The 72089-nt window shown below is 35.1% G+C and overlaps 2 protein-coding genes across 14 annotated transcripts; both read left to right on the plus strand.

The window, feature by feature from the left end:
- Positions 1-5013: 5013 nt before the first annotated feature.
- On the plus strand, positions 5014-5913 carry LOC133287641 (protein FAR1-RELATED SEQUENCE 5-like). The gene is made up of 2 exons (XM_061485292.1): positions 5014-5103; positions 5206-5913. Exons 1-2 carry the CDS (start codon positions 5014-5016, stop codon positions 5911-5913), a joined length of 798 nt encoding a protein of 265 aa, XP_061341276.1.
- Positions 5914-56817: 50904 nt separating this feature from the next.
- LOC133287636 (uncharacterized) lies at positions 56818-62124 on the plus strand. 13 transcript variants are annotated; one of them, XR_009748270.1, is made up of 11 exons: positions 56818-57251; positions 57405-59493; positions 59589-59662; positions 60144-60212; positions 60356-60447; positions 60609-60667; positions 60749-60941; positions 61013-61098; positions 61489-61566; positions 61686-61750; positions 61907-62124. XR_009748270.1 is itself a non-coding variant. In XM_061485283.1 (9 exons), exons 5-9 carry the CDS (start codon positions 60839-60841, stop codon positions 62102-62104), a joined length of 567 nt encoding a protein of 188 aa, XP_061341267.1. In that variant the 5' UTR covers positions 56818-57251; positions 57405-59493; positions 59589-59662; positions 60609-60667; positions 60749-60838; the 3' UTR covers positions 62105-62124. The 13 variants fall into 13 exon arrangements, 2 of the variants coding, with proteins under 2 accessions (XP_061341267.1, XP_061341268.1); XR_009748268.1 differs by lacking the exon at positions 61013-61098 and adding an exon at positions 60942-61012 and having other exon boundaries at positions 60749-60817; positions 61649-61750; XR_009748261.1 differs by lacking the exon at positions 61013-61098 and having other exon boundaries at positions 57405-57501; positions 57717-59493; positions 60749-61012; positions 61649-61750.
- Positions 62125-72089: the final 9965 nt, after the last annotated feature.

A 72089-nucleotide genomic window follows, 5' to 3' on the forward strand; every position in this document is an offset into this window, starting at 1 on the left:
GCATATCATTGCATACACTTCAAAACATTGGAATTCAGCACAACAAAAGTATTCCACTGTCAAAAAAGAAGTTTTAGCAATTGTTTTATGTATTTCAAAATTTCAATCTGATTTATTAAATCAAAAGTTTTTAATCCGTGTTGATTGCAAATATGCAAAAGACATTTTACAAAAGGACGTAAAGAATCTAGCATCTAAACAAATTTTTGCTAGATGGCAAGCTATCTTAAGTGTTTTTGATTTTGAAATTGAATATCTCAAAGGCACCTCAAACTCTCTCCCTGATTATCTCACTCGTGAATTTCTGCAGGGAAGATAAACAGTGTCCTGTCATGCCGAAATCGGTAAAATCAACCTCTTCTAAAAAGAGGAAAGGAAAGCTAATCCTGGCTGGGTTAGCTAAAAAATTAGAAAAAACTGGGTCTCCAGCCCAACAACAATCTGGGTCATCTACCCAACCCCAAACTGGGTCATCTACCCAAAGAGTTGAGGATACTTCCTCTTCTAAACAATCCAAAGCAGACTATGCAATGCCAATCCAAACACTTCAAGCCTTCCAAGACCAAGGTTTGACCCATCTACCAAAGAAAACCTGGGCTGAAATAGCTTCAGAAGATGAACAGGAAGAAAGTCTTTCTGTTTTGATTGATAACCTAAAAACCAAGCAGATCTTTAACCGTCCAAACAGGGCCCTAGAAATCCAACCCAAACCTATTTCTACCCAGAAACCAAAACCTCAAACACCATACGTCTCAAAGAACAAGTTTCTAGACGTAATCCAAATGGAACCATCCTACTGGGATAATAAACCAACCAAGGTTCCTGTGAAGATCTTCCCCAAAGACTTCAAAGGACGACAATTTCATTTCAAACCACATTCTCCAACTAAATCCCAAAATTTTTATGAGTTTATTCTACTTGATTCAAACTCTATTTCCATCAAACACTATAAGAGTCCAAAAGACCCTGAGTTTATTACTCATTCAACCATCCAGATTCTCAAGGTAATCACCCCAGCAGAATATGGAAATCCAAATAAAATAACCAAATTTTCCCAGCCTTATGATCCAATTGGATATAATTATTGGGACTATGAATTAGCCTGGACCAATGTCTTCTTCATGCAAAATAAAGAAAACAAACATTCATGGTTAATTTACTTGAAGCAAAATATCCAATATAATTTCCCGCAATGGTTTAATAAATGGTGGGATTATTTTGGACCAATCCTTGATATCCTTCCTCCACAAATCTTTGAAGGAATGACAATCTTTTCCAAAAAATTCGACAATCTAGCAGATCCCTTTCCAATAGATCTGCATTTTTTCTCAAAGTTCTCTCTGGCATGGATATTTTCATGGCAGTACAATTACGGCGAGAAAACAACATCAGACTACCATTACTCAGGAGACAAGCTTTTGTTAAATGGTGGATAGAATTTGATGCTTCAAGAGCTTACCCAGAAAATGTCAAGCTCTGGTTTAAAAAACATCCAAAAAGCATCAAGCCAGCTGATCCAGAAACCTCCCTTTTCTTGAATCAAAAGGCTCAAATCACAGCAGCATTAGCAGCATCAACCAGCAAAGAAAATTTTGCAAAGAATTTGCAAGGTATTCTTCAATTACTCCAAGAAGAAGCTGAGAGTTCTAAACAGAAGACAGATTCTTCATCTCCTTCTATCTCTTCTTCAACAGAAGACTTCTACCAAAATGAGGATGATTGTTTTGGAATCAACTTAGCAGAAGACTGTTGAAGAAAACCACTGTAGTGACGTTGATGGCAAAATGACATGAGCATGATGTCAGCAGAAGGTGACGCATACAGTGACGTAATCAAAGTGTCGGCAGAAACTGTAGCATCACGAGTCAGTTACTGTTCACTTAACCTACACTGTTCAAACAGTACCGGTCATGTAACTTGTACTGTAGCAATAATGATTTTTCAATCTATTTAAAGGGTTGCTTCAGTATGTTGAACACATCCTTTCATTTAGCTGAGTTTAGAGAGATAGTCTAGAGAGAGAGACTGCGAGGTACGTCTAAGTTTTCTCTTCTTCTCTGATTTTTCTTTCAATCTGTATCTGTAATCGTTATATTTCCTTATGTTTGAATAAAATATGTTTTTATATCTGCTGATGTAAAATCAATTCTTCTCTTCTCATTTTCTCACGCTAGTGAAATTACCCCAGCGTTCACCTTAAGTTTATTTTATGTTTTAATTTCTGCATTTTAATTTCAGTCATTTATTTCATATAGTAGTCCGTCTACTTTCCTGCTTTCCATTTCTGCTCTAGTTTACTTCATTTTCCTCCTCACACTTCCGGAATATATATATATATATATATATATATATATATATATATATATATAGGGAAAAACTATTCTCATGTTACATGAGATAAGTTTTTCCTCCTACACACCCTTCGATAACTGTGTCATATTTTTATTTTATTTTTATTTTTTCAGGTGGTGGAGCCTACAAGTTTTTCTCTATGACATGCGATAACTTATCTCCTTTAACATGAGATTAAAAAAGCCATATATATATATATATTAGGGCCGGCAAAATGGGCTGAGCCCGCCGGGCTGGCCCGCCCCGCCTGCCAAATGGGGCGGGCTGGGTTGAGTCTTTCAACCCACCAGCCCGCCAAACCCGCCCCGCCAAACCCGCCAGCCCATATGGGTCAGCCCGCCAAGTCATTTTTTTTTTTTTTTTTTAGGTTACCCAATTGTTATGTAGCTCCGTATCTTAGATTTCTCTGCTTGCAAGTGGCTTTTTTGAATTGTTGTGGACTGCTCATACAACACTTTGTTACTTGTTTTGTTATTCTATTTTATCATGATATGATTTTATTTTTTTATTATTATTTTTGGATTGAAAGATGCATATTTATATGCAGATTATTAAACACTGATCTTCTTGGTTTCATAAGCACATTAGGATTTTATACAGATTTTTGTATGCTTTTATGCAGATTTTTTTATGTGATTTTATGCAGAATTTAATTTTTTGTATTTTATTTTTTTATTTTAGGCGGGCTGGCCCGTAGCCCGCCAGCCCACTCATAAAACGGGCCGGGTTACTCAATTCAACCCATTTTGTCAAAACGGGCCGGGGCGGGCCAGCCCATTTTGGGCGGGCTAGCGGCGGGCCGGGGCGGGCTGGCCCATATTGCCAGCCCTAATATATATAAGTTCATTTTTCTACAATCAATTTAAATAAGTTATCTTTATTGAGCTCAAAACGATCTTGTTATGAGACAGAAATCAAGGTATTTTTGTAATAATTTATTTTAGGGTCATAATAGCCTTTTTCATTATAATTTTTTAATATTTTAACTCTAAATGACGTCGTTTTGAGAGTGAATATGGATAACTTATCTACATTTATTGTAGAAACATTAAAGCATATATATATATATATATATATATATATATATATATATATATATATATGGGGAAATCATTTCTACAGCTGCTGTAGATAAGCTTCGCTACAGCTAAGTAAAACTACGTCGTTTTGGTCTAAAACTTTAAAAAAAAAAAACTTTGTTTTCTGGAATTCAACGTCTTCAATGACAGAACAGATCGTTTTTCCTCTTCTCCTTTGCAACTTGAGTTCTTCTCCTTCGTCGGTGGTTTTCCTTCATCACCGGTAGCCCTTCCCCTCTTCCTTTTTGGGCGTTTACTCTCCCTCCACCATTTTCTGGTGCGCCTATGCTCCACCACCTGTAGGTAGAAATTTTTTAATCCCATTCTGTTACAGTTCTTCAGTGCCCTAAATTTATTTCTTCAGTGCCCTAAATTTATTTTTAGGTGTTGGCAACTCCCCCCCCACTCTTTTCTGAAAAATCTATAGACTCTGTTGCGTGCAATTTAGAGATAATTCTTGTTTTTGAATAATTTTTTTGCAAATTGGTGGATTTATTTCTTCTACATTCCTGTATTGGCTTATTGCACTACTAGAATTATGTCAATAATAAAATGTTATTATTGTTTAAATTATTAACAGGAAGCAATACCAGCAAAGTTTTTCATTATATAATTATCCAATGGATTCTTCTCTGTTTTGGAATTACAGGTGCTCTCTCTCAATTGGCATTCATACGAAAATTGGAAGAATCATATGGTATAAAGTTGTACTCTTTCTCTTAGTATTGTGGCTTAATAGTGTTTAAGGGGCTGTTTGGTTTTTATTTTCAAGAACTGCTGGCTTAACAATAAAATATGCTACCATATTGATATTTTTTCTTTAATTCATGAATGAATTTCAAACTTTTTATTGCTGTGCCTTCTGGGTAAAGTGTTTGTTTTAATTTTTTGATAAAAAATAATATCTTTGTTAATGTTGTGCCTCTATTGACCATGTTAATGCTCCTCTGTGTAAGTTTAAATAATACTGTTACATTATCTTGTGCAGAATATATCATTACTTGAAAGTTGTAACTTGTAAGTAGAGTTAAGATTTTCATATATCAACTTTGGATCTGCCTTGAACTTATGTCTACTTATATTCATTTTGAGTGACTGAATAGAAGCTTGAATGGTGCAATGTATAATTAATTTATATGAAATCAATTACTTTTATTTAAAATAAAAAAGTATAAATGCCTTTCTAAAACGAAATTTTATTTAAATCTTTGTTTGATTTGTGCTGCACATTATTAGAGATCCTCTGCGGCTCTAGTCTTATGTTCTTATCTCTGTTAAACTAGACAATAGGATTAAGTGGTATCACCCTTTCAGAAAATTTAAGAACCAAAACTTTTTATTGAGGTTCATATCTCACTCATAGAGAGAGATTGAATGTAGACTAGAAAAAAACAATTGGCATCCTGTTTATCCTTTTATAGATAAACCAAGATGGAGCATTGTTGTGGTGCTACAAGTATCCTGTTCTGTATTTAAATGTAGCCTAAAAATTTTGTTGAATTCTTTTCTATGCTAACACCTCTGGTTCAGAAAAATAATTTTATATATGCAGGTTGTAATCTAGACTTATACAAGGGAACTCATGGAAAAGTGTGATAATCTCGCCAAAAGTGTTGTTGAGACACAATCTCCAGGATCATCTACTGTTTTGGTTGCACGTTTTGATGGTCAGGTAAATGATTAACTATTATTTGAATTCACTATACATGACATGCAGTATGCCTATGTTGGAGTATAGGACTAACTATTGTTCAAATTTTTTCATATATTCAAGACGGATCACTCACAGATAACAACTATTGAAGACATTGACATGAGTGAGAGTTTAATATATTGTGATAAGGTTGTTGATTTGGAGAAAGACAATGATGATTTTGGAGAATATAATAAGTGTGAAACTATGGAAGACGAAGATGGTGATTGTAGGGAAGATAACGTGCATGAAATTGTGGGAGCTGATGATATGAGCTTCATGGATACCCCTATTTTGGGTAGAGTCTTTAAGACAATAGAAAAAGCTTATGACTTTTATAATGATTATGCAGAAAGTAAAGGATTTGGAATACGTAAGCACTGGTGTAATAGGAGTACAAAAACACAACAGCCATTTAGGTGGAATTATGTATATGCAAAGCAAGGTGTGAAACGACTTCATGATAAAAGAGTTGATGTTGACAATGTCAAAAGGCGAAGGGAAACAAGGACTGATTGTTCAGCGATTTTACAAATAAAGTTGGTTGATGGATCATGGGTTGTGGAAAAATTCAATGATACACACAACCATCCATTGATTAACACTCCTACAAAGGTGAAGAAGTTTTTTTCTCATAATGATTTACGACGCTCAGGCATTACTAAGTCGATGGTTTCTAAGCTTTATCAGGAGGGTTTAACATCTTCAAAAATCTCAAAGGTGGTTAACGCTATGAACGAAGATGTTAATATTACTCCAATTCAAATTAGCACTATTATATCAAGCTAGAGACATAGTAATGTAGGCCGAGAATGCCAAGGCATTGTCAAACACTTTCAAAGGAAGTCTGTTGTTGATAGAGATTTTTATTTTGATATGCACCTAGCGGAATATGGTACATTAAGAAGTGTCTTCTGGGCGGATGGTAGGTCAAGAGTTGCATATGCCCAATTTGGTGAAGTCCTTGTCTTTGATGTGACATACAGAACAAACAAGTTCAAGTTTCCTTTTGCCCCTTTCGTGGGTGTTAATCACCATGGGCAATCAATTTTATTTGATGCTGCCTTGTTAGAAGATGAAACAGAAGCAACCTTTACTTGGTTGTTTGAACAATTTCGAACATGTATGTTTGATAGGTCTCCGGTTGCTATTATAACTGATCAAGACAAAGCTATGGGAAAATCAATTGCTAAGATATTTCCAGGAGCTCGACATCGTTTTTGTGCATGGCACCTGAAAAAACATGTTATGGAGCATAGTCAAGCACTTCGCGCACAATTTAAAGATAGTTTTGATTTTGACTTCCGTGAGTGGTATAAAAGTCAAAACATCGATGAGTTTGAAGGCAAGTGGGAAGCATTAAAGAATAAATATGATATTAGAGCAGGTAGTTGATTGGCTAACATGTATACTTCACGTCATCATTGGGCAAAGGCATACTTGAAAGATACATTTTTTGCCGGAATGACCACAAGTGGTCGAAGTGAGAGCATCAATTCATTTTTTGATGGATATGTCAACTCTAACACAATGTTAAATGACTTTGTCATCCAATATGACAAAGCAATCAAGTCTAGGAGGGATGCAGAAGAAGATGAAGATTTCAAAACAAGAAATACGAAGGCAATTTTGGAGACTGCTCACCCAATCGAAGCAACAGCCGGAGAACGCTACACAAGAAAAATGTTTGAGATCTTCAAAAAGGAGTGGAAGGTTGCCATTGGTGATTATTTTCATGAAAAGATTTCAACGGACAATAAATGTACCAAGTACCGGGTGGGATCTCGTGAAGTTGATAAAAAATGGTGGGCAATTGTCGACTACCATTTGGAAGAAACATTCACAGCTCATTGTTCTTGTGCAAAATTTGAAACTATGGGGATTTTGTGTAGACATACTCTATACATCCTGAAAAATATATTTTGTCTAGGTGGACAATGGATGCAAGTTATAGGGTTGGAGAATTTGCAGGCATTCATGTTGAAACAACTACTAATGAAGTCAGTGCATTGTCTTTGTGGTTGGTTCAATCTAAATTCACTATGGCTGTTTCTAAAGCAAGAGATTCTATTTCTGAGGTTAGAAGGCTTGATGCTATGATTTCTGAATTTCTACAACTATAATTGGAAAGAAAGAAAAAGGCATCTGAAGATGAAATGGTTTCTACAACGATAATGTTACACAAGTTTCACACATTAATGATGTGCGTGATCCTACTCTACTAGTCAAAACTAAGGGGCGTCCAAGGGTTGCTTCACGTATAAAATCTAGCATGGAAATGTCCTCAAAACAACAAAGGACTTGCAGTTATTGTCAAGGAAAAGGTCATTATAAGACTGGTTGTCAGAAGCTAAAGGTATGTGTGAAGTTGATATATGTGTTTTCCTCTTTAAACTTGATGAAAATTTTATTATGCTTCACTTGTAGATGGATGCTGCAAGAGATAAGCAACATGAATACTAGCTGTGGGATTGTCAATTTGTACAGATCCTTTAATACTGCCATTATTAGTACCAAGAATCTCCCGGGATGATTTCTCCAGAATTGCGATCACATTGTTCTTTGTTTTCATTATCTCCAGATGATCATCAAGGCTGTCCTTTGTTCTTGGTTTGACTGCTTTGCTGTAAAAAAAACCATTGATTCCCTACTGTAATAATACCCAAGGTTAACAGTCACACTTTGGAAAATGAATGGTCAGGTAAGACTTCTAATACAAATAAACATGGTTTTTTCCTCTTTATATCATGAAAAATGTCCCTGGGGAATCCATTTACACCATATTTTGTTTTACTTTATTTTATCAGTTAATTTTTCATTGCATGAAAATCACTTTAAAATAAAAACAGGAAAAACACTAGCTCATTTCTTTCACCATTTCGTAAATTCTTTTTTTGTTATAGTAATGATTTAATGACTAACAGCTGTTGTTGGACAACATAATTGTCTTGCAGTCATTTTAAGTTGTGTAATTTCATCCTTCGTTTCGGAGACTTCTACTGCAGAAGTATTTTTTTCATGGTTGACTTCGAGAGTGTACTTTCTTTTGGTCATTCATCTCCCATCTAAAATGCAGAACCATTCATTACAGTCAAGATTTGGATAAATTTTGCACGAGTAAGTTTGTTGGAATATTATAAAGAATAAATTTCAAAAAGATTTTCTGGTCTTAATAAAAGGAAAAAGGCAACTGATATAGAATATGAGTATAACATCATCAGCGTATAGAGGAGTAAGGAGTTAAGCAACAACAAGCAAAACAAATTTACAATGTTCTGCCAATAATGGTAAGGATCTAAGTATACTTCACACTTCCATGCATAAAGGTTAAATTCACACCGTAAGCCCAAGCACAAGCTTTAGGATTCTCTCCTTGATTAAAGGATGAGATTAATTCAAGTGCCAGGCGTATCAGTGGAAAAACCCAAAGTAGATTAATGTATTTTATAAAGATGAGACAATTAATAGGAGAAAAAGTCATCAAAATGTTTTACCAATATTATTTAATTTGAATTTAGAGTCAACACACATTGTCATAACCGCATCCAAATAATTGAAATTAAGTTCTGTCATTAATCATGATACTCCAATGCAAGCAAGTTCAGTCATTTATAAGTATCAATTAAAGAGAATTCCAGTAAAAGTAGTGCCCTTAATATATTGTAATTTTTGTTTTTGGGCTTTTGCCCTCCCTAATTACCAAAAAAAAAGAAAAAAAGAAAAGAATCTCAGTAAAAGTAGAACAATACCAGCAGCATAATCAGTTATAATTTTGATTTTGTTGGATTTGGACCTGGATAGTTTTCTTTCATATTCCTCTGAATTAGATAAAAATTACATAAAAATTACAAATAAAAGCACAAGTGGTTCATCGCCATCATCCTCTGAATTCTCAATTTGTACTGGTGCCTTAATACTGCTATTATTATTACCAAGACAGATATTCCTGGTGAGTCTTCCCCAATTTCTCTGCAACCACTTTAATAATTGGATTCTGAAGGATGTCACTCTTGAGCATTCCTGGTGAGCCCAATGGTGAATAACCCCTGAAGAGAAATTCATCATATAGATAATTACAAATATTAGAAGAATCAAAAATGGTTTTTCAGTTACTATCATTTGAATTTGAATTTGAATATATACCAAGATCATTTTCAACAAGCCCAAAAAATAAGACACTGACAAATGCTCATATAATCTGGCGAAGGCAGCTTTTGAAATACTTTAACAAGGAGACAGAGAACCTGGATGGAAAGACCAATGATCAATCCAAGAAAATAAAATATCATAGTTGAAAAAATCTTTTTGACATTTATAAAGTACAAGTTATGCCACATTCCAACAAGTCGCCAATTTTTTTTTATTGATTCCTACATTGTACGTGCAAGTACCTCAAGCATGTCATGCTTCCTAACCATATAACTATAAAGTATTATCTAAGAAAATTCAAGCTCCACAACTAATCAAAACACTTTGCAAAATGCATTAGGAATAAACTTCTATATAAAAGGCAGAACAAACACAAACTGAACACCAAGAACATCTCCACAGTTTTCTATAGAAGAAGGAATTCATTACAAGCAGCATAGGAAAATCACTCTGAATTTGGAGCATAAGAGATCTTCCATTCAAAAAATAAAACAACAAAGAAAAAGAAACATCACTAGAGCAAAGCCGCTCAATCCTTCTGCATATCTATTTGCATCCAGCTTTAACAATTCGTAAACTAAGTTGTGTATTCTACATCTAGGTACTTGCAACAATGAAAAAATCATGGAGTCTGTCTTCATCTGAGTTCAATAATGACAACTAAGAAAATTATTTAATCAAGAATTCTTCATTAAATGAGCCAGCAGCTACAACCAGAAATATAGATAAAACATAAAAAATGTGACTCACATACAAAGAAAAACTCAATACGAAAAAATCATCATATAGGTCTCATCTTCTAATGCTAAATCCAGTATAACAGCAAGACAAAAATATACAGTAGTAGTTAGCAGGTTAGGAATGATAACTAGACCGTTTGGAAACCCTATATATCCATCAAAATAAACACGACTTGTACTTTATAAATTACAAAAAGATTTTTGAAACCCAAAACCACACAAACAGCAACAAAAGCAAAAACAAATAAACCAGTGAATAAGAAAAGAAAATAAATAAGTAAATTCATAAATAAATTAAAAGAACATGATAGCTTAAGGAATTGACAAACATGATATATTAGGGCACTGAAGAACTGTAACAGGGATTAAAAAATTTCTACCTACAGGTGGTGGAGCATAGGCGCACCAGAAAATGGTGGAGGGAGGGTGAACGCCCAAAAAGGAAGAGGGGAAGGGCTACCGGCGATGAAGGAAAACCACCGACAAAGGAGAAGAACTCAAGTTGCAAAGGAGAAGAGGGAAAACGATCTGTTCTGTCATTGAAGACGTTGAATTCCAGAAAACAAAGTTTTTTTTTTTTAAGTTTTAGACCCAAACGACGTAGTTTTACTTAGCTGTAGAGAAGCTTATCTACAGCAGCTGTAGAAATGATTTCCCCTATATATATATATATATATATATATATATATATATATATATATCGGGAGAGATTTTTTGACTCCGATGTAAGAGTTAGACATCTTACTACCCATCTCAGCCATTAATTTTCATTTATCTAACGATTGTCATTTATTTGAAATTAATAAAAACTAAAAGTTTGACACCAAATCCTAACCAAAGATTTTCACCAATCTAATGGTTATAATTTATTAGAAATTAATAGTTAATTAATAAGGGTGACCCAATAAATTATAACCGTTAGATTCACTAAATCAACGATTAGGATTTAGTGTCAAATTTTTTAGTTTGACACTGATATCAAAAGATCCTGCCTCAATTAGTATAACTCAATAAACTATAACGGTTAAATGGACTGAAATCAATGGTTAGGATGAGCAGTAAGACTTGTAAGTCTTACACCAGAGTCAAAAGATTCCTCTCCTAATAAGTATAGGGGCATGATCATGTTACACCGGTGTAAAAATAATAAGTCTTACATCAAATCTTAACCGTTGATTTCTGTGCATTTAATGGTTGAGATTTATTGGGTCTCACTCATTAATTAATTATTAATTCCCAGTAAATCTAAACTGTCATATGCATAAAAATCAACAATTAAGATTTGATATAAGACTTATTATTCTTGCACCGTTGTAAGTTGATATAAGACTTCTTATTCTTACACCGTTGTAAGTTGATCTTATATATATATAACCGACAACAATGTCAAACTAAAAAGTTTGATACTAAATCTTAATTGTTGATTTTTGTCAATTTACCGATTATAATTTATTGAGAATTAATAATTAATTAAAAATATGACCAGATAAATTATGACCGTTAGATTCACGAAAATGGAAATTAATAATGTTATATTTACAACCTATTACGTTAACAAACTCTTACAACCCATTTTTTTTATTGGGGAAAGGCAAAGCCCCAAAATCAAATTACAAAGCAAGATTCAAAGCAGACATAACACTATTCCTATCTTCTTCCATCAGTTCTGGTAAACGCTGGGGAGGGTCCTGATAGACATGGATCATATTACCAGTCCTAGGGGAGTACTTCGCTAGCCAATGCGAGCAGGAATTGCTATCTCTGCAAGTGTGCTTTAGTGTACTATCCAGTCTTTGCTGTAAATAAAGGTTCGCTGAATTTGTTCAAACTTATCACATAATGTTATGGGTAGTAAACCATTTATGGAATGCCGGGATTGCCGCAATTACCGATTTCACTAGTGTTACTCTCCTAGCAAAGGAAAGGTGATTGTGTTTCCCTTATCCAGCTTTCTTCTTATGCAATCCATTATTGCTCCATAGTTAGCTTTCTTATCAAATAAGTTAAGAGACAAACTGGGAAGAAGTTGAAGTGCAACAGAACAAATAATGGTGGAGAGTATACAGGTCCTTTTGATCATTATTATAGATAACATGGCATCTCCTAAGACACCTCAGTTGAAATGGTCTTGCAGAGATGATGAACATGACATTGGTTAAGAGAGTTAGATGCTTACTCTCATAGTCACAATTGCCTATGTCGTTTTGGGGTGAGGCTTGGAGCACTATTGTTCATGTTTTAAATCTCACAACATGTGTTCCTTTGCAATTTGATGTTCCAAATGCAAGGCTTTTTTGCACATCCCCAAAGATGAGAGATCCAAACTTTATGCTAAAACACATCAATAAGTCTTCATTAGTTATTGACATGATTAGTTTGGCTACAGGTTCTATGATCCAATAGAGAAGAAGCTTGTAAGAAGCACATATGTTGTGTTTATGGAAGATCAGACTATACGGGATATAAAGAAATAAGAGATTTCAGTTCCACAGAGCAGTCATGATTTGATTAACTTGGATCCACTTCCTATTACAGGCGATCTGTCGCATGTTGAGGAAGAACATGGTGCAGGTGATTTAGATGGTAAAGATGTACCATTGCCAGTGAAGAATCATGATATTGTTGATGGGTAATTCCCTCTACCAGAGATTCCCATAGAGACTACTTCAGATGTTGCACCAAGAAGATCTACTAGAGATCGAACACCATCCACCAGGTATTCTGCAAGTGAGTATGTGCTATTGACTAATTCAGGAGAACCAGAATGCTTTGAAGAAGCTATGGAAGATGAGCTTAAGAGTAAGTGGATTGAAGCCATGCAAGACGAGATGCATTCATTGCATGAGAATCAAACCTTTGAGTTGGTAAAGTTGCCCAAGGGTAAGAGAGCTCTGAAAAATAAATGGTGTATAGGATGAAGCAAGATGAAGTTACTTCATAGCCCAGGTATAAAGCAAGATTGGTTCTTAAAGGGTTCAGTTAGAAGCAAGGCATTGACTTCAATGAGATATTTTCTCCAGTTGAGAAAATATCATCCATTTGAGCAAATAGATGTGAAGACAACTTTTCTACATGGTAACTTGGAAAAGGAAATTTATATGAATCAGCCTGAGGGTTTTATACTAAAAGGAAAATAAGACTATATTTGCAAATTGAAGAGAAGCCTTTATGGCTTGAAGCAAGCACCAAGGCAATGATATAAGAAGTTTGAGTCTGTTATGGTGGAACAAGGCTACCAAAAGACCAATTCTGATTATTGTGTATTCTTCCCAAAAATCTGTGATGATGATTTTATCATTTTGTTGCTCTATGTTGATGATATGTTGGTTGTTGGTAGAAATTCTTCTAGAACTTTGACATTGAAGAAGCAGTTGAGTGATTACTTTGCTATTAAGGATTTAGGGCTAGCAAAGAAGATTCTTGGCATTCGAATTCATCAAGACAGGAATGAGAAGAACTTGTACTTGTCACAGGAGCAATACATCAAGAAGGTCTGATAGATTCAATATGAGCAATACTAAAGTGGTTAGTACACCTTTTGCTACCCATTTTATGTTAAGTGCTCAACATAGCCCTTCTAGTGATAAGGAGAAGGAAGATATAGCTAGAGTGCCATATACCTCAGCAGTAGGAAGTTTGATGTATGCTATGGTTTACTCCAGACCAAACATAGCCCATGCAGCTGGCATTGTTAGCAGGTTCCTTTCTATTCCAGGTAAGGTGCATTGGAACACGGTTAAGTGGATTATGAGATATCTTTATGGAACTTCTAGTTTGTGTCTCAGATTTGGGAGTGCTAAGCCAGAGCTTGTTGGTTATAAAAATTTAGATATGGTAAGTCATGTGGATACTCACAAATCTACTTTGGGGTATATGATTATATTTGCAGCTGGCGTATTTTCTTGGAAATTAATATTACAAAAGTGCATTGCATTTTCTACAACAGAGGCGGAGTTCATTGCAACAACCGAAGCTTGTAGAAAATTCCTATGCATGAAGAGGTTTTTGAGAGAGCTTGGTTTCATTCAAAGGAGATATATCTTACTTTGTGACAACCAAAGCACCATACACCTAGTCAAGAGCTCTACCTTCCATCAAAGATCCAAACATATTGATTAAGGTATCATTGGATAAGAGATATGCTATAAGCTAAAAAAGTGGAGCTTGAGAAAGTACGCACCAATGATAATGGTTCAGATATAATGACAGAGACACTTCCTAGAGAGAAGTTTGAATTTTGTCGGCTTATTGCTAACATGGATTCCATTTCATGATTGATGTTTGTAATCTCCTTCATTGGACTAGAGGGGGAGATTTGTTGGACTTTTAACAAAAAAGCCAAGTTCAGCCCAATAAGAAAAGCTAGGGTTCCCTTTTGAAGATACTCAATAGCCATTTGAATGTCTGAATAGTATTTTGAAAACAAGGGGAGTAGAGAGACCATCCACCACATGAGAAAAGAGAGAGAGAGGAGAGAAAGAAAGAAAGAGAGGGCCAAACCAGAAAATTCGCGAGAGGGCCAAACCAGAAAATTCGCAAGAGAATAGATGAAGGACTAGTCTTTGATCATTTTGTGATATCTCCTTCGTCTACTATTGTAACATCCCCATCTCGAGCCGGTTCAATTAACATACATATAATACTAAAACATGTATCAGCGGAAGACTTAACATATAATCTTATATTAGCTTACGAATGTGCGTGCTAACTTTTTCTTTTATCCATTTCACATGATATATAGCAATGCATAACTTTCTTTTAATTTATCTTTCATTTGACGAAGACAAAAATTGGACAACATGACGGCTGTAAACCAAACAAATGGGGATTTAGAAATCCCATGCTCAAGGTTCCCTGATAAACAATTTATATCATCTATGATTTCATAGATGCCAATTATCCAACAAGGATCAAATACCCATCCATGGGCGTATACATAAATTGGCTCTGTGCCACTAAGTCTAACAACATGCATAAATCAACACCTACATATATCTGAATACTACATCATCATATAAGCATGCCTGAATACACAAAATGTACATGCATCAAGAATGAAGACATGTACAAAACATATACAAGCAATATACAAAGTAACGAATCAGACATCATGATCCCAAAATAATGAAATACGAACATAACATAAATGTCCTCCAAAATGTCAGTAGCCTATAGGTACCCAAAATCTGGCCCGTCATAGCACCTACAGCCACGGGGTCGTGTCCCTGCCTTGTGAGGGCTCACCGGGAATATGTTCACCTGAAATAATATCCTCAAATGGGGTGAGATAACAAATCTCAATAAGCTCCAGGTTTATAGATAATTCTCCATACCCTGGGCTCACTCTTGCACGAAAGTCAGATACAGAGTATACAAGACATCATATAAACAAATATCATAACTGAATAGAACATATATACATATCTTATCAGAGGTGTACGCAGTTATTCCCAAGGGAGGGCCCCAAGCAGAAATCAGCGCCTGTGTTCTTAAGGGAGGACCCCAAGCGAAACCAAAAACATATCAGAGGTGTACACAGTCAGTCCCGAGGGAGGACCCCAAGCAGACATCAGTGTACATAGAATCAATGGCCAAAGATCATTACAGAAATCACATCAGAACAAAATATATCATATTATCATATAGCTCTATATGAATACATTTATACAAAGCATCAAATACAATCATACAATCCAATCATAGTCCACTAACCATGGCGGAGCACACAAGTAAGTAAAGACTCCTTAAACATAGAGCTTATCTTTTGGAGCTTTTACAATATTCTTACTTGTTGCACAATTCACTTATCTTGCTCCAAAAGAATCAAAATATTTGCAATCCTTAGGCACACCTAGAGAAGGAATTCAACACAAAACTCAATAAAATGATATAATGCCATGTAAATATACAAGACACACACTTTATTGTTTACTTTCTTTTTCTTATCAATTATTATGTCAATATTATGTCATTCATACAAGTCATAACCAATTTTCTTTTAACTTAATCATATTAGACCATGGGTGGAGGGTTCTTTGTTCAACAAATCCTACATAATTCCACACATTCACCTAGTCTTAGGATAGCCTCTAAAGGTCTTCAGAACACTTATTCCTCCTCTTAGCACCTTAAAGCCCATTTTTCCCAATTTAAGGCAGAGTGCCCATTACAAAGGAGCTATAAGATTTTTCTTTGTCTAGTGCCTAAACCCAAGCTTAGCCACCTATATAAATTATTTTACACATAAAATGTTCTCACTTTGCGAAACAATATCTCCGAACGTATACCTCCTTTGAAAATTGCCAAAACTTATTTTAAGGCCATACAAAGGAGCTACCTTATTTTATTTTTTATTTCACCAAAGCGAAGGTTCATACACCTTAGAATATTATTCCACACATAAAAATATGCTCGCTTTGCAAAATAGTAACTCCTAGCACATACCTCCTTTGAAAATGGTCATAATCACATATAAGGCCCAAAGAAGGAACTTATTCATTTTTCTTTTTATCTAACCCAACTAAAGGTTTAAATATTTAATCATATAGTCCTTAGACCGTATAAGTGCTCACTAGCACAAACAAGCACTCTTAAAATATACTTTCTTTGTAAATGGCTAAGAGGCATATAAAGGAAACCATGTCAATTTCATGATTCCAATGCTTTAGTTCAACTTTCGATACATGACTTAGCCTTCTTTAATTCATTAATTAAGTCCACAAACAACCTTAGCCCCTATTTTAAATAACACATATAGAGAGGAGAACAAGATTTCATTTCATTTTCTAATCATTGAATCATTATCCAATCAATTCCAATGCATATAAGAGTTATCTTAACCTCATTAAATCCTTATAAATTCACTTCCACACCCTTTGTCATGTCTAGGGCAGATTTACCCTGATTTAAATCTCACTAAAATCTTGAAACCTACAACCATTTCATCACTTAATTTATCATAGTTTTAATTCTAATTTTATGATTCCTCTTGGACAATTTTACAAACATTTGGTGTGCATATTTTTACACCCCATGTATAATGACCCTCACATTTTATTATGGATTTAATATTGAAGAATATTTAGAATAAAAAGAAATAAAGTCACCTTTGGTGAAAAATGAGTTAAAATGAAAGTTAAGGGGTAAAAATACGGGTAAGCAAAGTTACCCGAAAAGTGAAAGTAAAGTTAGTGATATGACTAGAAAAATATTCTAGTCCAGTGGGTAAAGTTTGGTAATAAATGGAGGTGTATAGATAGATAAATGTATACCCGCTGGCATAATGAACTGATATAAGTGACTCAAGGGAGTCACTGTTCCCTTTCTTCCACGGACGGAGACAGAGGCGAAGGAGAAGAGAAATGGAGATTTTGGTTTAAATCTTCCAAAATTCATAACTTGAGCTAGAGACCTCCAAATCACTCCGTTCTAAAGCTAAACTTGTGAGAAATTTCGAGAGGAATCCATTGGTACCAGTATTTCTGGGTGGGGTTCACTGTATAGAGAGATCTTCTCCCCCAAAGATTTCGAATTTCATGGAAAAGATGGATTTTGATGGAGCTTGAGGCCATGAGAGCTTAGAAACTCATCTCTCCTTTGTTCTAGAGTGCATTGTGGTAAGAAATTCCATTCCTTTTCATGTTTTTTATGAAGATTGAATTTAGGTTTTCATTTTGAAAATTTAGTTTGATTGAGCATGTTAGAGCTTGATTCAGGTTTAACTCATGTTGAGAAAAGTGTTTAGATGAGGATTTTAACGGTGAAAATGTATTTGGAAAAAATTGAGATACCGTATTTTTGAATAGTGACGTATATAAATAGTACCATATACGTGAATAGTGACGTATACATGAATGGTACCGTAGAGATAAACGGTACCGTATGTATGAATACTTAAGAAATATTTGATAAGTAAAAGATGAAATCAATAAATGGTGTGTCTGGTTAACTACTTGGCTTTGAACCATTTTATTGATATTTGTATGAATTCCCTATTCTAGGTGCGCTTAAGAGTCTTGTTAAGGGTCCTACGTCAGAGGAGGTTTGGTAACTCGGTTGTTGGGTAGGCCATCTATACAGCTTTGAGAGGTAAGCTCCATGTTTATGGGGTTCGCTCCTACTTTGTGTTCCGCCATAGTGTACGGACTGTGGTCAGGTTGTATGATATGTATGAGATATATGATATAGATGCATTCATATGGAGCTATATGATGATGTGATATAATATGTTTTGATGTGTTTAATTTGATATGTTTTGATGTGTTCACTTTGATATCTTTGATGTGTTTACTTTGATATGTTTCGATACGATTTCTGTAATGATCTTTGGATATTGATTTGTTTATGCACTGATGTCCGCTTGGGGTCCTCCCTTGGGACTGACTGTGTATATATCTGTTATATATTGAATTCCACTTGGGGTCCTTCCTTAGGAACATGTGCACTGATGTCTGCTTTGGGTCATCCATTGGGATTGATTGTGTACACCTATATTATGTGATGATGTTTGGCCATTGATCCTATGTGCACTGATGTCTGCTTGGGGTCATCCCTCTGGACTGATAGTGTACATCTCTGATATGTTTTTGGTTCCGCTTGGGTCCTCCATTGGGAACATGTACGTTGATTTCTGCTTGCGGTCATCCCTTGGGAATGACTACGTACATCTCTGATATGATATGCTTTGTTCTGATGTGATTATTGTGATGATTTTTGTATATGATATTTGTTACGTGCGTTGATTTCCGCTTGGGGTCATCCCTTGCGAATGACTGCGTACGTCTCTGATAAGATTTGTGTATATGCTTTGTTTAGTTATGATATTTGATTATATGATATGTTATACGAGATATGTTCAGTATAGTATGATATTTGATGTTTTGTATGTTATGTATCTGACTGTCATGCAGGAAGTGAGCCCAGGGTATGGAGAGTTCTCTATAAACCTGGAGCTTACTAGAGATTCATCTCTAACCCCGTTTGAGGATATGATTTCAGGAACACAGTTAATTGAAGAGCCCTCATGGGACAAGGACACTACCCGTGGCTAGAGGTACTAGTATGAGAATATGGAGTTCTGGGTAGCCGGAGGCTACTATTTATTATAGATGTTATTTTTGGAGAACATATATTGTTGTATAGTGTTATATTCATTTGGTGATCATGATGTCTGATCCTTTATTTTGTATATGGCCTGTATATGTTTTGTACATGTCTTTCAGTTGGATGCATGTACATTTGAGTATTCAGGCATGCTGATATGATGATGTAATATTCAGTTTATGTTTATGTGTTGGATTGCATGCTGTTAGACATAGTGGCATGGAGCCAAGTTATGCATGCGCTCATGGATGAGTATATGATCCTATATGGATATCTGGTATGTCTGAAAGTATATACTGTATAAATTGTCTATCAGGGTACCTTGAGAGTGAGATTTGCAAATTCCCAGTTGTCCGATTTACAGAGGTTACTCTGTCTGATTTTTGTCTCCGTCAAATAAGAATTAAATTAGAAGAAGTATGCAATGTGATATGTCATGTGAAAAAGGATTAAAGAAAAAGAAAAAGTTAGCTCGTATTTTCGTAAGTTAAGTCTTTCGCTGTTTTTGTTTGTATCATATGTATGTTAATTGAACTGGCTCGAGACAGGGATGTTACACCATGGCTGAACCATATAGGGTTCTTCAAACCCTATCATTTTCAGATTTTTTTAAACTTCTTTTGGTAGAAGAAAACATCAATCAATCATAATAACTCATCAACCATCAAAACACTCAACATAAATCATTAAACCCTCCATTAAAAACCATAACATTTAATGAAAATTAACTCAAAACCCTAGTAAATACTCATAGGAATTTAGATATCCTACCTCAAATAGCTCCTTGACCAAGTCAAGATCAACTCCAAGCTTGGATTCACTCAAAATCATCGATTTTTCCTTCCTAGATGATCAGTGCGTCCAACCCTTATAGAGGAGATAACCCACTCAATATTGCCTCCCAAGATGAAGTGAGCTATGGGTTTTGTTCATGAGAACCTAAGGAACATTTTTCATGTTGGGATATTTTGGATTTGATGAGTGGAAGTAGATGAAAATGGAAGGAGAAGAGAAATAAATTCCTAGCCCTTAAACCCCATGAACATACACGGGTTTGTCACGAAAAGAGAAGAAGAGAATGCAATTTGAGTTCCTCTTTCTCTCTCCAACTTTATCACTTAAGTGGGAATAAGATAGTTAATTTTGATCTACTTAATTTACAATACATACACTTATTTATCTAAATAACATTTTTTGTCCTAAAATGACTTGTTTGGCATAAATTGGATTTTTTTTTCTCATTTTTGAGTTCTACCAGTTGCTTAAACATCAGTACAAAATACCCGGCAGAAAATCACTATTCAAGAGATTTTCGCGAAAAGTGCTAGACTATACAAAATCACATTCTAAACACATATTTAGCATCTAAATCCTCAAATTCAATCTCTATAATAAAGATTTACCGATGGGGGTCATTATAACTGTCGTGTCGAGTTGGGATTTTTTCTGCACATTCCCAACTCATCAATCGTCATATCTACTGGTCAATTTCTTGATTGGAGGTCTATCACCACCAGTAAATTACAAATCGAAATGGTGTCCTGCAGAGTTATGCAGAAGGCAACATACTTGCGAGAGTCATCTCTCTCAAATGAACTGTTGGATCGAGCTCAAACTTTGATAGAAGTTTGAGGACATCTTGTACTAGAGTTTGACTGTTCCATTTTGTGATTGGAGGTTTCAAGAGGGATTCGTTCAGCTGGAAATAGAGGGCGTAAAATTCCTTCTCTATTTCAGGTAGAGAGGTTCAAAGAAGGGTTTCTCTTTGTTCAAAAATTGGATTGTCTTCAAAATTGGTCAGTGTGTTCCTCTCTTATAGTAATTCAATTTGACAGTTGGGATTTGTGAGTTGATACAAGTGGTGGTAGGAAATAATTTCGGACAGAAGCTTAGAAGCTTGCTTATTTGTATGTCTCTTGTGTTTTTGGTACAACTTGTTGTTGAGTTGTTTGTTGGTGCTCTTATTAATTATAATTTTTGTTGGAATCCTTTGTAATCTCACTTTGTTGATAGTGAAGAATTTGGATGAATTCTAAAACAAGTTATAATAGCCCTAACCTAATTAATTAGAAAGTTACATGTAATTAAATAATTAAGCAGGTTTTAGTGAGTAAAATTAAGTATAAGGCTTAATTAAATGAATCTGAGTCACTTTGGAGTTAAAAAGTGTACTCAGTGAAAATTAAGGGGTATAAATGGGTGTAGGCAAAAGTACCCAAAATATAAAAATAAAAATAGTAATATTCCTAGAATAATATTCCAGACTTTTGGGTAAAGTTTGGTAATTAAGGGAGTTGAATAGATAGACGAACCAATACCCGCTTAAAGTCACTTAACATAAGTTAAGTGACCAAAGCAACAAAAGAGCCCCATTTCCCCCATTTTCCCGTCGAGCAAACAGAGGGAGGAAAGAAAGAAGAATAAAAAGAAGAAGGAAGGGAGAGAGAAGAAGAGAGAGAGGAGGGAGCAAATCCCAACCGTTTTGGGTGATTCAAAAGCCTAAACCACTCTAAATCTTCCCCTCTTTCACAATCCTAGCTTAGTTTTTAGTGGGGAGCTTTGTGGAGTGGGATTTTCTTCTCCAAAAATTCGACCCCTTTGAAGAAATTGGGGTTTTGGGAATTTCTACCTCCATGGGAGCTTGAGGAACGCTCCTTGCTTGGTTGTGCAACCATTGGTGGTAAGATTCTACCCCTTGAACCTTATTTTCATGGAAAATTTCATGAGTTAGGGTTTATGAATAGTGTTTTAGGGTTTTGATGAAATGTTGTTAAATTAGCTATGTTCTAGGAAGAATGGAGCTTAAAGCATGTTGTGAAAAATGCTAGGAATGTCATTTAATCGGTAAAAATGAGTCTAGTTAGTTAAATGACTATACTTGGTATATTGCAAGATTATCATGCTTGTTGAAGAGTTTTCTTGCAACTATGATCAATGGTTTGACTTGGTTGATTGATCATTGTGTCCTAATGATGTCTAGGATTGAGGCATTTGGACCAACCGTAAGTGATCAACCATTGGAGCAAGCTATGGAGCTTGATTAACTCCATGGGATAGGTAAGTTCATACTTATGTTTGGTATGAATTGGATAGCTTGGTTGATAGCTATGAGATGTTATTGAATGGGATATGTGTTAATTGTATTAAACCTTGTGTAGGTTTTGTTTGAGAAGTGGACTATTGAAATTGATTGACTGTAGAATCCGTGGGTGGTGAACAAAGGTCGAATTGAAGCTTGAGGTAAGCCTTCGGACCTTGGGTGTAATTCCCTTGATTGTTCCACCAAGCCCTGAAAGGGTAGTGGTTGTTGATAGTGTATATAAATGCAATGAAATAGTGTAATGCTTTGTTATACGTATGTGTATGCATTTGGTGTGGCATAGGATGGTGTTTCCCTATGTTGGTATGTTGCATGACGATGCGTAAATCATACTTGGTAGTTAGCTGGCCAGTAGGACTATTTGCATCTGAGTTTCCTTAGGACAACTTGAGAGCTCAAGGGATTTCTCCTGGAGATGTTATAGCACTTTGCATGGATATGTATTTACTGCATTATTATTGTTATTGCTATTACACTGATATGAAACTGTGGGGTGGAGAGATGCTCCAAGGACCCCTGGTTTACTGGATATATTCGTATATCTCACCCCGTGTTGTGGGGACCCCTTTTCAGGTAAGGATGCTGCAGGAGCCACCAGTGGCAAGTGGCCATATCTGGATTAGCATATGCATGAAGTGTTGCAATTTTTGAGATTATACATGTTGTTTTGTAGCTCACATGTATAGAATTGTAATTAATAGGCAATGATAGATTTATGATTTGTATATTGGAATGGACTTAGCCTATGCTCATGCCTTTGGTCATCTCTTTTGTTGATGGGAGCCAAGGGAATGATCATAGTGTTTTGTAAGCTAAGTTCCATGATTTGTAATGAATATGTACTGTAAATGATGCCTACTTGAAATTCAATATATGCATGCTTTTATGTATTGAGTTATTGAATTGGTTGGGCTGAGAAATCATATTAGGTACCTAGTTCTAAATTGGGAATTGTTGAGAAAACAAGGGTTATGCTGCCCAAATTTTAGTACAAGCCATGAGGAAAAGGGCATGCATGTCCCTTTAGATGTGTTTGTATTATGCAAGAACTAAGAACCATTTATGGAGAGGAATTTATATGATAGAATTGGACCGTGGTGTATGTATAGAAGTTGTAGATATTTTTCTTAGCTTTCCATAGAGACCAATATTGTGTGAATTGGACAAGTACAACTCTAGTTAGAGGTAAAATACTAAGAATTGGTGAAACCTTCAGAGCTTTGGCGCACCTGGCGCTAAACTTGGCGCACCGCGCGCCATAGTGCTTGGAAGCTTCTGTTTCATAGCGCAAATCGCGCCGGAGTTGGCGCAAATCGCGCCGGGATCACCAGTTGGCGCACCTGGCGCCAACCTTGGCGCCTCCAGCGCCATAAGGATCGGGAGCTTCTGTTTCGTTGGCGCCCGCCGCGCCGCAGATGGCGCCGGTCGCGCCAGGATCAGCAGGATTCGCGTACGCGTTTCGTAGAAAACCCATAACTTGGGCTACAGTGCTCCGATTTGAGCGCGGTTTGAACCCACGCGTAGCTAACGAAGAGATCTACAATATAGTAGAAGTTGTGAAATAAATAAGAAGTAAATTAATGGTTTAAAAATGGAATAAGAACATGATGTTAAGCTTGGTTTATCTGATTCCGCAAGGTAATATGGTTATGATCACGCAATTGGATATTTTAAATTCGGCGTCGTTTTAAAAAGAAAAATTTATCCGGATTTTTAATTGAGCCAATGTGATTGTAACTGCGCTTAATATCATAATGCGATGTTAACAAACCGGTTCTAGAACGGGGTGTTACACAAGTCATGTAGTTTTTACTCCTCAAGTTGAGGAGGTTTTTCACGTTAAATAATTGACTTGCATTACTTAGTGTTTGGTTCTTGCATAATTGTTAGTAGACCATTCTTAATAGGGCATCGAAGGAAAGTGTCGTGTTAATTTCCCAACATTTACGAGAAAGAAGAATTTCACCCATAAACTTTTAGAATAAAAAAATTACGGTTCACATAGAATGGTCAAAAAGTTAAAGTATTAAAGATATAAAGCTGTAATCAACGAAGATAAGTTTCGATACAATCTCAAATGACATTGATGGAAAGGAACAAGAAAACAAGAGATACTAATTAAAAAATATTTCTTTTAATAAAAAATTAACACTCCATGTCGATGTGTTTATGGTTTAAACGCGGAAAGAGCCATGCTTTCAATTTGTTGTTTTTACACTTTGTATTTAATTATTGCTCGAAAGCAAAATGCGCGTGGAATGGTAGAGAGAACAATAAGACTTGGTAAGGGCTATGATTTTTAAGTCGTCCACTATGATTTTAAGTAATTTTTTTTTTCAGAGCAGATGACCCGCAAACGTTAGGTACTAGAAAGCTTATATGCAAGGTAATATAAGAAAATCGTATAATATATTTGTTACAAAAAGATGTTCCCTACCTACATCTTACTAGCAATTGCAATTTGCTACGGACAAAGTTATACCAATAAACATCCAATAAAAGCATCAACGTGCAACACGGGGGAAAATATAATTTACAACCAACGGAAAGTAAAAGTTCGATCAAAGTTTAATTGAATACGACCACTACCAACGTTACTGTGTGTTTGATTATCGTTTGTAAATTCGATTTTAGATTATTATAATTTAAAAAATTAATTTTAGATAAAAATAAATATAAAATTAAGTGATTTATATTTAGATATTTGTGCGTATAAATGATTTTGAAAGAATAAATATTATTTAAAATAATATTAGTTAAAATCACTTTCAAATGAATAATTACCAAAAAGCTATAAATATTATATTAATTTTTCAAAAATATTTATTAAATATGTGAAAGGTTAAAAATGCCTATCTCAAAAACAACAACTTCTAAGTTTTACCTAAACCCAAGTTTAGAGGAAAAATTGTAATGAAAAGCATTGAAGTGAAATTTACCAATCATGAAATCACATTTGACATGCGATAACAGTGTGTTTTGATGAACCAATGCATAACCGAACACCTTAAAAGTTGTTGAAACAAAAGTTTACACAAAATAATAAGATTTTTTATAACGAAACTCATAATTAAGCTGCACCTAAGAGTTTGTAATTACATCGAAAGCATAAAAATCAACTTAAACATGTAAGTGTAAAACTATTTGTGTCTCATGTATAAAATTAAGTGTCAGTTGATTTAATTAATAAAAGGACATAATGGTAATTGACAGTAAAGGGAAGTTATTAAAAGTGTAGCTGCTGATAGGTGCAGATATATAATGTCATAAGGTCAGTTTTCTGATTAAGGGGTCTGACAGAAAACAAACGTCCATCTGGGTCTGCCTATGATAGTTGTATCCTATCCCTATCAAAGAAGATACAAGAACAGTGAAGGGTAAAGACTCAGAGAAAGGATATCACCATCAAAGTTCTTCCGCAATTATGGACAAAGGTATGTTTATGTGAAACTCATAAATTCTGAAGATCCTATGTCATGTTCTTGAATGATTACTGTTGAACATGAATAAATGTATTACTGATGAAATTAACTTACAGTAAGGACATTTAAAAATAAAATAAAAAATAAAAAATAGGATTATCAACCCACCACTGACTGACATTCATGGATATGAGTGACAATTTTCGTAACAAAATTAATATTCGAGTCAACCTGCCTTTAAATTTGTGTCATGTTCATGTTGGTAAAAGTTGATATGAAAAAATTTGTGTTATGTTATGGGTTAGCAAACGCAAAATTTATCTACATTAATCTTCTTACATATTATTTGTGTAGTGTTGTATCAACACAATATTGGTAAAAGTAACATTTAATATACAATTTATTCGTATTTTTTGTGTCAACTTGCTTAATAAGAGACACACTTTGAAGTTACGAATTATTCGTATCGTATCAATCCATAAAATAAGGCTATCATATTCATGTTGAAGATTTTAGTTTATTTTCAAATTTTTATTTATGTTGATATTGAATATATTGATATTATTGGTATCAAATTTGTGAGTATTGTGTCAACCAAAAATTTTCATCCCTGTTTAAGGAGCATGTAGACTTGGGGCCTGTTTGGTGTGACATATAAGGTATGATAGTATAAGCTTATATTATACGTTATGACATTTTCCGGTGTTTGGTGTGACCATCGTATAGTATAAGCTTATACGGCATAATCCCTTGATACATCAAAACAATGTATAACTTAATCCGGCCTAAGGGTGAGGGATAAAGCCTGATAAGAGTTTGATGTATTAACATCAATAAAAATATTATTTTAAAATAAAAATAAAAATATTAATATATTATTTTAATATTAATCTATTAATATATTAATATCCCATCCTTTTAATATATTTTAAAATATTGAATATTTTTATTTTTATAAAAATTAATTTATATTTTGGACACACTGATCAATAAATTTTTATAAAAATCAATATCATATTAAATTTTTTGAAGAATTATATAAATTCTTTATTAAAGGATATTTTTATTAAAAATATTTATTATTATCATATATAGTATTATACAGTGCATTACCAAATGCTAGATGATATTATCTTATATAATATATTATTTTATATAATACCGTGCCAAACGCTGGATAGTATTAAAATTCATTCAGGTCTTATACAATCAGGCCTTATCCTATACTATGCACCAAACATGCCCTTGGTTTTCAAAAGTATAATGAATACAATCCACCAGCAAGATAAACTTGTTGAAATCATTGTTGTAAAATCCAGCCCGACTCGAAAATCGGTAAACCGGTTATTGGATTGGTTCGGATCAAGCATTGAATCGGTCATGTATTGACCCAGTCAAACTCAATAAAAATCCGGAAAAAACCGGCCAAACCCGGTGATTCAGTGACCCGGTCGAGTCATGCATTTAAAAAAAATAAAGAAAAATAAAAAAATCAAAATTGTTTCATCTTGTCAAAAAAAAATGTAGAACTCATTTAAAAACTTTTTGTAATTTTATTTGATAGTATATTCTTCTACAATGACCTCAAATTTCATCTTCCAATATTGAAGTAATTTGCGAACTAATAAATTAAGAGAATGTGACATATGTCATTTTAATATATTTGAATTTGAAAAATATGAGTTTAATGTCATTGGGAGGTATGTTTATGAGCATTCTGAGTTGCAATTTAAATTGACATAGTAATAACATGTATTTGTATTTATTTATGCTTCACGTTTTTGAGCTTATTTAATAAATTTTGTATAATTCATTTTAGATATGAAGAATATAATTGAATTTATATGTTCGTATTATATATAATTTTATATATGTATATATATTCGTGTCAATTGGTCCGACCAGTGACCCACCAGTTCGACCAGTGACCTAGTACTCCAATCAAATCGATGTATGGATCGGATTTAATAATACTGATTGAAACACGGTTTAGAACTCTCTTACAGATTTCTTTGCCCATTCAAAACGTCACTAAAAAGTAAAAATAATGCAAAAGGACTTTACTTTAAAATATGATTTTTTTAATCAATGGAATATAGCTTTATGGCTTTGAATACTAAAAGAAAGGTTAATTAACCACACATATTTTGTAATATTTTTTTTAAGTAAATTTTATGTGAGTCTTGTTAATAAAAAGTGAATTCTGATTATTTAATCAGAAAGTATGCTAAAAAAACATATCATTTACATTTTTATTTGAAAGTAATAAATGAAAAAGGCCATAATTTAAAGTTACCGTAGTCAATTGGTGATGAACAGCAATTTTTGATAAATTATTTTTACAGAAACAATTTCTCATGTTCATCTCATCTCAAATGAGTTAAACGAATTCCATGGACGAGGTAAGACATATTTGTTATAATGGAAATATTGTTTTAAATTTTGATAAAACATAATTGTGATATAGAATTTAAAGACATAAGCCTTTCCTTTATATCATACATTAGATAAAACATTTTATTCACTTAAAAACACTACAAAAAATGAGGTGATTTGTGGAGGTTATTTACTGGAGGTCAATAAAACCCCCAGAAAATATATCAATTGTGGCGTTTTTTTTGAACGCCAGTTTGCAATTTTTTTTTTTTTTTTGTTAATTTATATTAAGTGGGAGGTTTTGACCCCCAGATTTAATATAAATTTTTGAATAATTTTTATGACCGCTACAATTGTTTTTTCATCAAACTCCAACACTAACGCCTTCGTCTTCTTCTTATTCTATCTCTAAACTATTTCTTACAGGAAACTAACAACACTAAGGTATTTTCATTGCAAGGCAAAGATAATCCACACTAACGTATTTTCTTCTTCACGCTTTCATTTTCTTCTTCGTCACTTCACATCTTTATCTCTTACAAGGAACTAACCTATTTCTTTGAAATTTGTATTTTAGGAATTTTTTCTTGGGAAATTGGACGTGGTTTGACGGATCCACCTCTCCAACCACAATGTGACTTTAAAATTGGACGTGGTTTGACGGATCCACCTCTCCAACCAAAGCTCTCATGCCCAAGTCTTCTGCTCTTCTTCTCTACAGCTTATACTAGCAGGTTCGTTAACCATTCTTCATTTTTCGATGTGGATTCCTGATTTGCCTTTTTGGTTCGCTTAAATCTTTGAACGTGGAGTTGATATTTTTTCCCCTTTGTTTCATCATCTTGTCGGTGATGGCATCATAAACAATTTTGTATTTGCTACTACTTTGTGTGGGTGTGATGTTTCGGTAGATCTGGTTTTTATACGTTTGATTCGTTGATTGGGGAAGGTGGATGTGGAAAGAAAAGTGCATGAGGAGTAGTAATGTTGGATATTGGTATTTTATTGAACTTCAGAACTTGTATTTTTGGTTCCATGCACTGGGACACTGAAAATTATTTGCATCTCAATTTTTTCCTTTGACTGGATAATAGTGCCAAATAGTGGAATTGTTGCTTGCAAGCTGCAATTATGATTCCGATTTTAAGAGCTGGAAGAAAGGTGGTGATTTAATTTATCTATCAAGTGGCTGCTTATTACATGGGGTATAATAAAAAAATATAAAAAAGATAAAGTTGGAAGCACAGTATGTGGGAAGACACGCACATACCCACTATAATTTCTGACTTCTTCAAATACCCAAATATATATATAAAAAAAAAGTTGGCTACAATAATCTCATTCTCAGTACACAACACACAATAGAATTGATGAATTAGATAGATCTCAGAGAGAGGTGAGAGAGAGATGTCACGAGGGAGATATGATTCAGGAGGAGGTTGTTTGAGACTATGTTTGGTGTTGTTTGCAGTAGTCTCAACTTTGGGTGCGTGTGGGCCTGCTCTCTATTGGAGATTCAAGAACCGCATTACTCTTGGCAATTCCAATTCCAATTCTTGTCCTCCATGCCTCTGTGATTGTCCTCCTCCTTTGTCCCTCTTCCAAGTCGCTCCTGGTAATTCTTCCTTTTTTTTCAATACTCTTATCTTGGATCTATCTAATAATTATATTAAGAATTATGTGAAAATAAAATAAATAATAAAATAAAAGCAAATTAATGATTCCCTCTTTGTACAGTGATTGAACAAGTTTGTTACACTAGATTGTAACTGTTTGTTTGTTTGTTGTATTATGTCTTAAGATAGAGTAGACATGGAAAGCTTATTTTTTGTGAACATGTATGGTCTACAGGAATTAACCTAGCATACTTACTTGCTCTATTCAATCTTGCTACTGCAATGCAATTTTTTGTATTCTGGTGTTAAAATTGCAACTGGTGAAAATTATTTTATTGACTGACTGTCTGTGATAACATTTGTAGTAATTTTTTCATGTTTATCTTATAGAATAGAAGGTTCATTTATTAAAGTAAGAATTAGTTATAACTATTAATGAATTACTTTTCAGGAATGTCCCCATTTCTTCTCTTGGGACATTGGCTTAAATTATCTTATGCATTAATTGTATGTCCCTGGTATAGCAAATTTATGCCTAAAGAGATTGATGAATGAAACTTTACGCTGTAGCCATTATTTGTCTTGGTACAGGTCAATTTTGATACATGTATGTTTGGAATTCATTTTTATGTCAGTACTTAACTACTTGTTTACTGATTCGTTTCTTTCATTTGTGTCTTTCTTTACACAGGGCTGGCCAATCTCTGTGTCTCAGGTTAGAGTTTCTTCTGATGGCTTTTCTCAAATGTATATTTTGATATAAGCTTCTTATTAGTATTCTTTATTTATTTCTTATATAATGTGAACTCTGCCCATCTTAGTTTTCATGATAATGATGGCAATTCTACCTGGCAATCTGCCACATCTAGTAGTTACTTATCATCTTATTGACATAAGCTTTTTTTCTTTAGACTCTCAAATCAGACACTGTTTTTTATATAAGCTAATTGTGTGCAATCATTATTGTACTAACATTAATACTTTTTGTAAAGAATTTATTTCATTTTCAGGCTCCAGAAACAATTGCTAAGCGTTATTGTCTACTTACCTTGGGAAGAAGGTTTAGGAACGGCAAGGCAAAATTATGGAAATCAGTTGAGAAATTAAACCTTCCTAGAGATCAACTAATTGCAAAAGTCCCTGCTGGTGTTCCTAAAGATCAATGGTCATCATTTGTAGACTATCATTTGAAACCAAGTTATAAGGTAATTTTATTAAATAGTGGTTGCTTGTTATTATTTTTTAAAGTTGCATTTTTTGTTAATAAATTGTTGATATCATAGGAATTATGTGAGAAGAATGCTGAGATTAGAAAAAAACAAACTATTCCACACACGAGGGGTTCCAAACTTTTGTCCCGAAGACGGCATGAGATGGTAAATTACTTGTGTTCTCTATATCTATATCTAATATATTTGACATTTGTGCTTATATGATTTCTATATGTTATAGGAGGAAGAGACCGGACACACTGTGAGTCGAGGCGAGCTATACATTGCAACTCATAAGAAAAAAGATGGGTCGTATGCGAATGATGAGGCAAAAACTTTAGTGGTAAGTTTAGAAATTTACTTGCAATATATACTCATTAGAAAAGATGTTTAACAAAAACAAACAAAGTTGGCGAATGTTTATTTTCTTGGGAAATCTCAACGAGTTACCAACGGTGCTTATGTAGGGATTTTTTCTTGTGTGTCTATTATGCTTGTTATTTATGGATGCTAAAGTAATTATACTCCGTTAATCAAATGTGAGAAGTACAAAGCATTATGCTTGTTAAAAAATAAGCATTTTAGGGTGTGACTGAAGCAAAAAAAAAAACAAGACATTTAGAGAGAGAATCATTCTAATAGTATTCTGAATTAATTTTATTATATATGGGTTCATTCTAATATATAGACCTATCCAAAATAACTAATTGCCTAAAATAATAACTAATCTATGGTAATAAAATATTTTACAATAATTACAATAAATTACAGAGAATATTATAGGGTAGAGAATGCATGACTGTCGTGGGACTATATATTAGTGTATCTATTGCAACACTTGCTTTATGGTAAAGAAGTTTCCTTGTTACTATATTGTAATGTTGGTTTAACTATATTGGCCTTCAATGCATATTATATTTCTCAGTATTATATCGTATGTGATAATTGCTCAAAAGTTAGTTTTTTTTTTTTTTGTTCTTTAGATTTTTTATTCCAGTACTTTGTTGAAGTGTTTTTCACAGTTTCAGAGACTATTTTTTCCTACAGATTAAGCTTTTATTGTAGTATATCTCCTTAGAAATTAGAATAAAGACTGACACATGCATGAACTTATGGAAAATGATAATACTGTTTATGTACAGGATCAGATATATGAAGAATTAAACCAAAGCACTAATTCTACTGAAATTTCAACAAATGATGCCGTTGCAAAAGTTTTTGGCCCAGAGCACTCTGGTCGTGTACGTGGTTTAGGCCTAGGTGGTCTTCCTAGCATTGCATTTGGACCCACAAGTGGACGATTCAATCCTATAGGCTCTACTTTCTCAAGTGCGAATTCAGCTGAAAATTCTCAATTAAAAGAAGAGGTTATTTCATTGAAGACTAAGTTAGCAGCATCTGAGGAGAGCCTTAAGACATTACAGACTGTAATGCTTGCATATATACGAATGAAGGAAGGACAGATTCCTCCAGAGTTGGATGCTTTGTTTGGTACCACTTCTACTCCAATGGTAATGATTTCATAATTTTTATTATTAATGTTAAACTTTATATTATTAGTTTAAGTGCCTCATTCTTTTAAGCATGCTAAAAAGGTACAATAAATTGGTTTTTTACAGGATGAAGGGAGTGAAGAAGCTATCCCAACACGCGGAAGGTCTTCATTAGATAGTAATCACCCTTGAATTGAGTTATATGAATTCAATATTTTTGCTATGTTTTGGGTCCTGTAAAGTGATAAGTGCATCATTAGAGATTCATATGAATTTTAGAGTTTTAAAATGGATTTATTTTATGTGTTTTTTGTTGTGGATAATTGTAAATTTGCTACTCTTTCTCATTGACACAACATTGAATCAACTTTACATCTTTTATGAATGTGTACAAGTATAGTGAGGCATATTCTACTATGATTGTTGTTATGCCCTTCATTAGATAAGAGAACATTATGTAAGTTTTTGTTTTGCTAGACATTAATTCAACTTCATATTATAGTATATGGGTGTTAGAGTATATTTATGCTTTTATTTATTTAAAAAAGTATTAACCAAGTGCAAGCATAAATAATGAATTGGCTAACAAGTCAAGTGATGAGGCCCAATTACAAAATTATGATATACACACTTTTCAAATTTGGATAATTAGTATTTAGTGGAGGTTTAAATATGCCAAAATAATAAATAAATTGTAGCAGTTTATGCCCTCTAGAAAATGATGAATTTTGTGGGGATATTGTGGAGGTTACTAAATCCCAATAAATAATACAACATTTGTGGGGGTCTTAAACTTCCAGAAAGTGCAATATTTGTGGGGGTCTCGAACCTCCAGAAAATACTCCAACAAATTGTGGCACTGCACAGAAAACCCCCACAAACTATATTGTGGCGAATGCAGAACTGGGGGTCTGAGTGAATGCCACAAATGTCTTTTGTGGGGGTCAAAGACCTCCACAATATGAAAATATGACCTCCACAAATCACCTCATTTTTTGTAGTGAAAGGAAATGTGCCACCTTGAAAAACACTGGATTTCCCATAATATCCTTGCTTATGGAAGACTTACTCCAATCATATAATTGTAAATACTTCCGGTGGATGGTAATGCCTTCACATCCTTGACTCATCTTCTTGCATGATCATGGATTCCTCTCCCTTCAATATTAAATTCGCTTTGCTTTGGTTGCTATGTGTAATCATGTTCAACTCAGTTATGTGCAGTTCGAAAGTTCACTGCAACGAGAAGGACATGAACACACTCCTACATTTCAAACAAGGAGTCATAGATCCTTCAGGCTTGCTCTCCTCTTGGTTCACTGAACAAGATTGTTGTGAGTGGACAGGAGTTCACTGTGATATTATCACGGGCAGAGTTACAGAGCTCAATCTCCCTTGTCATACAAATCAGTCTGTCACAGACTATGTTTATGGAAAGGAGGACTATGACAAATCACACTGCCTAACAGGTGAATTCAATATTCTATCTTTACTGGAACTTGAATATTTAAGCTACTTGAATTTGAGCAACAATGACTTCCAGGCTATCCAATTTAATTCAATGGGTAGTCAAAAATGTGATAACTTGTCAAGAGGTACAGTACCTCCTCATATATGTGGAAGCTCCTCCAACCTCATTTATCTTGATTTATCATCATATAATTCTGATATTCTCATTCCTAATCTCCATTGGATGTCTCGTCTTTCCTCCTTGCAATATCTTAATCTTGGTGGTCTTGATCTTCACAAGGAAACTGACTGGCTTCAGTCAGTGACGTCCATGCTCCCTTCACTTGTAGAGTTACACTTGGAGAGATGTCAACTTGAAAACATCTATCCGTCTCTTCAGTATGCTAATTTTACTTCACTTCAAGTTTTAGATCTTGCTGACAATCTTTTTATAGTACCCGAGTTGCCCAGTTGGTTATTCAATCTCAGTTCTCACATCTCTGATATTAACCTTAGTCTAAATAGGATACATGGCCAACTATCTAAAATATTGCCAAATCATGGAAGCATCAAATCCTTGGTTTTGTCTCATAATAATCTGGATGGACCCATTCCAGATTGGATCGGGCAACTTGAACAACTACAAGAACTTGATCTTTCTCATAATTCATTTTCCGGATCAATTCCCACAAGTTTGGGAAATCTATCATCCTTGATTGTATTGGAACTCGAGTCAAATCATTTGAATGGAAATCTTCCAGAAAGTCTTGGGCAACTCTTCAACTTGGAGATCATGGCAGTTAGGGATAATTCCTTGACAGGAATTGTGTCTGAACGAAATTTATTATCTCTTTCAAATTTGAAGAAACTTTCCTTGAGCTCGCCAGCCTTGGTCTTTGATTTTGATCCTGAATGGGTCCCTCCATTTCAACTGGAACATATTATGTTGGGATATGTGACTGACAAACTTCCTTCATGGCTATTTACACAGAGTTCTCTCAAACTTCTACGGATTAAAAACTCACGTGCTTCATTTGAACCTCTTGACAAGTTTTGGAACTTTGCTACTCAACTTGAATTTTTGTCTCTATTCAACAACACAATCAACGTGGACATGTCAAATGTGTTGCTAAACTCGACATTTGTTTGGTTGGTTTCCAATAATTTGGGAGGTGGCTTGCCTCGATTATCACCTAAAGTGGTTGTTTTGAATTTATATAATAACTCTTTGTCGGGATCCATTTCTCCTCTATTGTGTCACAAGATGGGAGAAGAAAGCAATTTAACGTTTATACAACTGAGCAATAATCTTATATCTGGAGAACTCACGGATTGTTGGAATGGCTGGAAATTGTTGCGTCGTGTTGGTTTGGGGAAGAATAACCTAACAGGAATGATTCCTCACACCATGGGATCCTTGTCTAACCTCATTTCATTGGATTTACATGGCAATAAATTCTTCGGAGAAGTACCTTTGTCACTAAAAGATTGCCAGAATCTTTGGATCCTTAATCTGGGTGAAAATAACTTCTCTGGAGCTATACCAAGCTGGATGGGGAGCGCAAAAGCTCTTCGACTGAGCTCGAACCAATTCAGTGGCAATATCCCCACACAGATATGCCAACTTAATTCCCTAATGGTCATGGATTTTGCAAACAATACATTGTCAGGACCAATACCCAACTGCCTTTATAACATTACAGCCATGCTTTCTGATCATGCTTCAATTGGTGAGTTCGGCATTAGGGTTCAACTACCTGGTATTGACCCAGTAGTCATTGTTTTAGTTATTACAATGCCCATAAAAGGCAATGAATTAGATTACTTGACTTTGATGTATGATATTGATCTTTCAAGCAACAATTTGTCTGGACCCATGCCTTCAGAGATTTCCATGCTGACTAGATTGCAATCAATGAATTTGTCCCATAATCGATTAGTAGGGACGATACCAAATGAAATTGGAAACTTGAAACAGTTGGAGTCCATTGATCTCTCAAGCAATCGTCTCTCGGGACAAATTCCACAGTCTATGTCTGGTTTGTCTTTTCTTGGTGACTTGAACCTGTCCTTCAACAATTTCATGGGCAAAATCCCATCGGGGACCCAACTTCAAGGTTTCACAAATCTTAGTTATATGGGTAATACTGAACTTTGTGGACCTCCACTTACCCAGATCTGCCCACAAGATGAAAAACAGCAAAATACACATCCGATGGGAGAAGATGATGATGATAAATCTGAAGTATATTCATGGTTTTATATGGGCTTGGGAATCGGATTTGCATTGGGATTTTGGGGAGTTTTTGGGCCCATATTATTCAACAGGAGTTGGAGGCATGCTTATTTCAGATTTCTTCACCGTCTATATACTACGGTGATTCAAAAGATAAATTCCCTTTATTAAAAATATAAGAGATTGCAATTGTGGTAAGTAAAGAAGCTATTTTTTTTAAGCTTTAAATTGAGTCTGATTTTATTGCATAGGTATTTATATTGTTTAAATCAAATATACTATATCTACTATCCAGAAATCGAGTGCCTTTTACTCTCCTCAGATTAAAAGTATATTGTCCGTCTATTTACCTACATATATATTCCACTGTATATGTGTGCGTTGCTTTGTAGGTATTTTTCATGCATACTCTCTTAGCATGCCAATACTCTATGTTTCTGAGTCATCAATTACAGTGTAATGACTTAAATGAAGGCACGAATAACATTTCTTTTCACATGCGCTAATTCCTGAAATCGACGTTAGCATTGCACTTTTGATAGTAATATCTGAATTATTTTCAAACTAGAAAACATGTAACTGGTTATTTACCCTTGATAATTTTGTACAAATTTTGCAGGTCCTTGATGTCCATGCTTCGACAAGTAACTTCACCCAGAGGTTTTGCAAGAGGCCACAAGGTTGCTTTTGTTATTGAAGATATACAAATAAGAAAAGTGGCTAGTCAGTTCTTGTTTTTATTAAGTTAGCTCATTGGAAACACCTTTATTTCCTCTGTAGAATTTGTGTTGTGTGTTAAGTCTGCAATGTTGGTTTATACTAAATGATAATGAAGATGATTTTATACTAGTTCAATTATTAGCATATCATGTTGTACGTATAATCTGTAATTAGACCTGAAACATAAAAAATTAAACTTAAATAATAGAAGAAATATAAAAAAAAAATTGTGAAAAATATGAGGCATCCCCTGATTGGTCTTTGGGGAATGCAACATTTTAATTCAGAACATGAGACATAGGAGTTGAGTGTAATCTTTTCTGTATATTGCAATCTTTACATCATGATTTTCCTTTTGTTAAACTTATTGTAAAACATGACTAATTTTCTTCAGCATTTTAATTCAGAACATAAGAAAATACAACATTAACCCGAAAGAATAAGTCTCTATAGCCTAACCCAACATTATTCTAGTGCAACTCCAATCTCTGTCTGGCTTATATTGAAGTTCTGATTTCACATCTAATAGCATATGCTGAATGAGTAAGCTCAAGTAACCAAACTTTTCTACAACTAAGCTCCCCCAGCCGGAGACATGACCCATGACGTGTCACACACCCAAAAGGCCAAAATTCTGCAATGGTTAGCAGAGAAACAGTACCCCATTAGCATCGCGAATGAGCCCAACACTAACTTTTCTGGTTTCAGAACTTTACATAAAGGATTGCTAAATTAATTATGGTACACAATAAGATACTTCGAAGATTTTAAAGTGCGTGATTCAATGTATATTATAGACCTTACTAATAGATTAAAATTCCAACATAGGAGTAGTAAAAATAAATTATGGAGATCAAATTTTGGTACTGTATAATTCAACGGATGTCCATTAGCGAAAAAAATTTGGTGCATCAGATCTAACCAATTCGGTACATCTTTTTACTATATTTGGAAAACTTTTTACCACTTTTGAAAAAAAAAAAATTCCGCCACATTTAAAAAGTCTTCTTTTGAAAAAAACATACACTTACTTGGGTATTTTTGATGCACCAAAAATTTATTCGTCCACTAGTTATTTTCTTCGTTAGTTTTGTTACTTCTCCTTGGAACTTGCACTATATATCTGCCAAAAAATGTAACTTACGACATGTTTGAATACTGTTTTTAAAATTATTTTGATGCAAAATTATAGGAAAAGTAGGCTTTTAGGAAAATGCAGAAGTTTTCTGCTATATTATTATTCTTCAACAATCAAAAGTCTCCATTTTACATCCTTCTAACAAGACTTTTAATCAGGCAATACAGATAGTAACTGACAATAAAGGACCATCAATGGTTTTAAAAACTGATACAAAACGAAAATAAGGATAAACAAAACATAAAGTCATGCACATTGAAACGTCTGCAATTATTAAAATTCGTAAAAGGCCTTAAAAATGAAACATTTGCAATTATAATAACTTATGGTGACTCAAATGCATCGTCTTTATTTGTGTCAACTTCTTCAGGTGGTAATCCAGGCGGCAACTCTTTCGACATTATATCAGCGGATTCTGTCAGTAAAGGTTCAATTTCCATGGGAATATGTGATCCATTATCATTTCCTTCTATCACCACTAGTGAAAATATCTCAGTTGCTCCCATGACTTCTTCTAAAATTTCTGCCATGGACAATAGAGAATCTTCACTTCCTTCCTCCAATCTGATGGTGCCAATGTAATAAGGTGGCCATGTGTAAGTATTTTTGAAACCATCATGTTTTGCCTTCCTATCAAATTGCCATGGCCTGCCTAATAAAATATAACAAGCATCCATAGGAATGACATCGCACCATACCTCATCTGAATATTTTTTCCCAATTGAAAAACAAACGAGGCATCTTTTGGTTACCCTCACCTCATTCCCTTTTTTTAGCCAAGAAAGCTTATAAGGTTGTGGGTGTTCTTCTGTTTTCAGCAAATTTTTCGACCATAGTGGTAGAAACCATGTTTTAACAACTGCCTCTGTCAATAATCACATTGCATACTTTTCCCTTGCTGGTGCACTTGGTATGGAAAATGGTGTGCCGAAGCCATGTTTCATCGTTCACCATATCCTCATTTAAGACCCTCTGAATGACTAGTGATTCTCCGGTATCAACATAGAAAATCTCTACCTCTTCAGATTCTGCTTCTTCTTGTTCATCTACATTGTCATAGATTTGTTCTTTTAAAAAATTGGAGCCTCTGCAAACGTCACAATCTGTTTATTTGGATAATCTGCAGCAAAATATCCAATTCCTTTGGCACTTGAAACATCTCTTCCTTGTACTACTTCATGTGTTCGACCCCTCCTTGTTGGGAATATTTTTTTGAGGCGTAGAACTCTTTCCAGCTGGTGAAATTATTGATGAACTCACTGATTTAGCTCCAAATTTCTTTTTAGGAAATCTTGATTTAAACTTCGAATTGCTACCCTTTCTTTTACATTGTCCTTCCACCTTCAAGGGCAGTTTGCACAATCTTCGTAAGACTAATACTGTTATAGGTTCACAACATTAGAAATTTTATCCCGCAATCCACCTAGATATCGAGCAATCACTTGTTCATCTTCTTCGACCATGTCACAACGCATTCGAAGATGATCAAATTCAGTGGTATATATTCCACCGTAAGGTCACATTGCTTGAAATTGTGATACTCAATAAATGCCTCTTGTCTGTATTTAGCGGGCAAAATTTTTTGTTGCACCAATTTCTTTATCTTGTCCCATCTAGAGGTGGCAAAACGGGCCAACCTGCTCCGACCCGCCAAAAGAAAGGCGTGGCAGGTTGACCCGCCGTTTGATGGTGGGTTGGAAACATCAACCCACCCCGTTTTGAGGGGTGTTGGCGGGTCAACCCGCCTAAAAAACAAAAAATAATTAAAAAATAATAATAAATTATATTTTATTAATTTTATAATATTACTTATTTTTATTCACACTCCTCTTATTTTTTTTTCAATCTCCAACCTAAATATAAGTTAATATTCAGTCAGATATTTTTTAGGAACTTATTTTTGCCTCTATATATGGATAATTTTATCATAAATAAAGTTTTTCTTCTTTATTTTTCTAGAGGAGTACTAAAATAAAAAAAAATGTATATCACAAAAGCATAGTGACAAATAATATACTACCTAATACTATAAAAAAGGCTAACTCGCGGGTCAACCCGCCCCGACCCGCCACCAACCCATTTTGACCCACAACTAAATGGGGGCGGGTTGGTGGGTTAAAAGGTATAACCCAACCCGCCCCATTTTGGCAGGTTGGCTGGTTGACCCGTGGGTTTAACCCATATTGCCACCTCTAGTCCCATCTTTGAATCTTAAACTTTCTGTGTCTAATTCTTTATTTCTTGACATGTTCCCACCAGATAGAGGCATGCTTCCTCAATTTGATTACCATTAATTTTACCTTTTGCTGACCTGTGAGGTTTTTTAAATCAAAGACCTTCTCGACGATGTTCTTTGTTTCTTGACATGTTCCCACCAGATAGAGGCATGCTTCCTCAATTTGATTACCACTAATTTTACCTTTTTCTCACCTGTGAGGTTTTTTAAATCAAAGACCTTCTCGACGATGTGTTACCAGTCGATGAATACATCAGGGTGAGTTGATCCCTCAAATTCTGGAATCTCGATCTTCATCCCAAAATTTGATGTGAAGGGTTGATCACCAGTTCGACCTCTCCTTGGTCTTTCGCGGCTCCAAAATGGATTTTCGTCCTCCTCTTCCTCTGGAGATGACAGTTTAAATTCATGTCTCCCTTCTAACCCGCGCATCAGTGCCTCTGCAAGCAGTTGTTCGAGTTCTTGGATCCGTCTATCCTTTTCCTCAATTTCAGCATCTCTCGCATCACGTCATCGGTAGGTTGACCGCGTCCTCTATGGCCACGACCACGACCTCCGCGATTTTCCTGCTCAGCCATCTTTTAGACAACTTGAGTTTGTATACTAAATGATGTAGAATTATATGGAAAGTAGGCTTTCAGGAAAATACAGAAGTTTTTTGCTATATTATTATTCTTCAACAATCAAAAGTCCCCCTTTCACATCCTTCTAACTGTTAAGAATGGTATGGAGGAGCCCAAAACCCTTTGTGAAGGATTTATTCACCAATGGGTCAAGCGATAAATCATAATAAGTGGGCTGACACCACATCTCAATCCAAAACCTTAAGGCTATAGGTTTATGGGTCTTTTGCACTTATATGGTCATCACTTGGTCTATGTCTAGACGATGTGAGACTTACTTCACCACTACCCACTCACACTTGATCATTTCCAACACTAACAAGCATTTTAATCAGGCAATACAGAGAGTAACTGACAATAAATGACCATCAATGGTTTTAAAAACTGATACAAAACGAAAATAACCATAAACAAAACATAAAGTCATGTAAACTGAAACGTTTACAACTATTAAAATTCGTAAAAGGCCTTAAAACTGAAACGTCTGCAATTATAATAACTTATGGTAACTCGAATGCATCAATTTTTTTATTTTCAGAATAAAATAAAATAAAAATTTGTTTGATAAGACCTCTTTTGTAAAAATAGTTCTAAAAATTATAACTTTTTTTATGTTTTTACAATCAATTTAGAGAACATGTTGAACTTGTTTTTGTTTTGTGTTTTAACTTTTAACTTTTAAAATAATAATAAAAAATACGAAAAACAGATATTTCATTAATTATTCTACAAAACAGATTTAAGAACAAAAAATCAGAACACAATAAAAAAGAACCTTTTTTCTGGTAAAGTAAAAGTTTAAAATTAAAACCTTATAAGTCTTGAGGTCTAGTTGGACCCAGTTCGTTTTCCTTTTCCCATTTCACGTGTATTTTTTGAAAAATCTGTAATGAGGAATGAAACCTAACTTTAGATTTTGAGCAATTGGTAATGGGAATAAAACCCAGCTTAATTCATTGAGTCTTCTTCTTTTAATTTATAAAAAAGAATTTTTTTTTAGAGACTTTTCTTTTTCTTGTTGCTTTACCATCAATGAGAATTGAGAATTGTATCAACAATATAATCTGATCTTTGATTATGACAATAGTTCGTGCATTGAATGAGCGAGCTACACAAAGAGAATTTGTTGTTCCTTCATAAATTGTCTTATTAAGGAGACTGGCAATTTATCCTGTACCAAAAAAAAATAAAAAATCAACATATACAAATATATGAAGCTGACTGTCGTATTATAGGGGAAAAAATGGTAAGGATAACATGAGATATTTGTGAATTCTGAGAAGTTAATGAAATCCTCCGTTAATAAGACATTCTCATGCATCCTAAAGACAAATGGGCATATTTCTTTTACGCTGCCATTTGTTGGAACTTGCGAACATAAATTGCACTAAAAAAAGATAATGATTTTATCATCCAAAAAAAAAGAAAAAAAGGAAAATGATTTTGTATGAGGATCGAATGTCAGTGCTAGATTCAGGACCCTGCGAGGACAAATTTTGCAGGTCCTTGATGTCCATGCTTCGACAAGTTACTTCACCCAGAGGTTTTGCAAGAGGCCACAAGGTTGCTTTTGTTATTGAAGATATACAAATAAGAAAAGTGGCTTGTGAGTTCTTGTTTTTATTAAGTTAGCTCATTGGAAACACCTTTATTTCCTCTGTAGAATTTGTATTGTGTGTTAAGTCTACAATGTTTGTTTATGCTATATAAATGGTAATGAAGATGCTTTTATACTAGTTCAATTATTAGCATATCATGTTGTACGTATAATCTGTAATTACACCTGAAACATAAAAAATTAAACTTTAACAATAGAAGATATATATAAAAAAAAAATTTGAAAAATATGAGGCATCCCCTAATTGGTCTTTGGGGGATGCAACATTTTAAATTTTTAATTCAGAACTTGAGACCTAGGAGTTAAGAGTGTAATCTTTTCTGTATTGTGCAATCTTTACATCATGATTTTCCTTTTGTTAAACTTATTGTAAAACATGACTAATTTTCTTCAGCATTTTAATTCAGAACATAAGAAAATTCAACATTAACCCGAAAGAATAAGTCTCTATAGCCTAACCCAACATTATTCTAGTGCAACTCCAATCTCTGTCTGGCTTATATTGAAGTTCTGATTTCACATCTAATAGCATATGCTGAATGAGTAAGCTCAAGTAACCAAACTTTTCTACAACTAAGCTCCCCCAGCCGGAGACATGACCCATGACGTGTCACACACCCAAAAGGCCAAAATTCTGCTATGGTTAGCAGAGAAACAGTACCCCGTTAGCATCGCGAATGAGCCCAACGCTAACTTTTCTGGTTTCAGAACTTTACGTCAATGATTACTAAATCAATTATGGTACAAAATTAGATGGGTAAAATGTGTGTCATTTTAAAGGATGTAAAGTTGTGTCATTTTAAAGATGTAAAGTTGTGTTATTTTAAGAGAGAGAAATAGATAGATAAAGGAGGAGAGAGAGTTAACAAAAAAATAAAGGTATGAGTCTCACATCTTTGTAAGAGTGAAAAAATATAAGTTGTGTCATTTAAAAAGATAAACACTTTTTTCAAATAAGATACTTGGAAGATTTTAAAGTGCATGATTCAATGTATAGACCTTACTAATAATAGATTAAAATTCCAACAAAGGAGTAGTAAAAATTAATTGTGATAAATTGTCACAACTTTGAGGGGCCAGTCAAGAGTTTAAGTATTGAGATCAGGTTTGAGATTTTTTTTCTCAAAACAAGTTTTTTGCTTTCTTTTCTTTTATCTGTTATCGTGAGATGTATTTATGTAATATAATAAACTGTAAATTCATGTACCAAAAATTGTAAAGTTATTTCATTACGAAGATAATGAAATTATGCATGGAAATAATTATTTCAATATATTTCATGAATAATCCTTGAAATCAACATTTCATGTACCAATGGCATTAATTAATAGATCAGGATTTCTTTTTATCTAAACTAATGGTCGATTTGTTTCATAGTTTTGCATTATTGTTTTCCTATATATTTTCAATATTTGGTCGGGGTAGAAAACATACTCTCTCATAGAACATTTTGTTCTCATGCATATGTAGATCAAATATTTGGTACTGTATAATTCAACGTATGTCCGCTAGAGAATTTTGTTAGTGTATCAGATGTACCCAATTCAGTACATCATTTTACTATATCTGGAAAGCTTTTCACCACTTTTGAAAAAAAAATTCCTCCACATTGAAAAAGTTTATTCTTTTGCAAAAAAGGTATACCAAGTTGGGTATCTTATGCACCAAAGATTTATAGCTTTTTGACCCTTTTGCCCCTCATTAATTAATTAATAACCAATTTGTTCCTGATCCATAACTATCCACCAACCTGCCCCCTTTTAGTCGACTACCTTGCTTTTTTAGTCGAGCAAATGGTCAAAATTCAGAAAGTGGACTACAACAAATTTAGTCGACTAAAAAATCATCTTAATCGACTACATTTTTGGGATATTTAGTCGACTAAGTAACGATATTTAGTTGACTAAATATCGACTGAAACCATATATTTTCCATGTTTTCGGTCTCATTTCGATTGTTGTTGTTGTGTAAACCTAAATAGCTCCCTTTGTTCATGTGTAATCCTCTCAATCCGATTGTATTTCATCTCACCATCTCTACAGACCTAATATTGTGAAATCATTGTCATTGCCCAATTCCAAACCCCCAAAATCCGAACCCAAACCCCCAATTTCAGAATCCTAGTCCCAATTTCGTGAGGAAGATGAGCACAAGTCCAAACATATATGTGACAATGATCTACTATGATGGAAAGCATTATGAAGGCCCCAATGGTGTTCAATTTGAAGGAAAAACGAAAATGTTGAAAATCAAACGGGGCACTACATACAATGAGTTAAAGAGGAGAATTCAGCAAAAATTGGGTCTGCAAGACAGCTAATCCGTTCAACGGAAGATTGCCAGGGTAGAGACTACAGTTGGTAAGGATGTTATTTACTACATTAGTGACGATATATGTGATGATGAAGATGTCGAATGTGTCATAGATGCAATTGTTGACCGAAAATTTCAAAATTTTATTGATATATATGTTGAATTAGATTGTGGTCAATCTTCATCTGAACCCATGCATACAAGAAGTGAACCGTATTTTGGTCATGAAGAAAGAGTAGTCGATTTATCTGCACCTGCACATGTCATAAGTCAGATAACACTGCGGGAAATAGATGAGGATGAACAGGATGCCGATATGGACAGCGATGAGGACGGTGAACCTGAGAGTGTTATTCCGCTAGGTGACACGTCAGATACTGACGTAGAGGGTGATTTCGACGCTGACACAAGCTCACCATCCCCGGGTTCGCAGGTTACGAGACCACTTCGTGTTGACCCTGTTAGCAGTGGTAAGATTTGTTTTTTAAAGATTTAATTTAGCAATTATTTTTTTTGTTATGAATGGTATTGACGGTGGCATTATAATGCATCCGTAGGTTCTGAGGTCGAGCCATTTTGGAATGAAAGCTCACATTATTCCTTCATTAATTGGGCCCACCCTAATGATGAGATGGAGATATTGTATGGTGACGATGATGATCACGGTGGCTGGCAATTAAGGGAACCTTTGTATTTGTATCAGGAGTTTCGTAGCAAATCTGAAATGCAACATGCAGTCAAATTATATTGTATGAAGGCTCACCATACTGCCGTTGTGGCAAAAAGTGATGACCATGCAGGTGCCGTCATGATGATCTCTATTCCACAGACCCTCGACTTCAGCTCGCCTTGTACGTAGCTGAGGTTATGGTAGAAGGCCCGCACCATAAGCTCTGAATACGGACATAGGGTCTCGGCCAACACCCTCAAATGTGCCGCCTCCAACACCCCCACAATTTCAAATCCCTCCTTATCAAAAAAGGCTGTATCCAAAGATTTTGGAGCACATAACGGCCGGTTCAAATGGTCACGTACGAATGAAGCGTGGACGGCAGGGTCGTCCTCAAACAGATACCCATATGGGAGGTCAACAGTATCAGGCTCTTCGTCTTGTGGCCTTGACGAAGAAGGCCGCTCTTGCCTATGCTTGGTGCGTCTCTCAAGTGACTCATTGCCCTCATCGCTTGGTCTTCTGCGGCCCGTCATTTGTTTTGGGTACCTACAATGAAACATGTCAGCATTTAACTATATGAAACATGTCAGGATGGTAATGAAAACTTGCAACATAAGGGTTGTAAACCAAAAGCAAACTTTTCCCACATACATACTTTTCAAACAAAAAAATCACACAATGCAAAAAAATAAACCTTAGTAGATTAGGGTTACAAAACCTACAACAAACGCTTTGATTAGGGTTCACAAATTCGGACAACAAACAAATAAAAAAAATTCCAAAACCTAAAACACAATGCAAGTTAAGAAACCTTACCTATCCTTGAGATTTCACGATTTGGACCGTATTTTGGTGCAATCCACACTCCTGAGGGAAGGGTTTGGGGCGTTCTTCAGCTGCTCCTGCGGATTTGGGGTTTGGGCCGCCTCCTTAGTCGATTAGGTTTCCTACCCCCCCCTCTGCCGAATGGGGGGGTTTTTAAAAAAAAAATCCGTCGATATTTAGTCGACTAAATATCGTTACTTAGTCGACTAAATATCCCAAAAATGTAGTCGATTAAGATGATTTTTTTGGTCGACTAAATTTGCTGTAGTCCACTTTCTGAATTTTGACCATTTGACCGACTAAAAAAGCAAGGTAGTCGACTAAAAGGGGGCAGGTTGGTGGATAGTTCTGGATCAGGGGCAAATTGGTTATTAATTAATTAATGAGGGGCAAAAGGGTCAAAAAGCCAAAGATTTATTCGTCCACTAGTTATTTTCTTCGTTAGTTTTGGTACTTCTCCTTGCAAGTTGGAACTTGCACTATATATTTGCCAAAAAAATTGAAACTTAGGAAATGTTTGAATACTATTTTTAATTTTTTTTTTATTTTCAAAAAAATAAAATAAAATAAAATTCTGTTTGATAAGACTTCTTTTGTAAAAATAGTTCTAAAAATTATAACCGTTTGTATGTTTTTAGAATCAATCGAGAGAACATGTTGTACTTGTTTTTGTTTTGTGTTTTCACTTTTAAGTTTTAACTTTCAAAATTAAAAAAAAAACACAGAAAATAGATATTTTATTAATTATTCTACAAAATAGTTTTAAGAAAAAAAAATCAGAACACAATTAAAGACTTTTTTTTCTAATAAAGTAAAAGTTTAAAATTAAAAACTTACAAGTCCTGAGGTCTAGTTGGACCCCGTTTGTAACATCCCGAGCACTGACGAGGGCGGGGAGTGATCGCCGGTGCAAAGAGGCACGGACAAGGAGCGACTCCTGACAGGCTTCCAGTACGGGGTTACATGCACGAATGAATCGAATCGACACCCGAAAGAGAGGGATTCCAAAGACTGTGCAGGTATTAGACTGCACAATTTGGGGTAGCTTATAAGAATTAATTTGTACTACCTATACTAACAAGATGCATCTTCTTTTCGGTAGCCCGGAACGGAAGAACTCCATAGTTAAGCGTGCTTGACTTGGAGCAATTTTGGGATGGGTGACCTCCTGGGAAGTTTGCCCAGGAAGTGTGTGAGTGAGAAAAAAGCACATTGAAAAGTCTCGTGTTAGTATGTGGGGATAGTCATTGATTCTTGAAGCGGTCGGGCGTTACAAGTGGTATCAGAGCAGGGCCTCTCATCCAGTACGGTGTGGTTTGAGGACGATCCAGGCGGAAGCTGGTGGGCATGTAACGTCCCGAGCGCTGACGAGGGCGGGGAGTGATCGCCGGTGCAAAGTGGCACGGACAAAGAGCGGCTCCTGAAAGGCTTCCAGCGGGGGGTTATATGCATGAATGAATCGAATCGACACCCGAAAGAGAGGGATTCCAAAGGCTGTGCAGGTATAAGGCTGCACAGTTTGGGATAGCTTATAAGAATTAATTGGTACTACCTATACTAACAAGATGCATCTGCTTTTCGGTAGCCTAGATCGGAAGAACTCCACAGTTAAGCGTGCTTGACTTTGAGCAATTCTAGGATGGGTGACCTCCTGAGAAGTTTTCCCGGGAAGTGTGCGAGTGAGGAAAAAGCAAACTGAAAAGTCTCGTGTTAGTATGTGGGGATAGTCATTGATTCTTGAAGCGGCCGGGCGTTACAAGTGGTATCAGAGCAGGGCCTCTCATCTAGTACGGTGTGGTTCGAGGACGAACCAGGCAGAAGCTGGTGGGCATGTAACATCCCGAGCACTGACGAGGGCGGGGAGTGAATCACCGGTGCAAAGAGGCACGGACAAGGAGCGGCTCCTGACAGGGTTCCAGTGCGGGGTTACATGCACGAATGAATCGAATTGAGACCCGAAAGAGAGGAATTTCAAAGACTGTGCAGGTATGAGACTGCACAATTTGGGGTAGCTTATAAGAATTAATTGGTACTACCTATACTAACAAGATGCATCTTCTTTTCGGTAGCCTGGAACGGAAGAACTCCATAGTTAAACGTGCTTGACTTGGAGCAATTCTGTAGAATTTGTGGCATCGAAATTACAAGCATTGAAAATGAACTGATGACCAGAATTAAAGAAGCTCAACTGCAAAATGAAAGTGTTAAACGACTGAAAGGTCAGAGTGGTGTATCCTGCAACGATGAGGGTATACTATTATATCAGGGTCGTGTTGTTGTACCTAGGCAGTTGGCGGAGGAAGTAATGACAGAGGCCCATAAGGGTCTTTTCACAGTTCATCCGGGAGCTACAAAGATGTATCAGGACCTAAAGATTAGTTTCTGGTGGCCTGGTATGAAGAAAGACATTGCCGAATTTGTCTCTAAGTGTCTCATTTGTCAGAAGGTCAAGATTGAGCATCAAAAGCCTTCTGGTATGTTGCAACCTCTGGATGTTCCTGAATGGAAATGAGAGAGTATCTCCATGGATTTCGTAGTGGGATTGCCGCGAACACAGGCTAGTTACGATTCTATTTGGGTGATTGTGGATAGATTGACAAAATTCGAACACTTTTTGCCAGTTCGGGTAGATTTCTCTGCTGAGAGATTGGCTAGGCTCTATGTGAAGGAGATTGTGAGGCTTCATGGGGTGCCCGAGAGCATTGTTAGTGATCGGCACCCGAAGTTCACTTCTCGCTTCTGGGGAGCATTGCAGGAGGCTCTTGGGACTCAGTTGAGACTGAGCACTGCTTATCACCCACAGACGGATGGTCAGACTGAGAGGACCATTCAGACGTTGGAGGATATGTTGAGGGCTTGCACCCTGGAGCAGGGTACTGCATGGGATCGATATCTCCCGCTGGTTGAGTTTTCATATAATAATAGTTTTCATGCTAGTCTGGGTATGGCTCCCTACGAGGCCTTGTATGGTCGCCGGTGTAGGACGCCTACTTGTTGGTCAGAGGTTGGAGACACAGAGCGGTTTGGATTGGATTTTGTTCAGGAGACTACTGAGCAGATCAAAATGATTAGGGATTGTCTGAAAAAGGCTCAGGATCGTCAGAAAAGTTACTATGATCTCAAACATCGACCTCTAGAGTTTGAGGAGGGAGATCATGTATTCCTAAAGCTGTCACCGGTTACGGGTGTTGGACGAGCCCTTGGAGTGAGGAAGCTGAGTCCGAGATTTATTGGACCCTACCAGATTCTTCGTAGGGTGGGACCGGTTGCCTACCAGCTTGCCTTACCTTCTCAATTATCAAATTTGCACGATGTATTCCATGTTTCTCAGCTGAGGAGATATGTAGCTGATCCTTTTCATGTGGTTCAACCTGATAATGTTGAGATCCGGGAGAATTTGAAAACTCCTGTTGAGCCACTAAAAATACTCGAAAAAGATGAGAAGAGGCTGAGGAATAAGTCCATTCCTATGGTGAAAGTTTAATGGGAAGGAAGGACGCCTGAAGAGTCCACTTGGGAGCGAGAAGATGAGCTTCTCCGGCAGCATCCTGAGTTTAAGGACAGGTATGTTCTTGATTTTGTGGACAAAATCGCTAAAAGGTAGGGTGACTATAATAGCCCTAACCTAATTAATTAGCAAATTACATGTAATTAAATAATTAATTGATATTACCTATACTAACAAGATGCATCTGCTTTTCGGTAGCCTAGATCGGAAGAACTCCACAGTTAAGCGTGCTTGACTTGAAGCAATTCTGGGATGGGTGACCTCCTGGGAAGTTTTCCAGGGAAGTGTGGGAGTGAGGAAAAAGCACACTGAAAAGCCTCGTGTTAGTATGTGGGGATAGTCATTGATTCTTGAAGCGGCCGTGCGTTACAAGTGGTATCAGAGCAGGGCCTCTCATCTAGTACGGTGTGGTTCGAGGACGAACCAGGCAGAAACTGGTGGGCATGTAACATCCCGAGCGCTGACGAGGGCGGGGAGTGATCGCCGGTGCAAAGAGGCACAGACAAGGAGCGGCTCCTGACAGGCTTCCAGTTTTGGGTTACATGCGCGAATGAATCGAATCGACACGAGGGATTCCAAAGAATGTGCAGGTATGAGACTGCACAATTTGGGGTAGCTTATAAGAATTAATTAGTACTACCTATACTAACAAGATGCATCTTCTTTTCGGTAGACCGAAACGAAAGAACTCCATAGTTAAGCGTGCTTGACTTGAAGCAATTCTGGGATGGGTGACCTCCTGGGAAGTTTGCCCAGGAAGTGTGCGAGTAAGGAAAAAGCACATTGAAAAGTCTCGTGTTAGTATGTGGGGATAATCATTGATTCTTGAAGCGGTCGGGCGTTACACAGTTCGTTTTCCTTTTCCCATCTCACGGGCATTTTGCTTTTGAACAATCTGTAATGAGGGATGAAACCTAACTTTAGTTTTTGAGCAATTGGTAATAGGAATAAAACCCAGCTTAATTCATTGAGTCTTGTTCTTTTAATTTATTAAAAAAGAATTTTTTTAGAGACTTTTCTTTTTCTTGTTGCTTTACCGTCTAGGAGAATTGAGATTGTAACAACAACACAATCTTATCTTTGATTATGACAATAGTTTGTGCATTGAATGAACGAGCTACACATAAAGAATTTGTTGTTCCTTCATAAATTGACTTATTAAGGGGGCTGGCAATTTATCCTGTACCAAAAAGAAAAGAAAAGAATCTAACATATATAAATTTATGAAGCTGACTTTCGTATTATAGAGAGAAAAAAATGTTAAATCTAAAATTATGAATCATGCAATGATTATAAAATACCAAATGTTAATAAATCAGAGTTGTAATTATGTGTACCTTGTTGGGCCATCACAAAGTCGGAGAAGAACGGTTGGAAATATGGGAATAAGATGCTAGAGTCTTCCTCTCTATTGCCTATTCAGAAATTGGCAGCCTTCAGCAGATTAGAGCATGATGGCTAATGGAGCTTAGCTCCAATATAAATAGGCTAGAGAGGGGACCTAGCCAATAACCCAGAAAAGAGTCTGTGTCCACTGGGTCCACCCATCATGGAAAACCAGGGTCACACTAAAGCCTACACTGCTGCCCAACTAGGCCCAATAACAACAGATGCCAGAAGCCCAATTCAATGTGATCACAATGAGCTAGTTACAATAACAATATTGGAATATCCATTAACCCGATTAATTTTAAATACAAAACTAATTAATTAATATTGCCCATAAAATAAATTTCTAACATTCTCCCACTTGGGCTATATTAATTAATGTAATATTATTTTGAAAATCATTTTATTTTGAAAACGACTCTATCGGGTTAATAACTAAAAATAATTTTACGTGGCCACAATTTTGAAAAACAATATTCCAATTCTAACATCTCAACACAATTCAATCCAACATAACCTCATCATAGGAATATGGGGATCAATATACCGAACATATCATGGCATATGACCTTCCATACTCACATACAATAAGTATTACATCTTCATGAATCAAGGCCTAGTAGCGTAGTAAGAATTAGTGCCAAAATGTGATCAACAATGTGACACACTAATTCTTATCGGTCCTCAATGTAATTTCTCAACAACATGAAATTACATTAGTGCAATTTCCAAGCAACATGAAATCACACTCTGTAATGCAACTTCTCAACAACATGAAATTGCATTACCACAATTTCTAAACAACATGAAATTGAATTAACACAATTTCCAAACGACATGAAATTGATGAGATTGGATAAACCAATATGTCACAATACAACATGAGATCTCAAAATTTGTGACATCCAATCACCTTTAAGCTCACAACATGCTTAAAGATATTATTCCATACATATATTTCTCAGTGGACCGGAGAAATAATAATAATGATGATCATCAATTATGAAAATTCAAACAAATATCACAAAATAATTATCAGTTTGCATAGAAAAGTGACCAGAAAAACAAACTGAAAATGACTCCCACTAATCAAAGGAATCAAAAGAATATAAAATATTCAAAAGCAAGCCTTGAGTATTACTCCCACTAATTAATAAAATCAAAAGAATTTAAACTCATATTCTACACACGAAGGAAGCTACTCTAAGGTCTTTCTTATCAAAACTTTTAGATAAAAGGCTCTTGTTTTATTCAATAAATCAACATCTTCCTAGCAAATAAAATGTCATCTACATAAAGTACTAAGAAAATATATTTACTCCCACTTACTTTCATGTAGATGAATCAATTAATGAGCATACACTGGCTTCAGAGATCTGTCCCCTTTGGGCAGATAGATCACCTAGACCAATGCACCTCCAATAATTTTATTACAGTTAAGCTTCCAATTAAAACACACAATAATCCCCTTTGGGTAGGAAATTGCATGAAATAACTAGAAGCACTCCTCAATAATTTTTTTTGTATGTAAACAGTTCAAGCGGAAGCATACAATTCAATAAAAAAAATATTACAGCATGCAACACAGGTTGAGAGTACAAAATTATACAACAATATCAAATGAGAGCTAATTTTTCAATACATTTTGCACCAAAATATACCCAAAAAAATATAATTCATAATTGATAGAATTTAACACAAGTTAATCTTTATCACCAAAAGTTATACACATAATGTAATAAATTAATCATGAGCAATAACAAAAATAATTAAATATCATAGACTCCCCTTTGAGCAGAGTATATAATATATAATTATTTTTCATCACATGAAGATTTAACAACGGAGAAAATTATATATAATTGTCTAAAATTTATCCCCTTTGGGCAGATAAATTTTATAAATTATATATCTCCTTAATTCCAACATAAATGCATCATATGTAATTTTCAAAAAATTTATCCCCTTTGAGCAGATAAATAATTTTCAATTAGATATTCCCATCAATAATATTTATCTTCATGTAATTTATTATTATATATTAAAAATCTCCTTTGGGCAGATAATTAACATATAATAATTATTAAACAACAATAATATCTCATGAATCAAACATGTTCAAACAACACGAAACACTTTTCCAACATGTGTTTCTTGAAAAAAAAATTATTGCATTTGTCAATCAAAAGAATTCACTCATTGTCAATCACAATTATTAGAATTGTGTATCAAAATAATATTTAAGTTATATCATTACGGGATGTATTAAGCTATTCTGAAATATATATAAAATTCGAATAACGGCAGCATGTACAGCGAAATAATAAAAAGCACAAACTGATAATGCATCCACAAGTATAAGACTTCAGATTTAATGGAAACAAGGATAAGATTTTATTTTGAATAAATATTCAAAATTCAATGAGTTATTATACATGCTGTGCAACCAGGATAATTATCTAATATCTTATAAAACTCGATGAGTCATAAAACTGACAATGATTTTGAATAAATACTGGAGAATATTTACGTGTTGTTTCACAAATATAGATTATCGCAAACGATATATATATATATATATATATATATATATATATATATATATATATATATATATATAGTTACGTGTTGTTTCAAATCTCCAAACTGATAATTCAAATCTTGTAAATATATATATGTGTTGAGTTATCATACGTGCTGTAAATATATATAATCCAAACTGATAATTCCAATCTCCAAACGATATATATATTATCGCAAATGAGTTATTATACGTGTAGTAAATATAGTTACGTGTTGGTTTGGATATATATATATATATATATATATATATATATATATATATATATATATATATATATATATATATATATATAAACGATATATCCAGTCAGTAAGGTAAAAAGAATAACAATATATATGTATCCAACTTTATCCTAGAATATAATAACAATATATATCGAGTTGTTACTGGTTTATTGCAAACGGTAAAAAAAATTTCTTTTGTTTATAATTGATAACAAGTAAAATATTTGAAGCTCCCTTTAAAATCGGAACCGAAAAACAAGTACACAGAAAATCATGCCCACGATATATCTCACTTGAATAGTTGTTATATGTTACTTGAATAATAAATCTTACGTGGGATATATCTTGATAAAACGGTAAAAAAAAATTACGTGGGACCTAATAAAGTTGTCAAGGTCGTTGTGGGGTGGGGTTCTAGAAATGCAGAAACCCATTCAACGAATCAGTCTTCTCTGCTAACAATGGCGAATTGTTGAACAAAAGTAAAAAAAATTCTAATGATCTTCCTGTTCACGATTCACCTTACAATTATTGAAAAAAAAATAATACAGACTAGTATTGTCCTCAACACGTGAAACATTCAAAACATATAATAGTGTACATTCAAAACATCTATGTACGCTAGCTAGAAATCATAAAAAAAATGCAAGATAGAATTGCACAAAAAACAATGATAAAGAAAGATAACACTACAGGTGAATTCTCAACCGAACAAATAAAGTTATATTGGATTCTATAATCATATACATGTGGCTCTGATACCAAATGATAGAAATATTTTAACCCTGAATCATGTATATGATTATAAAATACTTAAATGTTAATAAATTAGAGTTGTAATTATGTGTACCTTGTTGGGCCATCACAAAGTCGGAGAAGAACGGTTGGAAATATGGGAACAAGATGCTAGAGTCTTTCTCTCTATTGCCTATTCAGAAATTGGCAGCCTTCAGCAGATGGGAGCATGATGGCTAATGGAGCTTAGCTCCAATATAAATAGGCTAGAGAGGGGACCTAGCCAATAACCCAGAAAAGAGTCTGTGTCCACTGGGTCCACCCATCATGAAAAATCAGGGTCACACTAAAGCCTACACTGCTGCCCAACTAGGCCCAATAACAACAGATTCCAGAAGCCCAATTCAATGTGATCACAATGAGCTAGTTACAATAACAATATTGGAATATCCATTAACCCGATTAATTTTAAATACAAAATTAATTAATTAATATTGCCCATAAAATAAATTTCTAACAAAAAATTGTAAGAATAAATAATATGAGATGTTTGTGAATTCTGAGAAGTTAATGAAATTCTCCGTTAATAAGACATTCTCATGCATCCTAAGGACAAATGGGCATATTTCTTTTACGCTGCCATTTGTTGGAACTTGGCGAATGGCATGGAAGCTATCTGCTATGCTATTAGAGGATTTATACTATAAACACACAACGTCCACCCTGTTGGCTGTAGTTTTAGCTTGTATATGTGAGAAATGAATAAGAAAAAAAGGATATTTCAAAAAGAATTCAAATCAGAAATTTTTCTCCACAAAACAGGATCATTTTACTTGGGAATCAAAGATAATAAAAAAAAAAAAAAATGAATGGCCTGATCATGTCTCAACGGCCAATCTTCGGCAGAAGAAAAGGTTCCATTGGAACAATTCTTTATTTCTATTTCGGGATACCCGGTCTCTTTTTTTTTTTTTTTTTTTTTTTCAAAAAAATGTGGGGATAAATGACAAAAAGATATTGGAACATACACCCCACATGTTAACATTAGACGTTTCAATGTGTTCTCCACATATTAACACTAGACGTGTCTTTTTTTCTCACTCCCACATTTTTAGAGAAAATTTCTCAAAGAGATCACCTATCTCAGAATTGCTCCAAACATTACAAGAAATTCAGTATTTACAGGCAATTGGATAAAGTCGGTTGTTGATAAACGCCGTTGATAAAAGAATGATAAGATGGGTTTTATAAGAGGTATATTATGACTTTTTGACCCTTATAACCTTTTATTAAAAATTAATTACCAAATTGACCTTCATTATAAACTATTTCAAAAATTTAATTCCCTCAAAAAATATAACACCAATCTGCTCCTATTTGACCGTTGACCAACAGAGTACACCCCTCCCTATCCGGGTATTTTTTGAAATTTTGTGCCTACCCGAGCAGGAAGGGGTGTACCCGGGTATAGTTCTTGGGATCTTGAAAATTGTTTGAATTATTTACCCGGGTACGGAGGAGTGTACTCGGGTAGTTCTCAATAAGAGTACATTTGACACTGCTGAGGATGCAGCTCGTGCACATGACACTGCTGCTCGAGCTTTGCGTGGTGCTAATGCTAGGACCAACTTTGAATTGCCAGACTCTGCAACCTCTGGTGCTACAACTAAGCGTGGTGGTGGAGAAACTGAAGGCTTTTGGACATTGGAACAACAACAATTTGTGCAATGTGAGAACAACCGTTGGTTTAGTTCGAGTGTTTCTTGGAATCCTGTTGTATTATTGAGACCTACGCGGGTACATCCCTTCCTACCCGGATAGACACAAAATTTTAAAAAATACCGGGTAGGGAGGGGTGTACCCGGGTAGGCCTGTTGGTCAACGGTCAAACATGGGCAGATTAGTGTTATATTTTTTGAGGAGGTTAAATTTTTGAAATAATTTAAAATGAAGGTCAATTTGGTAATTAATTATTAAATAAGAGTTATAGTGGTCAAAAAGCCGGTATATTGTAGGAAAAATAATTGTGTAATATTATAGAGATTCATTTTGCGTATCTTAATCTTTTATTTTTTTTGCTCTAGAAAATATGGGTCCACAAAATATTGTGCGTAAAAAAGTTATGAGTGTCACGTGACATGACATGACATGTAAATCCCTGATTTCTTAGGAATAATTCTACGCACTTTGTCACCTTGCCTTTCTCTTCATCTTCTTCCCAACCTCCTTGTATAGAACTTTCTTGTTTTCCCTCTCTCTCTTTGAATAACTATCTACTACACCGTAGCGGATCCCTGTGACTCGGTGGCTGTCTCGCTTTTCTCAAATAATTTTTTCTCTTCTTTTCTTTGTATTTCTCTGCAACCAAACACTCGAATACAGTTCCTCTTTCTTACATTTTCCTCACTGATTCCCTGACTATCCTGTTTAGATCTCTCTCTCTCTTTCGTTTGTGAAAAGCTTCTATATCCATCTCTTTTTGCAGCTCATGGAATCAATTTGTAAACCCTAATCCCAATTATCCGAGTTCGTCATTGTTCCCTAACATTAACCGTACACCATCACACTTTCAAGCATAACGCGAAGCAATCAAGTCACCAAATCACAGGACCTACTGTCATCATCCACCACCGGATCACCATTGAATGTGAGAAAAAAAATTTAATGTTCAATTCTTAAGGGTTAAGGTGTGAGAAAATTTTCTAGTTGTCATTTAGTCACCAAATAAAATTTTATAAATAGTTAGCTAGTTATATTAGCAAGATTTAATTATTTTGATGTTTGGATTTCTCCTTGATAGTGCTGAATCGTTTTAATGGAAGAGTTGGGTCCACTGAATATCAAAGAACTTGAGCAGCTTGAACGATTCATCTCTGAAGCAAGCGAGGTCCGCAAAGGTAACAGAGTATCTGCGTTTAAGAAATATGTTAGTTTTTCAGCAAATTAAATAGATAAAGATTACTGATGTGGTTCTTAATTAGCTGCTGTAGCAACTTAATGTGATTTCTTTGATTTCACTTACTTTCATAAGTATTTTTCTATAACATATGCTTTGTGCAAACAGCCTTTTTGCAAGAAATTCTGATCTATTGAAAAGGTTTTTCTGCATTAGGAGTTCGAACATTCATATAACAGAAACCAATGGGATAGTTTTACTCTTCATCAAAGGTTTGACATTTTTATATGTGAAGAAAATGTACTATCAAGGAATTACATGCCTTTTTTGTGTAATCCGAAAATTATTCATGTGGAAAATAAAAAAAGTAAGTGCCTTCTGAAAACAGAAACATTCCTAAACAAAGGAGCATAGAGATGAGGATCTTCACGAACTGAAGAGGCATGATCAATCTCTTTCTTTGCATACATAAGGGCCTCATTAGGTGGAAAAAACCGCATGTGTATCTGAGATATATATATCCAGCAATTTATTGGTCACAAATCTCCTCATCATATTTAAAAAAGAAAGAAAGAAGTAAGTTCAAAATCTCATCAACTTCTACCTGCTTGCGAGAAGGAACATGGCCATGAGGGGATGAAGATAATGTAGCAATTTTTGTTGTATCAGCAAGCTTTTTCTCCTCTTTACCCAATTCTTCTAAACTCTCTTACTTAACTGAGACTGATTGTACTAACGTGTTAGACGAATTAGGCAAAATAAGGGAGTTAGGAAGACTGAGTTGAACCTGTTGAAGGCTTGCCCCTTTGAGAAGTTCACTTGGCTGCACAGTACTATTGGAGGATCGATACAATGAATCAGTTTCATGAAGAGAAAGGAACAGACTTGTCACATATGAAGAGAAATGAACAATTTGTTTGGTAGAATTAGTCCTAATGCATGGAGACCACTTTAAGGAGAGCTTATGCTTGTCAGCCACATGTGCCAACTCACCTAATGCATGTTGTCCACATGTCAATTAGACTTCTTCTAACATTCCTTGCATGGTTGCCATGTGCCCACCAAGTTTGTCTCTCTTTTGTGCATGGTCGCCACCTACTCATCACAAAGGACACCTTGCCCTCCCTCATCCATTCACGGCTAGGACTCTTTCACTATACCCTATGCATTGCAAACAAAAATTGTACTCTCTTTCTTACTCTCTAAGCCGAAGACCCACTTCTTCACTTGGTGTTTCCTTTGGACCGTGGAGATTCATCAAGTCTCATCACCATCATCGCCCCCTTTTCTTCCTCAAAACCGAAGGCCTCTAGCTGGAAGCGAACCCGAGAATATGATAATGATACATATGCCACTAGCTTTCTTCCATGTGTCATTCCCGAGTGTAAAATTTCATTCTCTCTTCTCCAATTCTTATTTACTTGAGTTTAAAGTTTCAACGCTACTTTCATATAAATGCATTTTATAGTTAAAGAACTTAGATACTAACTAGTCAAATTTTCTTGAGAGAGTTATGAAGGTAATTAAAGCCTTAAACTTTAATCAAAATCGATTTATATTATCTGCAGGTAGCTTGAACTATGGTTGCCAGCCAGCACCACCTCCTATAAGTTACTTAATTCCTTTTTACCAAAGTAGATTCCTTTTACTAATTTCATTCTTGTAAAGTACTTAAAAATAAATATTATGATCATGATAATTTTTGACTGCTAAAAAATTCGGGTATGATTTGAAAAGGTAAATCACCCATCAAATTATGAAAGCATACAGTTAGAGTGAATTAGGATTTTTTATTTATTAAAAAATTCAATTATTTTACTTTCTTGTCAATTTTTACATGCCATGACCCATTACACTCGATAAATTTTGGGTCTTTCATATACTATAATTCTTTGTAAAGAAGTACTTGCAGTTGCTCGCACTGCTAGTTATAAGGGATGCCTATCATTATGCGCCACCCAGGGAGGATAAATTTTCTCACACTTTGTACTGTGTAAGTGTAGATTATCAACATTTCCATCCTCTCACTTATACATTGTACATTTTAACTGTGACTGACATTGCGTCCAAAATTTGAATCATGTGCAGATTGCTGCTTTGCTTTGTGGTGGTAAGTCTACCCCACCTTTCTGCTGCGATTTTTTGAGCTTGGATATTTTAAGGTAACGAATTGGGGAATCTGACCCAAAAAATGAATAATTGTGCTTTCATGTCACTGTAAGCGACCATTTTGGGCAGTTTTAATATTGGAATTCTATCTATCTCATATGGAAACTGTATTGTTATGTTCTTTTGGGGTGCTGTGTGTCTATCTCTGCTACTAGGCAGTTGATAAGGACCACCCCTCCTCCCAAAAAAAAAAATTCCTTAAGGATGTCTTACTCTTTATAAATTATAAGGGAGGGAACACTACAAGAAAAGCGGGATATAGAGGCAATCTGACTTAATCATTTGGTCCTTCAATGTAATAAATGTAGATAATAAGTTTTTGAAATAGTAGGGGATAAAGCGGAAAGAAGAAAGTGCTTGGAGTGAATTCCTTGATTTGAATATGTTGGGCATTGTTCTTGTTCCTACTTGTTGCAATTGTTAGAATGGTACCTTCCTGGAGATAAATAGTTACGTTATATGTCTAACTTTCAGGTATCCCCTTGGGATTCCTCCTAATGGCCATGTTTTGGGGTTTGCTTTTGTCAACGTGAATAAGCAAATGTATGTTTACAACCTTATGTATTCAAATTTTAATCATCTTGGTTATTGGGAAGTTATGAGTAAGTAAAATACTTTTGGTGCCATGGGGACTGTAAGGTTTACTGTCATGTGGGGCTTAATTTTCCTTGTTGGTGTTGCTGCAGAAATCCTATGAAACCAAACAATACACAAAGGGCCTCAAAGCAGCTGATGCTATTTTGAAAAAATTCCCAGATCGTGGAGTTATACTTTTTTGGTGCTTGTTTTTCCATGCTTTTTATTCCTTGTCCGGGAATATTTTATTTCCTTCTTATTTGTCTAAGTTAGTAGCATTAAAAATGATTTGTTAATTTTTTTTAACACAGAAGTTCTTCTCTCTCCATCTCTTAATTATTTTGTTAATTTTTTTTAACACAGTGGGTTTGACATTAAATTGCATGGATCGTAAGGATGAATTGGTTTGCCGAGTACTTAAGGTGCGTTGATTTCACACCATTCATCAATCTTCAAATCAATGGTTATTAGCTGAATCAAACTTAATTTTTGTTTTGGTGCAGAATGACCTTAAAAGTCATGTTTGCTGGCATGTTTATGGTCTCCTTTATGACACTAGGGGAAGTTCATAGGTACTTGAGTCAGAAATCAGAATGCTACTGCCCTTCTGTCGCCTTTCCAAATTCAAGATAAAGCTCTTATGCAGTATTTCTAGAATTATTTGTGTCTTAAACTTTTGCTGGATTAACAATAAAGGTGAAAGAAAGATCTCTCTCCAGTCTCTTCCCATTTGGAATCTTCCAATGCATAACCAAATGCCCTTACAGGTAAGAAGACACAGAACTTCAGTTTGACTTATTTAGCTGGAAGAAGGGCTGCTAGTTATATTGAAGACAAATATGATGCCGATAATGTATGCCTTTATTGTAAGATGTATAATTTTGGAAGTTTATGAGCACACACACATGTCCTTGTATATAAGGATTTTGATTAGCCATGACGGATTACAGGTGTATTTGAAATAAAATGTCTTACATAAGAAATGAAACTAAAGAATACAAGAAAATTCACATGCTGTATTATTAGTAGGTCTTTTGGGACAAATTTCATTCTCTCTGGATTTTATGCATCAACTTATTTCAACTTATCTTTGTTATATTAACTTAAAAAAGATGTTTTAGAAGAAACTACGGGATATAAAGAACAAAATTTAACTGTTTCCTAAAGATATATATGTGGCAATGTTATGCTAAGTGATTTCATTTAACTGCAAGTTTACATTGGCTGAGTAATTTATGTGCAGAGACAAAAACCAGCTGAGATGTTGAACTTCAATGCTAGTGAACCTGTTGTTATCCTTGGATTTGGACAGATGGGCCAGGTAGATCAATCAATGCATTGTAAAACCTGAGATTTTATCTTGCCCATTTCTAAAATTATATCCTTTGGCTCCTTTTCTAAAGGTCCTTGCCAATTTCCTATCAAATCCATTGGCTTCAGGAGGAGATAGTGATGCAGTAGGATGGCCTTATGTGGCATTTGATCTTGACCGCACAGTAGTAAAGGTCAGTGTTTCTGAACACTGGATGGCTATTGTCTACTATTACGTGCTTAGGACTTTTTCTTTTCCTTTTGTGAGTTGTTTGAAATTCTTGAGTAGAAATCTGCTGTTTAGAATGTCTCCAATTTGCTATTGAGGAATCTCTTTTATCCAACATTAGTGGGAAGAAGAAGATTATGGAAGCTGTTCAAAGGCTGCGATTGACTTTTCCTGCAGTAATAATCTCCTTTCAAAGCCTGAGAATTCCTGGTGCATTTTATATAAAGAACTATTTAAAGAAAATAATAGAAGGATTCATAATACAATTTTCTATGACATTCATCTTATATTATTTGACTATAAGTTTGTAAGTTTCTGATCTAATAAGTTTCTACTCTTACTGTGGTAATTTGAGTTATCGTTTACCCAGCTTCTGTTGAAATGCTTGTTGAGACTTTGCCATATTTCTATCTCATTTGTATTGCAGAAGCTATTCGAGGTTTGAAAATAATCAATGACAATCGAAATGAGTTGCTGCAGCTCAAGAGCATTTGATTAATTTTCAATTTAATTTTTTTTCCCAAAAAAATAGATAGTTGCCAGTGACGTATCAAAAGTATTCTACAGCTATTTTTTTAAAACAATTACTTTAGCCACGGTTAAAACGTGTCTAATTATCACTACAAACAAACGTGGCTAAACACCATTTTCTATATTTAACGTACGTCGATTTGATTTTAAGGGCGATTATTTCGTGGGTTTTCTAAAACCAACGCAGAATTATTCAGTGGAACGATGGTTTAAAAAATGCCAAAGATTTTTTTTGCGGCGGTTAAAACCGCCGCTAAGCACAAAAATAACCGTCGCAAAATCCTGTTTTTGCTGTAGTGAAGTCAAGTACTTAACTGTGGAGTTCTTTCGTTTCGGGCTATCGAAAAACAGATGTATCTTGTTAGTATAAGTAGTACCACTTAATTCTTATAAGTTATCCCAAACTATGCAGTCTTATACTTGCACAGTCTTTAGAATCCCTTTTTTCGGGTGTCGATTCGATTCATCCATGCATGTAACCCCACGTTGGAAGCCTGTCAGGAGTCGTTCCTTGTCCATGCCATTTCGCACCGGCGGTCAATCCCTGCCCTCGTCAGCGCTCGAGATGTGTTACGGACCTTGAGGTCACCACCCCAAAAGCTAGCTCAAAAGGTGGAAGTGCCCAAGGCCTTATAAACTCCACATTAGTTGTATAGGCAACCAATATGAGACTCGTAACATTGCCACCCTTTTAAGGGCCGACTATAATGACCCTTACATTTAATTATGGATTTAATATGGAAGGATAATTATAAAGAAAAAGAAATAAAGTCACTTTTGGTGAAAAATGAGTTAAAATGATAATTAAGGGGTAAAAATGACCATGTTATGCAATCGCACCCAACAGAAAAATGTATTATGATGTAAAATGCATGCATATATCATATCATCCTTTCATATACTTACCATTGGCTCATCATCATCATAACATACATAGAACAAATGTGAGCAACACATCACAATTCCATACACTAGCCAATAGTCACATTAGGTAATACCGCCTACACATACCTCGAGTCTTTAAATTTCCAAATATCATCAAACAGTAGTAACTCAGCCCACATTCAAGGTCATGTGCACCTAATTAAGCAAGAAAAGCCAAACAGAATTTTAACGTTGGTTCTCATAATTCACAATTAATTTCTATGCTTCCAACTCCCATGATTTCAATCGACTTATCATTCTTCGAGTTTTAATTAATTCCTGCCTTAGATTCAGCTTTCCTAATTATTATCAAGTGACACAATTTCCTCATCCACATGTCATCCTCTACCAAGACTAAGTTACGCTTAAGAGACATAAAGCATGTTGTTTATATAGATTCTTCTAATACATACAGTGTTTGACAACACAAGTTCAATTGCTAGTAGGCACCATGTTCCTAGGTGGCCTACACACTAATTCGGTTTTGACCATGAATCATATACATAAATTAATTTATTTTCATAGCGTTTCCTATAAAGCTTACGGTGAAAGAAACAAGGTTATAAATAAGCTATACATGCCGTTTCAACACAAAAAGATCAACCAAGTCCTATGCAAAAAAATCCGGTTTATCAACATCAAGAGGGCTATATTTTTAAACCTCAACAATACAGTCTTTAAGTTAGCATACTTCAAAAATCAAGGGTCGGTTTTATTAAGGTCATCAACTAGATGCTTATAAATTTTATTTACAAATTACTGCCAATACCACGTATTCTTGATTCATATACTTTTCAGCATGCTGTCAACAAAACTATACACATATGCAAGTCTTGATTCAAAATGGTTTCGTGATTTTTTTATCCTAATTTAGTTTTTCTAACATGGAGTTATTTCACAAAAAGGCAGCAAGTGAAGTAATCAGAATATTCCCTACACATGGTTCGGTTCTCAACCCTTAGCAAGTGCTCCCCATTCCGTTTATACCAAAATAAAATCCACATGTAAGGAATAACTAGGTAGTGGATGAAATTATAATTTGCAATATGTAAACTTTAAAGATAAAATAAGTGTAATTGAAGGTCCCAGTAATTAGTCTTTTGTCTGCACAAGTAATAGGCGGGTACATTTAGTTGTTTTGAATTTGCCTAATTCAGGATTGTGAAATTATGTTGGTATTATCAATTATGAAGTAACCCAGTGAACTACATTGTTGACCCTCAACTTAGCCTGCATACAATTTAAGGGCACTTGATTAGTAATTACATGCGTCTCACTAGAATAAGTACAGCGGAGGTATTAGTGAGACTATGGCAAGTTATTAATATTAACACACATAAAGAAATGAAGAACCTGAGTAATAGGGTAATGGATAGCTAGAAATTCTTATTTAGCAAGATGATATCTGGTGTGACTTAGTCTTTGTTACAGTGTGGTCTTAGAAGTTAAATAAGCTAGAATCAGAAAATTGTTTGTTATGAATAAGCCTAGGAAACATGTGTTCCTTTGTTTGAGTGATTTGTTAAGTGCAAGTTAGATGTAACACTTTGAATTAATTAATGATTATTATAGATGCCCAGTTGATTGTGATAGAATGTCCTGTTTGAATGCATGAGGGTGGAGCATTCGCTTGGAGTGGTTAGCGTAATGGGTAGGACGAAGTTTGGGGACAAACTTCAAATTTGGTGGGGAGAGTGTAACATCCTGCATAATTAGGAATTTACATAAATTATAAATATGAATGTGAAGCATGCTTAGAATTTGAGTTAAACTTATGTTTAGAACAGAATTTATTTAAGCTAGGAAAATGATTTGTTTAGTATTGATACGTAAGTATATATATATATATATATATATATATATATATATATATATATATATATATACTATCTTAAGAATTTCAAAGCTTTAATTAAAAGAATAGGATTAATTTACTATAATCTGCCAAATATTTTAGATAATGCTTAGAGAGCATATGAAATGATCATTAATAAAATTACAGTAGGTGTAATATTCCAACTTAAATTATATATATAGATACATAGGAGAAACTATGAGGAATATGGATGCACGTGCGAAATTCCCGTTTTTATGATGTACATGTGTGGTTTCGTATTACATAACTATTTATCTTTAAGAGAAATTAAATTAGTTTAGGGAATTGGTAGAATTACAATATTGATAAGTACTTTAATTTAGGCACTTGAAACTTTAATTATAAGGTGTAGGAATGTACTAATGGTAATATAATAAAGTAAATAAAACATTATGTTACTTAAGCCTTATGTGAATCGAAAAAATTTCTTGGGTTAGTATCTAAGTTAGTGCCATTTAGGGCTGTACATGTTGGCCCCTAAAATTCTAAAGTGGCCGAATTTAAAGGGCCTTAGGAGTGTCCTTGGGTTCAGCCCAAACTTCCTACACTTTGCTGAAAATTTGATCTCACACTAGTAATCCTACAAGGTCATTTTCTATTGGTTAAAAATCAACACATGGCAAAAAGGGTAAGCCATTTCATTTCCTTGTTTCATGCGCTGAGTTAGTCCCAAAGAAAAGAAGGCTGAAGTTGTTTGTTTTCTTCCCAAAAGTAGTCAGCAACACTCCTCACTTTTCCCTCTTCTTGCGCTGTAATGCTGTCAAAAAGGACTGGTAACTTGTGTGATTAAACTATCTTAAATCAGCCACATTTCCTCTCTCCTTCACATGCGCCTAGGGTCTTGATAAAATTCTGAAGTTGCTTGCATCAAATGACAACTTAAGTCAACCTTGTCATAGCTTTTCTTGTCACATGCGCTTGGCGGGGGGGAGGGGAAAAGAAATTCTGGTTGCTTGTAGACTTAGCTTTATGTCCAGTTTTAACTTGTAATCAATAAAGGAAAGTGTGGTCAGATTGAATGAAAAATAATAGGGCACAAGCCTCATCCATCTTGCCACCCTATGCGCTCCAAAGGAGGGAAACTTCAGCTACTTTTCTGATGGGGTACACAAGCTTAAATCAGTCTTCCCAACACTCTTATTTCACTTTCCAAGCGCTGAAGTAGTAAGGGAAGACCTCACTTTTCTACATTCATTTCCTCTTTGATACAAGCCTCTTCCTTCCTTTACACCGCGGCATCATGAAGAGAAAAGAACAAAAGTTTCAAATCACTTCACCTATTTCTCTCATCAAACCGTGACCTTGGTGAGGCTATGAAACAAAAAAACAAAACAACATCTAAACCTCCTTTATTCCTCATCCAGGCGCTGTAGACTGCTGTAGACGAAATAGAAGAGATTGGAGAGTTACTTTGCTAAAACACTCCTCCTAGCCGTGGACCTTTTAGGAAGAAGAACCATAACACAAGTTCCTTCCATCTTTTGTTTCCTCTAAACCGTGACCACCATCAGGGAATCACACATCTTATAGCAAAATTCTATCCTACTATTTTCCTTAAATTCGAAGAAGCTCTTGGAGGGAGGAACAAAGTTAGACAACATTTTCCTCTTTGTCCATTGTTGACCGAAGGTTATTCTCAAGGAGGTGAGTTGTTGCTCTTCCTCTTATTCTTTCATACTCTCACTCAAAGTTCTCATGAGAGTATTCTTTGTTGCTTGCATGGACTTCTCTTTGTTAAAGTCTCTACTCTCCTACACGTGCAGGGCTTTAAACATTGGGACCTTAGTGGTTGGAAGCTCTCTGTTTACCAAGGTGGAATATTAAGGAGACCAAGGAAACATAGGTAATTTCTTTTCCCTTGGGATGATGCTGTCCGATTTTAGGTCTTGTAGGGGCTTTGTTTTAATTAATCTTCTCTGTTTTAAACTTAAACGTTCAATGCATGCAGCCTTAGAAAGGAATACATTAGAATAAGTTATTAAAAGTCTATAAGTAATGAGAATACTTAGGTAGTATGTAAAACTCCTTTATTGTTCCCTTGGTTATGGCTAATAAAAATTTACCATGCTGTACACATACACGTATGCTGAAGAAAATGCTCACTGTTTTGGGGTAAAGCGCTCACTGTTTTGGTTGTAAAAAATGCTCACTGTTTGCTTAAAAATTCCCCACTGTTTCGCTGTAAAATTTCTGGACAGCATGTTACTTTTACATTTTTGAAAATGTTGCGGAAGAATGGGTTTTATGCCTACTGTTTGCTGGAAAATTTTGAAGTAACTCTAATGGGTAAAAACCGAACCTGCGTGGAAATAAAACAATGGGATTCTTTTTGTTTTTGAACCTTGCTTATGGCTGCTGTATGGAGATAAATTAAAGTCAGGAAATGTCCTTAGAAGAAGCATGAAAACATAACTAGTATATGATGTAAACGTTGGAAAACTAAAGAAATCTTTACTGTAAAACGTTTTTTTATAAAGAGCTATTGAAGGCAGAATAATTTTAGAAAATAATCATGATGGCCGAAGGGTATAAGGACTTTTAGACTTGGAGTTTTATCGACAATCTATAGGAATAAAGTGAAGCGTATACTGATTTGTCATGTTTATAAACTAGGTGCGAAAAACCCTCGAGACGTTGGGCTGTTTCGCTGTTAATCGGTAAAGTAAATTGTGACGTACGAGGTATGTGTAGGCGGTATTACCTAATGTGACTATTGGCTAGTGTATGGAATTGTGATGTGTTGCTCACATTTGTTCTATGTATGTTATGATGATGATGAACCAATGGTAAGAATATGAAAGGATGATATGATATATGCATGCATTTTACATCATAATACATTTTTCTGTTGGGTGCGATTGCATAACATGGCATGTATACTTGATTCATGACATCTTGAATATATATATATATTTGTATTGAGGACATGTGACTGAGCATGCATCATATAGGCATGCCTGGTACCAGGAGAGGGGACACTTGGCTTCAGTCCGCATAGGTTCCACAGTGGGATTCACCTTCATGGGAGCCATTAGGAATACCCACTGTGATGCTACGCGCACGACGGTGCTATGAGCGTAAAGGAAAAAAGGGCGTTATATACGCGTTATGATATATGATGATGAAAAGGATTAAATGTTTGAAGTGACTATTTATGATTTTGTGCCTAGTTAATATTGTTGCATTATGGTTTTGTTGCCACACTACTGGGATTTTCTCTCACCCCTTTGGGGCTGCTATTTTTACAAAATGGCAGGAGGACGTAAAAGCTTTTGAGGACTTGGATATTTGCTGTTGGCTTCTACTGTTTGGGCATGCTGCTATTGATGTGATATTTTATGGATGATTGTATGAAATTGAGAAGCTTTTATTACTGTGAACTATGATTTTATTATTGCATTACGATTCTATGACCATTAAGTATTTTGGAAACAGATGTTGAAACGTTTGCGAAAAGGATTTTGACATGTTATCTAAATGCTGAGTTAAGGAAAGTTACTCGAAAAGTGAAAGTAAAATTAGAAATATGACTAGAAAAATATTCTAGTCTAGTGGGTAAAGTTTGGTAATGAATGGATGTATAGATAGATAAGTTTATACCCTCTAGTATAGTGAATTCACTTAAGTAACTCAAGTGAGTTACTATTCATCCATTTTCTTCGTTTCAGCAGACGGACATAGTGAAGGAGGGAAGAAATTAGAGATTTTGAAATCAAATCCTCCAAGGCTCATAACTTGAGCTAGAGACCTCCAAATCACTCCGTTCCAAAGCCAAACTTGTGAGAAATTTCGAGAGGAATCCATTTGTACAAGTATTTCTGGGTGGGGTTCACTGTAGAGAGAGATCTTCGCCCCCAAAGATTTTGAATTTCATGGAAAAGATGGATTTTGATAGAGATTGAGGCCATGGGAGCTTAGAAACTCATCTCTCCTTTGTTTTAGAGTACATTGTGGTAAGAAATTTCCTTCCTTTTCATGTTTTTATGAAGATTGAATTTAGGTTTTCATTTTGAAAATTTGGTATGATTGAGCATGTTAGAACTCAATTCAGGTTTAGCTCATGTTAAGAAAAGTGTTTAGATGAGAATTTTAACGGTGAAAATGTATTTAGAAAATTAAAGATACCGTATTTTTGAATAGTGTCATATACGTGAATAGTGACGTATATATGAATTGTACTGTAGAGATGAACAGTACCGTATATATGAATTAATGAATCTTGGATTAGAGGTGTGTGATAAGCTTGAATTTGATGGACTAAAGCATTGGAATCTTGAAGTTGACATGATTTCCTTTATGTGCCTCTTAGCCATTTACAAAGGAAGTATGTGCTATGAGTTACTATTTTACAAAGCGAGCATATTTTTATGCATGGAATAATATTCTAAGGTGTATGGACCTTCGCTTTGGTGAAATAAAAAAGAAAATAAGGTAGCTCCTTTGTATGGCCTTAAAATGAGTTTTGGCCATTTTCAAAAAAGGTATATGTTCGGAGATATTATTTCGCAAAGTGAGAACACTTATTTGCGTAAAATAATGTATATAGGTGGCTAAGCTTGGGTTTAGGTACTAGACAAAGAGAAATCTTATAGCTCCTTTGTAATAGACATTCTGCCTTAAATTGGGAAAAATGGGCTTTTAGGTGCTAAGAGGAGTGATGAGTGTTCTAAAGGCCTTTTGGGACTATTCTAAGACTAAGTGAATATGTGGAATTTTGTAGGGATTTGTTGAACAAAGAACCACCCACTCATGACTTAGTATGATTAAGTAAAAAGAAAATAAACAATAAAGTGTGTTTCTTGTATATTTACATGGCATTATATCATTTTATTGAGTTTTGTGTTGAATTCCTTCTCTAGGTGTACCTGGGGACTGTGAACGTTTGGATTCTCGTGGAGCAAGACAAGTAGCTTGTTCTTCAAGTAAGCAAATTGTAAAGCTCCAAGAGGTAAGCTCTATGTTTATGGGGTTCGCTCCTACTTTGTGTTCTGCTATAGTGTACGAACTGTGGTCAGGTTGTATGATATGTATAAGATATATGATATAGATGCATTCATATAGAGCTATATGATGATGTGATATGATATGTTTTGATGTGTTTACTTTGGTATGATTTGATGTGTTTACTTTGATATGATTTGATGTATTTACTTTGATATGTTTTAATGTTATTTCTGTAATGATATCTGGCTATTGATTTGTTCATGCACTGATGTCCGCTTGGGGCCTTCTCGTGGGACTAACTGTGTATATATCTATTATATGTTGATTTCGCTTGGGGTCCTCCCTTGAGAACATGTGCACTGCTTTTCGCTTGGGGCCCTCCCTTGGGATTGATTGTGTACACCTCTGTTATGTGATGATCTTTGGCCATTGATCCTATGTGCACTGATGTCTGCTTGGGGTCATCCCTCGGGACTGATGGTGTACACTTCTGATATGTTCTGGTTCCGCTTGGGGTCCTCCCTTGGGAACACGTGCGTTGATTTTCGCTTGGGGTCATCCCTTAGGAATGACTGTGTACGTCTCTGATAAGATATGTTTTGTTCTGAAGTGATTATTGTGATGATTTTGTATATGATATTTGTTATGTACGTTGATTTCTGCTTGGGGTCAACCCTTGGGAATGACTGCGTACGTCTCTGATAAGATATGTTTTCTTCTGATGTGATTATTGTGTTGATTTTTGTAAATGAATTTATGTGCGTTGATTTTCGTTTGGGGTACTCCCTTGGGAAATACTGCGTGCATCTTTGATAAGATATGTGTATATATGCTTGTTCAGCTATGATATTTGCTTATATGATGTTTTGTATATTATGTATCTGACTGTCATGCAAGAAGTGAGCCCAGGGTATGGAGAGTTTTTCATAAACATGGAGCTTACTAGAGATTCGTCTCTAACCCCGTTTTGGGATATGATTTCAGGAACATAGTTAATTGAAGAGCCCTCATGGGACAAGGAACTACCCGTGACTAGAGGTGTATGAGGATATAGAGTTCTGGGTGGCCAGATGCTAATATTATTATAGATGTTATTTTTGGAAAATATGTACTGTTGTATAGTGTTCTATTCATTTTGGGATCATGATATTTGATCCATTATATAATATACGGTCCGTATATGTTTTGTACATGTGTTCATATTTGATGCATGTGCATTTGTGTATTCAGATATGTGCATGTGCTGAAATATGTATGCTGTTAGACATAGTGGCACGGATGCACCCATGGATGTGTATATAGTCCTATATAGATATCTGGTATTTCTGAAATCATATATGGTATGAACTGTTTATCAGGAACCTTTGAGAGTGGGATTGACAAATCTCCAGTTGTCCAATTTACAGAGGTTACTTTATCCGATTTTCGTCTTCAAATACGAATTAAATTAGGAGAAGTATGCAATGTGAGATATCATGTGAAACGAAAAGAAGAATAAGGGAAAAAGTTAGCTTGTAACTTAGTAAGCTAATGCAAGATATTAAGTTAAGTCTTCCGCTGATGCATCTTTCTGTTTGTATCATATGTATGTTAATAGAACCGGCTCGAGACGAGAATGTTACACCGACGTCCACGGCGGCTTTCACTCTATCGACACTGACCCGACGGTAGCCCTTGCTCCCCTTGGACGGCTTCACTCACCCGATGGTAGCCCTTTCCCCTTTGGACGGCTTCACTCACCTATCAGTATTCAGTGCCCATAGACACCTTAATCCAGCCAATAGGTAGCCCTTTCCATGGCCTCAACTCTCAATGAAAGCACCAATTGTTACGGACCTTGAGGTCACCACCCCAAAAGCTAGCTCAAAGGGTGAGAGTGTCCAAGACCTTATAAATCCCACATTAGCTGTATAGGAAACCAATGTGGGACTCGTAATAGGATGTTTAAGGGAACATAAATTGAATTAAAAAAGATAATGATTTTATCACCAAAAAAGAAAAAAATGATAATGATTTTGTATGAGGATCG

The sequence above is a fragment of the Gastrolobium bilobum genome, unplaced genomic scaffold (assembly GCF_033153095.1).
Source record: "Gastrolobium bilobum isolate Gb01-03AN ecotype WA unplaced genomic scaffold, APGP_CSIRO_Gbil_v1 utg6021, whole genome shotgun sequence".
Classification (NCBI taxonomy): Eukaryota; Viridiplantae; Streptophyta; class Magnoliopsida; order Fabales; family Fabaceae; genus Gastrolobium; species Gastrolobium bilobum.

Coding starts and splice junctions, on each gene's coding strand:
- LOC133287641 (XM_061485292.1), top strand. CDS start 5,014: ATGGAAAAGTGTGATAATCTCGCCAAAAGTGTTGTTGAGACACAATCT. Junction 5,104..5,205: donor TTGCACGTTTTGATGGTCAG/GTAAATGATTAA, acceptor CATATATTCAAG/ACGGATCACTCACAGATAAC.
- LOC133287636 (XM_061485283.1), top strand. CDS start 60,839: ATGCTACTGCCCTTCTGTCGCCTTTCCAAATTCAAGATAAAGCTCTTA. Junction 61,099..61,488: donor ACAAATATGATGCCGATAAT/GTATGCCTTTAT, acceptor ATTTATGTGCAG/AGACAAAAACCAGCTGAGAT. Junction 61,567..61,648: donor GATTTGGACAGATGGGCCAG/GTAGATCAATCA, acceptor CCTTTTCTAAAG/GTCCTTGCCAATTTCCTATC.